The sequence below is a fragment of the Felis catus genome, chromosome B1, assembly GCF_018350175.1.
Source record: "Felis catus isolate Fca126 chromosome B1, F.catus_Fca126_mat1.0, whole genome shotgun sequence".
NCBI lineage: Eukaryota > Metazoa > Chordata > Mammalia > Carnivora > Felidae > Felis > Felis catus.
Window position 1 is genome coordinate 92,814,686 of NC_058371.1, and position 72,089 is coordinate 92,886,774.

General features: G+C 34.2%; 1 long non-coding RNA gene across 1 annotated transcript; it reads right to left on the minus strand.

Annotated features, from left to right (window-relative positions):
* Window positions 1–17,985: 17,985 nt before the first annotated feature.
* Window positions 17,986–45,466, minus strand: LOC123384943. The gene is made up of 5 exons (XR_006596759.1): window positions 39,719–45,466; window positions 38,365–38,444; window positions 36,319–36,379; window positions 33,626–33,680; window positions 17,986–18,167 (listed from the first exon to the last, which is right to left on the minus strand). It is a non-coding gene; the product is annotated as an uncharacterized LOC123384943 (long non-coding RNA).
* Window positions 45,467–72,089: the final 26,623 nt, after the last annotated feature.

Here is a 72,089-nt window from a genome sequence, read left to right on the forward strand (position 1 = left end):
TGCGGACAGCTCTGAGCCTGGAGCCTGGAGCCTGCTTCAGATTCTGTCTCCCTCTCTCTATGCTCCTCTCTCTCTCTCAAAAATAAATAAATGCTACAAAAAAAAAGAGTCTCTTGTGGTTCATTTCCCTCCCTTCTCTCCCCCACTTCCTATATGTTCATCTGTTTTATTTCTTAAATTCCACATATGAGTGAAATCATATGGTATTTTCCTTTATCTTATTGACTTATTTCTTTTAGCATAACACAATCTAGCTCTACCCACATCATTGTAAATGGCAAAGTTTCATTCCTTTTGATGGCTGAGTAATATTCCATTATATATATATTCATTATATATATTATATATATATATATTCCATTATATATATATATATATAATATATATATACAATGTATTATATACATGTATACAATATTATATACATATACAATATACATATACAATATACATATATACAATATTATATACAATATATTATATATATACAATGTATATATATATATATACTATATTATATATAGTATATATAATATATATTATATATATACAATGTATATATATATATATACTATATATATATTATATATATAGTATATATATATAGTATATATATATACCACATCTTTATCCATTCATCTGTCGATGGACATTTGGGCTCTCTCCATAGTTTGGCTACTGTTGATAATGCTGCTATAAATATAGGGGTGCATCTACCCCTTTGAATCTGTATTTTTGTATCCTTTGGGTAAAAACCTAAGAGTGCAATACCTGGTCATAGGTTGCTTCCATTTTTAGTTTCTTGAGGAACCTCCATACTGTTCTCAAGAGTAGCTTCACCAATTTGCTTTCCCACCAACAGTTCAAGAGTTTTACCCTTTCTCTGCATCTTCACCAATACCTATTGTTTCTTGTGTTGTTAAGTTTAGCCATTCTGACAGGTGTGAGGTCGTGTATCTTTGTCGTTTTGATTTTTAGTTCTCTGATGAGAGATGATGATGAGAGAGGGTGATGTTGAGCATCTTTTCGTGTGTCTGTGAACCATCTGGATGTCTTCTTTAGAAAAGTGTCTATTCATGTCTTTTTCCCATTTCTTCACTGGATTGTTTGTTTTTTGGGTGTTGAGTTGGATAAGTTCTTTATAGATTTTGTTTACTAACCCTTTATCCAATATGTCATTTGCAAATATCTTTTCCCATTCTGTCAGCTGCCTTTTAGTTTTGTTGATTGTTTCCTTCATTGTGCAGAAGCTTTTTGTCTTGATGAAGTCCCAATACTACATGTTTGTTTTTGATTCCTTTACCTTCAGCAATGTGTCTAATAAGAAGTTGCTCCAGCTGAGGTCAAAGAGGTTACTGCCTGTGTTCTCCTCTAGGACTTGGATGGTTCCCTGTCTCACATTTAGGTCTTTCATCCACTTTGAATTATTTTTATGTATGGTGTAAGAAAGTGGTCCAGGTTCATTCTTCTGTATGCTGCCATCCAGTTTTCCCAATATGATTTGGTAAAGAGACTGTCTTTTTTCCATTGTGTATTCTTTCCTGCTTTGTCAAAGATTAGTTGACCATATAGTTGTGGGTCTATTTCTAGGTTTTCTATTCTGTTCCATTAATCTCTGTGTCAGTTTTTGTGCCAGTACCATACAGTCATGACAATTATAGCTTTGTAACATAACTTGAAATCTGGAATCGTGATGCCTCCAGTGCTGTTTTTCTTTTTCAGGATCAATTTGGCTATTCGGGGTCTTTTGTGGTACCACGCAAATTTTGGGATTGTTCTTTGTGAAAAATACTGGTGGTATTTTGATAGAGATTGCATTAAATGTGTAGATTGTTTTGGGTAGTATAAACATTTTAGCCATGTTTGCTCTTCCAATCTATTAATATAGAATACTTTTCCATTTCTTTATGTCCTTTTCAATTTCTTTGTAAGTGTTCTATAGTTTTCAGAATGTAGATCTTTTACCTCTTTAGTTAGGCTTATTCTTAGGTATCTTTTTTTGTGTGTGTGCAATTGCAAATTGGATTGATTCCTTAATTTTTTTGCTGCTGCTTCATATTTGGCATATAAAAATGCAACAGATTTCCGCATGTCAATTTTATATCCTGCGACTTTGCTGAATTATTATATGAGTTCTAGCCAATTTTGGTGGACACTTTCAGGTTTTTTGAAAAGAATATCATATCATTTGCAAATAGTGAAATTTTGACTTCTTGGAGATTTGGATGCCTTTTATTTCTTTTTGTCATCTGATTGCTGAGGCTAAGAGTTCCAGTACCATGTTAAATAATAATGGTGAGACTGGATATCCTGTAGGGGAAAGTCTCTCAGTTTTTCCCCATTGAGGATGAGATTAGCTGTGGGTCTTTTACATATGGCCTTTATGATGTTGAGGTATGTTCCATCTATATCCACTGTTGAATTTGCTAATATCTGGCTGAGAATTTTTGCATCCATCTTCATCAAGGATATTGGCCTGTAATTCTCCTTTTTAGTGAGGTCTTTGGTTTTGGAGTCAAGGTAATGCTGACTTTGTAGAATGAGTTTGGAAGTTTCCCTTCCATTTCTATTGTTTGAAACAGTTTGAGAAGACCAGGTATTAACTTTTCTCTAAATGTTTGTTAGAAATCCCCTGGGAAGTCATCTGGCCAGGACCCTTGTTTTTTGGGAGACTTTGTTTAATTATTCAATTATCTTTGATGGTTATGGGTCTGTGCAAATTTTCTATCTCTTCCTGCTTCAATATTGGTAGTATGTGAGTTTCTAGGAATTTGCCAATTTCTTCCAGATTGCTGAGTTTGTTGACATATAACATTTCATAATATTCTATTGTAATTGTATTTCTGTGGTGTTGTTTTCATCTCTCCTCTTTCTTTTTTTTTTTTTTAATTTTTTTTTCAACATTTTTTATTTATTTTTGGGACAGAGAGAGACAGAGCATGAACAGGGGAGGGGCAGAGAGAGGGAGACACAGAATCGGAAACAGGCTCCAGGCTCCGATCCATCAGCCCAGAGCCTGACGCGGGGCTCAAACTCACGGACCGCAAGATCGTGACCTGGCTGAAGTCGGACGCTTAACCGACTGCGCCACCCAGGCGCCCCTCTCTCCTCTTTCTTTTGTGATTTTATCTGCTTGGATCCTTTCTCTTTCTTTTTAATAAGTCTGGCTAGGGGTTTATCAATTTTGTTAATTCTTTCAAAGAACCAGCTCTTAGTTTTGTTGATTTGTTCTACTGGGATTTTGTTTGTTGGTTTGTTTCTTTGCTTATTGTTTGTGTATCTTTTATTTCTGCTCTCTCTTTATTATTTCCTTTCTTCTTCTGGTTTTGGCTTTATTTGCTGTTCCTTTTCTAGCTCCTTTAGGTGTAAGGTTAGGTTTTATTTGGGACTTTCCTTGCTTCTTGAAAAATGCATGAATTACAGTATACTTCACTCTTAGGTCTCTCTTTGCTGCATCTCAAAGGTTTTGGATTGTGTTTTCATTTTAATTTGTTTACATGAATTTTTTCTAATATTTTCCTTAATTTCTTGGTTAATCTGTTCATTCTTATTAATCTCCATGTATTTGAGGGCTTTCCAAATTTTATCTTGTGGTTGATTTCAAGTTTCATAGTGTTGTGATCTGAAGATATGCATGGTAAGATTTCTATCTTTTTTGTACTTGTTGAGGACTGACTTGTGACCCAGTGTATGATATATTCTGGATAATGTTCTGTGAGCACTCCAAAAGAATGTGTATTCTGCTGCTTTAGGATGAAATGTTCTGAATATATCTGTTAAATCCATCGGGTCCAGTGTGTCATTCAAAGCCATTGTTTCCTCTTTGATTTTCTGCTTAAATGATTTGTCCATTGTTGTCAGTGGGGTGTTAAATTCCCGTACTATTACTGCATTATTATTACTGAGTTTCTTTATGTTTGTTATTAATTGATTTATATATCTGGGTGCCTCCACATTGAGAGCATAAATATTAACTATTTTTAGATCATCTTGATAGATAGACCCCTTAATTATGATATGGTGCCCTTCTTCATCTCTTGTTACAGTCTCTGTTTTAAAATCTGGTTTGTCTGATAGAAGTATGGCTATTTCAACTTTCTTTTGATGTCCATTAGCATGATCTATATTTTTCCATCCCCTCACGTTCAATCTGCAGGTGTCTTTAGGTCTAAAATGAGTCTCTTATAAATATCATATAGATGGATCTTGGGTTTATTGTTTTTTTTTTCCCCCCTCATACCCTATGTCTTTGATTGGAGCATTTAGTCCATTTACATTTAGTGATTATTGAAAGATATGGATTTAGTGCCATTGTGTTACCTGTGGAGTTGGTGTTTCTGGTGATGCTGTCTGGTCCTTTCTAATTTTTGTTGCTTTTGGTCTCCACCTCCCTCACCCAATCAAAGAGTACCCCTTTAAATTTCTTGCAGGACTGGCTTAGTGTTCACAAACTCATGAGTATTTGTTTGTCTAAGAAACTCTATCTCCTCTTCTATTTTGAATGGCAGTATTTTTGGATAGATTATTCTTGGCTGCATTTTTCCACTTTAGCAAGTTGAATATATTTTGCCACTCCTTTATTGCCTGCCAAGTGTCTGTGGATGTATCTGCAGCAAACCTGATCTATCTTCCCTTGTAGGTTAAGGACATTTTTCCCCTTGCTGCTGTCAGGATTCTTTCCTTGTCTTTGTAGTTTGTGAATTTAACTATGATATGTTTGGCAATTGTTGGCTTTTGTTTAATTTCATGGGAGTTCTCTGTGCTTCTTGGATTTTGATGCGTGTGTATGTCTCCAGATTAGGGGAAGTTTTCAGCTATAATTTGCTCACATAAACCTTTTGTCCCCTTTTCTCTCTCTTCATCTTCTGGGACTCCTGTGATATGAATGCTACTACTTTTAATAAATTGCTGAGTTCTCTAAGTCTGCCTTTGTGATTCTCAAACTTTGTTTCCTTCTTTCCTTCAACCTTTTTTATTTTCCATAATTTTAACTTCAATATTGATAATTCACTCCTCTGGCTCATCCATCCTTGTTTTGTGGCCTCCATTTGCATTTGCATCTCAATTATATCATTTCTCATTTTTGTCTGATTAGATTTAAGTTATTTTATCTCTTCAGAAAGGTATTCTCTGGTGTCTTCTATGCTTTTTACAAGCCCATCTAGAATCTTTGTAAACATTGTTGTAAATTATAGTTTATCTTACTTATATCTGCATTGATTAAATCCTTGGCCATCTTCTTTCTCCTTTCTTTCTATCCAAGTGAATTCCTCCATCTAGTCATTTTGGAGGAAGAAACAACAACAACAACAACAATAATAATAATAATAGAATGAAATTTAAAAAATTGAATTTAAAAAATCAAATAAAGGAAACTAGATCTTAGGTGTGTTTTGGTTTACTTGTTAGGATAATTTTAATAGAAAAAAGGGAAAAGACAAAGGAACACTGAAAATTTATAAAATAAAAAATTTTAAAGATTCAGTTAAAAATTAGAATAAAAGAAACAATTTTGTTCTTTCTGTATCCAAGAAACAAAATAAAAGAAACATAAACAGAAGTAACAACAAAAGAAAGAAAGAAAGAAAGAAAGAAAGAAAGAAAGAAAGAAACACGAGCAAACATAAAAGTCCAAATTAAGCTAAATCTAGTTTCCCCTAGAGCTGAAATTTTTGTTACGGTCTTTGTTCAGTAGACTAAGTTTATGGGAGGGATTTATGCTGGTCTTTGAGGGAGAGTTCTGAGACTCTTAGTCTCAGGCCAACTTGCTGTAGTGGAGATGTGCCTGGAGGCCAACAGAGGGTGAGGCTTGGTGTAATGCTTCCATTCTCCACTTGCTAGAGCTTTTTAGCTCACTTGGGTTGATCAATGTTAATGGGCTAATGATTAAAATAGCATTACTCCACTCTCTAGTCTCCAGAGCAGGAAGTTCCTGCCTTCACAGACATGTGATCAGTCATAATCCTGTGTCTCCCACTTCTGTCAGCTCCCCTGACCTTCTCCCTGTCTTGTCTGAGCCGTCTGCCTTACAGGCGGCACCTCCCCCAAGAGTTTTATCTCAGATGTGACTGTGTTTCAAAATCAATACTTTAGAGTACCCTATGCTTCCAATCCACACTGATCCTCTGGGAGAAAGCCTTGTCGTGTCATGGCTGGGGCTGGCTTGTCCCAGGAAATAGGTATACCATGGAGCATTGCTCAGAGTTTATGGTAAATTGTAATACACAGTCAGTACCAGGGTTTGTTGCCCTCATCTGGCCATATCATCTCTACCAATTACACTCCAAGCAGGGGAATCTCTTTTTCCTGTGCAACCCAGAGGACCTTCAGACAATGCTACCCACTGCTGGGGCTCTGCCCTACTTCCTCACTGGAGCATTACTAGGGTCTGACATCTGAAACTTCAGACTTTGTGCTCTGTTGTTTATAAAAAACTGGCCATATTGAAACCCTCTCTTTTTTTCCCCCACCAATGGTTTTGGGGAATAGTTTTCTTGTGTATTTCCTTCTTCATGTTTTCATTCTTTTTCTCTAGCTGCTATCAAAGGGAGTGTTTTCTTGTGCAAACTCAATGCTCTGCTCTCTCTTCTCTTCTGTCTTCCTCCTTTCCACCAAGACAACTCTATCCCTCTGTGGCACAGCAGCTCTTCCTTGCCCTCAGTTTACCTCTCTGTATCATGTAACTGCTGTGTTCTCTCCCTTAAATTATGCAGATTGTTCTGTTAATCTTCAGATCAATTTCCTGCATGTTCATGTGGTTTGATGTATATCTATCTATGTGTTCAAGGGATGAGACCAGCCAAGGTCCCCTTACTACTCTGCTAACTTGACTTCTGCTCAAGAGATGATCTTTTTTACTAGTACACATTTTTCTTTTTGTGTTTTTTTTTTTTTATTATTGAAGAATAGTTGAGAAGCATGTTATATTAACTTTAGGTGCACAACATAGTGATTCAACAATTCTATACATTACTCAATACTGATCAGTAGTCATAGCACACATTTTAAGTTAATTATGGGTTAACTTATTCTAAGTATACTTGCCAATTCTTTTAATAAATTCCACCAATGTGTCAAATTAAATTGGTGAAACATGGATGGACCTAGAAACATTATGTTAAGTGAAATAAGACAGAGAAAGACAAATATCATATGATTTTGTTGCAGGATTTTTTACCCCAATACTCGAGATACATTGTCTCACCAGTTCATGGAATGAAGAGGCAGGCACAAAATATGCAACAAGCAAAAGTTTAGTATAGTACAAGGAAGAATAGTATGAAAGCTGTCTTTACAGAGAGGGGCATTCAAAAGTGAATGCCTGTGACTATAGGCAACCATCCTTGTTTTATAAGTTTCTGGTCAGCCCTCCCTTCCCTTCCCCCCTGTTTCCTCTCGGGTCCCACCCTTATTGGCTTCATGACTCTAGATGCTGGGTGGTCCATTCCTAATTGGCTCGATTCCATTATATGAGGGGTGAACCATTTCTTGTGGATCATATGTCTTATGGTGTACTACTTATTTTTAGTTAGGACTTTTGTCAAATTCCTGAGGGAAACCTGAAGGGGAGTAGATGATGTCTGTTACATTCTTAAGAGAACCTTACACCCTAGGGAGTTTACTGTGGTCAGACACTCCCAGCATTGTTCCAAAATATTTGTTTTTCCCTTCCCAGGGACCTTAGGTCCTATCCTCTCCCTCTCTGACTACTGAACTCTATCTTTTCCTATCATACTTTCATTTATATGTGGAATCTAAAAAAAAAAATGATTAAACAAACAAAAAGTAAAATCAGAGTATAAATACAGAGAACAAACTGATAATTGCCAGAGGAGAGAGGCTGGAAAGATGGGCAAAATGGGCAAAGGGGAGTGGGACACAGAAGCTTCTAGTTATGAAATGAATAAATGATGGGAATAAAGGGTCCAACATAGGGAATATAATCAATGGTATTGTAATAGTGTTGCATGGTGACAAATGGTAGCTACACTTGCGGTAAGCAGAGCATAATGTATAGAGTTGTCAAATCACTATTTTGTACACCTGAAACTAATATAACTCTGTGTGTCAACTATACTCAAATTTAAAAAAAAATATATTTATTTTTCTTGAAATTTATTACAATACTGGGAGAATAAAAACATGCTCAAATCAATTTATGGTGGAAGTTGAACATGCAGGCACTTTTCATGTGGAAAATAGACAAAGGTGATAAAAATGGCTTACATGCTCACATTTTTTCCCCTGAATTCTACGGAGACATCAAATGGCCATCTCTAGATTTGCATGCCTCATTTCTTGATAAACACCTATGATAGAACACCATTGATTGTCTAAGGCATTGTCTTAGGAAAGAAAAATTGCATAAACAAGTTTATATAGAAGAGTTCATTTTCTTTTCTAACTTGTAGTGTTTGAAACCTGATATGGGAGGAGAATTGAATCAAAACAAGTCTAAGATGTGAAAAGCTATCCAGGCTCTCATTTTCTCAAAACTTGTAGACTCTTTAATTGAATTCACTTTCCATCATTTTATTAAATACTATAACATATTTTTTAATAATAACAAAAGTTGATAAAATTGTGCTAATAGCTCAAAATATTATGGATACTAATTGTTTAATTAATCTACTTATTTTATTCATTAGCTGTGGACATGAAGTAATTATAATTTAATCTCTTATTGTACGAGTATGAAGGCTATATTACAATAAATTGTATGTAATTTCAATTATGTAATTATGATACAGGATGAAGCCATTCTCACTGATTCACCAAGGAACTGTCTTCAAGAAGAATAGTAAATGATATTTTAAAATCACTGTTTTTATCATTTTACTTTTTCATGGAATGCAGGCATGTCTTCTTTAGATTCGGTTAGTATGAAGTTTGACATTTGTTGGGTGTGAAATGCATGATGCAGTTCATTATTAATTTATTATCACCATCAAGTAATTTCCTCACCAGAGAGCAGTAAAATGCTCCCTTTTCTATCAATTACATTCCGCTGGATCAAAAAGAAGAATTTCACAGCTACTTTTTACCAATACTAAATCTAGTAAGAACAAGTAAATGTTCTAAATGTCATGGTCACTGTATATATAGTTTAATCATGTCTTTAAATATTCTTTTAGTTCTCTTTTCAGACTAGTTTGTTTCCCCTGAAAAAAATTGATGTGCTTAAAATTAGTCAATGCAATAAATTGAACTGGCCCCTCTTGGTTCATAAAATATTTACTGTGTCCCCAAATGTCAAAATACTTTATTCTAGTGTTTTCAAAAACTATGATTTATCATGCTGTCAGAGGTGAAGAATTAGGTTTCCCTCTTGAAGCAGATAATAACAAACTGATAGTTTAAAATGTACGTATTTTAAAATCCATGAAATCAAATTTCACTTCACATTGTCTGCTATATTATGTAATGTCTTTGTATTAATAAAAAAACTGTGTCCGGCACACTTTTTGCTGCCGAAAAATAAACTAAAACGGGTTCAACTGTTAGGCTTCGCTAAAGAGAAGTCATTCTAATTTGTACCAATTCCACATTTCCTTACATTTAGTAACAATTCTCTCAATACTCGGAAGGCCATGTGCGGTGATTATAGACCACAGTGGGGAATAAACTTTTCCTTACACTCCACTAGCATTTCATATATTTTTTTCTTTAACCCACTTATTTATAATAGGCTTAAGGGAAGAATGGCTTTTCAGATAGCAAAAGGCAGTGAAGCAGCTAACATAGAATTTCATAAGGTTTTTGCTGGGTGGCAGAGCAGTAATAGTTGCATAAGTGGAAGCATTTCTAGGTGCACCTGGCATTTATCACCAATTCGAGGGCACACTTGTCTTTGGTGCATGGCCAGGTCTATAATCAGGAAACAAGGGTAAACCGTATAGTGATGATTTTAATGATCGTTTTAGGAGAGGGAAGTACAAGTGCTTAGTATCTTCATATTTAATGATGAAATATAGATGACTCTGCATACTTCTTCCGAAATATATTTGAAATTCCAGTTTCAGACCTCTCTAATAAGTAAATTAAGAAATATTTTGTCATTCCAGAAGAAACGCGAGGAATGCTTTTCCAAAGACATCTTCAAAATGAAAGACGTAAATCATTTTAATACTATAAACAAATTTAGACAAATACATGTGTATAATCTTAAATGGATTTGCAAGTATGATATTCACTAACATCATGTATTTTTTTTGGCTAGAGAAAATAACAAGTTCTTAGATACTACTCATGTCTTAACTTTAAAAAATAAATACAATAATGTACTCATATTGTACATTGAGATAGCAATACTTTTTTAAATTATAGTTTTAAGACAATGCTTTATTTCAGTGAAAGTGTAACCATAATAAATTTTGGAAAGACTTATTTCAACAATAAAAATAGATAGTAAATTTGCATTGTATGTTGAAAGTAATTACATAATCTGAAAACACATGTTGAAGTCAGAATACAATATTTCTTGAAATATCTACTTTAAGTGACAGGTTCATCTTTTTTTAAAGTAAATTTTTTCATGAGTAACTTTGTAAAGTTATTTTCACTGAGTCAGTAAACCTGTGAGTTTGATGATCTATCCATATCTGATAGAAATTCCATCACCTGATTCTCATTGTTCTTACCTATAGTTAGACTTGTGGTTAGTACTTACAGACCCATGAAAAATTAGCTCAATGATCTTGAGTAAGATATGTCATCTGAGTCTCAGTCTCCTTATCTGTAAATCAAGAGTGTTGGAATATATGAAATATGTAGACACTGCATGCTCTCCCAGTTCTTTATGCCTGTAATTCTTTACATCTGTGAATGTCGTGATGTATTAGAATTGAGAAATATGATGAGACTAAAAGCATGCTTATTTGATCAAGTTTGTCATTTGATTTTGAACCTTCACATTACTATTTAAACACTCAAAATAGATAATGTGTCTAAAATAAATATGAGGAAATTAGCTAACGATGGCAACTTATTTTTAAAAATACAAACATGAAATATATTATTTAGAAGGCATTCCATGTCTTCTCTTCCTCGAACCATATGCATGTGCGCGCACACGCGCGCACACACACACACACACACACACACCCATACACACACATAGTCACATGTCCTCACGTGATACACACTTCTAAGCTTATCTCCCATTGTAAATTTTACTTTGTGACTAGGGCAAGAACTCCAAAGTTTATAAGGGAAAAGGTATTTTCTTTTTATTTATATTGCTTCGGTTTTTTCTTTAATGATGCTGTAAGGTTCAAAACTGTTAAGTGGCCATGCTCTAAGTGTTGGAGAAAGGGGGAACATTTGTTTTATTAACCTCAGGAAAATTAAGAATCGCTATATTTCTATACATAGATAGTATAAACTCTATCTAGATACCAAATGTTAATTTTTGTATCATAAACTCTTACAACACTACGTATTTTCTTTTTTTTTTCTTTTTTTTAACGTTTATTTATTTTTGAGACAGAGAGGGACAGAGCATGAACGGAGGAGGGTCAGAGAGAGAGGGAGACACAGAATCTGAAACAGGCTCCAGGCTCTGAGCGGTCAGCACAAACCCGACGTGGGGCTCGAACTCATGGACCGTGAGATCATGACCTGAGCCGAAGTCGGACGCTTAACCGACTGAGCCACCCAGGCACCCCCATGTTTTCAAATGTACATGTTTTTACCTTGATTCTGCCTTTGCTCACTCTTCTTCAACTTTTCCTCATGTTTCTCAAGGCTGTATAGTGTTTTGTGGTTTAATTGTTAAAAGGTAACCATAGCATTCAGAATTATAAAACAGTTTCATTATGAAAATCAAGAATTCCTTTTGCCATTCATCCTATACCTAAACCCACTTCTTTAGAAACCATTTTAATTCTTTCTGTTTTTTTAAGTCTTCACTGGCTTTCCCCTGTGACAGACTTCTAATTTTCCTACGTTACCTATTCTCCCCTTATTCCATCTGGCCATAAGCCTCTGTGCAGAGCTAGGAACTTCCTTTCCAGGCCAGTCATATTGTTATGTGTGGCCATGTGATTACACTCAAGCCAATGGCATAGGAGTAGCTTCTAGTCATAAATTTAAAAATATTAGTATGATGGTCTTCTGTTTCTCTCTTTTCTTTATTCCCAAGTGTGCTGGTAGTGAGCCAGCACATGAGGGAGAGATACCCTGCAGGTGACCAAAGCAATAGAACAAGGAAAACTGGGTTCCCCGGTATCCTCGTGGAAAATAACCACTTATGTGACCTAGCTGTCTACTACACTAGACTGTTCTGGAAGAAAGAAATACACATCTGTCAAATTTAAGTGTCATTTAAGTGTATGAACTTTAAGGTCTTATTGTTATAGCAAATTAGTGCGTGTCCTAATTAATGCAGAAACTGGCATTTCATTTCTTTTTAATTTTAAGGCATTTTATTTATTCTATGGCACAAAGAAGGTTCCTAATGTAATTAAATGATGACATAATAAAAACAAAACTAACACATCGTTGCTTTACTCTGTGGCATAACAAGTGGGATATTGCCATAAGAAATAACCTGGATGAAAAGACAGGAGAGGAGAGGAGAGGAGAGGAGAAGAGAGGAAAGAAAGGAAAGGAAAGGAAAGGAAAGGAAAGGAAAGGAAAGGAAAGGAAAGGAAAAAGAAAAGAAGAAAGAAAAGAAAAGAAAAGAAAAAAGAAAAGAAAAGAAAAGAAAAGAAAAGAAAAGAAAAGAAAAGAAAAGAAAAATAACCTGAATGGATTAAATAACCAGATAGTAGATAGTAGCAAATAGTTGGTGAAAATGATGATTGAGATAATTAATTAAGTAGAGGAGATACATGAGTTTCTCTTGTTGCAGGGATGGAAATGGTGTGTTTATAGTAAGGGGAATGCATTTATACCCTAAGAGGTAATAGAGTGAATTATAGAGGACACCACTGACTGTTCCCAGTATCCTGTTCTCCCCCTGATTTTAAAGTAATAGAAACATTCATGTTTTAGAAGATATGAGCCACCTCAGATAGAAACTGCATTGTCCGACCTCTCTTACACCCGTATTTGTCCATGAAATTATTATTATTTTTTTTATCGCTGGAATTTGATTTACGTTCTCAGGTCATGTTATTTAAAAAAGAAGTTACCCACCTTCTGTATCCTTTCTCTACCCGCCCATGTGTGAGTATTCTATCAAGTCAGCTCTAATTAAGTGAATTAGTAGGATAATATCCCATGATGACTACAAAAGGAGATACAAGGAACTTGGGTTCTTCGAAGACTTTGCTGAGTAAAACAACTTACCTGGTTTCAAACATCTTCCTACTTTTCAACTGATAAGTGAGAAAAAATAAATCTCTATTGTATCTGAACACCTATAAATTGTTATGACAGCTTGGCATATATTCTCACTAATACATAAATGCTTCACTAATGTTTAAGCAGATTTTTTAAAAAGTTTATCATCTGGTGATATATTCTCTTTCTCTCTTCCTTTGATTGATATGGACAAAGTTGACATACCTTTTTTATTCCTCCCACCATTTCAATGGCTAACTGTATATTTCAAATAGCACATTTCTATTTCTATTTCATGTATCACTACCCACCACAGTATTTCTACTCCAATTTTATAAGCTAAAGAGATTAGTCCTCCCCTCCCACTATTCACCTTCTCTCCCAAATTTCAGATCTCAAACCTACAAATTATGTCTTTTTTATCCTCAAAGATGATAATGATTTCATTCTTTTTGTAACATTACTTAAATCTTTTATTTCAATTTGGCTTTCAATTTTGTGACCTCAATTGCTTGTAAGAGCTGAAACTAATTATTAAAATTCAGACTTTTGTGACTGTCGAAGTACATTCACTATGGAGAAAAATACTGGGCTACCATTGGATGTCTCTTGTTCATGTATCTAACTAATATCACAATGCTAGTGGTATGCAAACGATGTTCCCAACAACAGTTTAGGATTTCTTTTTCTTAGAGATATCTTTATTGGTGAATGGATTTATACCATATACTACTTGACAGAACTTCTTTTACTCCTGTCCTGACTTGAGCCCACCCTTTCCTTCAGTCTTTATTCTTGTCTTATTCCCTAGTTGCACTGGAAAAAATTCCTGAAGTCTTGATAAAAAAAAAAGTTAAGTGGGAATAAAATTATGCATTCAAAATTATCTTAAATTTTGAAACAGTTTTCTCATGGTCTTTAAATAATAGTTGAAGAAGTTTCTTAACAGTTTGATTCTTGTTCCATTAGATTTATTATATGTTTTTGTTTGCTTTGTTTTCAACTTGCTGGAATATTTAGATTTGTATCTTTCTTCTTAGTGTACCAATATATTTTTTTTGATATATCTAAAAGATTTCTTTAAAGGTGAATATTTTTATTGATTTTGTTAAACATTGTTATTCGTTCCATTTTAAATCCTATGCCATTCAGCTCTGAGATATTTTTTACTATTATATTCCTGACATTTTTCTTCTCTATGTTTTCTTTCAATGCTTTTGAAATGTCTCACATCTAATTCAGATCCCATTTGCTACTTGAAGTAACTCCAGACAAGTACAGCCTACCTTAGTTTCTTTTAACCTCTGAACATCAACTGCATGAAATTGGATATGTGTCTGTATCTCTATGTGGAGAGATGTGGGTGTATATTTCAAATTCTGACTATAGTTTCTCATAACAGTTTTACCTCCATAACTGAATTATAAGATCCTTGAGATATTTATACCTCACTCCTATGCTTATTTTGTAATTCCCTCTGCTAAATCCTTTATGATATATAGTGATTAACAAAATAAAGATAATAAAAAATACCTACTTCACAGTTGATATACATGGTATATGGTTTGTTCTTCTTATTACATTAGAGCTGCACAACTATACAAAATTTTGCTTGGCATATCTTTGACCTAGGAAGTGTTAAATACAGATGTTGTCAATAGTATGTGAAACAGTTATCTTTCTCTTATCAACCCATCAACCTTTCCTTGTTAAATACAGATGTTGTCAATAGTATGTGAAACAGTTATCTTTCTCTTATCAACCCATCAACCTTTCCTTGGTATATACTTGCTAATCTCCTATGTACCCTTCAAGATATTTAATCTTTATTTGCGTGCTCAAAGTGCAAATGGAAATTTTATCTATACTCTGAATAATACACCACTCAATTTATTAGTAATGCCGCTTTATATAAACCTATCCTTTTTAATATATATGTAAGGTAGTTAATAGATATGTAGGGTAGTTACTTGGTTTTGGTTTACCCATTAGTATCACTAGTACCAATTGGACCTTAGCAGCAGTTCAAGACAGACATTTTGAATAAAACCAGTTTGATAAAAAAAATAATAATAATAATAATTTAGCCAAGATTAACCAGGAGATGGCCCATTAATTGTGAAAAGGACATATTTTAAATGTTCCCAGTTATCTCCACATAAGATCTACTGATTACACAAAACCTGTTTTTCAGGCCACAGGCACCCCTTGTCTATGCTCTCTCTGTCTTCTAGAGTCAGCATTATCCTACCCTGAGTATAGGCTCTAAATTCATTCACCTCAGTGTTGATAAATGCTACCTTTATCCCTGTGCGTTAGATTTCTAAGGCTGTCCTAACAGATTAACACAAACTTGGTGGATTAAAACACAGAATTTTGTTCTCTCATAGTTCTGAAGACCAGACATTTGAACTCAAGGTATATTTGAATTCAGTGGTGTATTCTCTCCATATTGCCTGAGGGAAATGTGTTTTTTGCCTTTTATGGCTTCTGGTGGTTGTCAGCATTTCTTCAACTAGTGGCTACTTCACTCCACTCTCTGCCGTCATGGTCACGATGCTAGTCTCTTTTCTTTTTCTGTGTCCATTACAAAGACACTGCACGTTGAATTTAAGACTGATCTGAACAATGAAGGATTATCTCATTATCTCAAGACTCTTAACTGTATTTACAAAGACTCCTTTTCCAAATAAAGTAACATTCACATATCCCAGGGATGAGAGTGTGGATGTGTCTTTCTGAGGACGACCACTCAACTCATTATAGTCTGATATCACTTACTAAGAACTCTCCACTTTGATAAATACACAGAGAGGTGTTCATCTCCTTTAGCAATGATGGAATGGAAATGAACCTACAGCACATATTTTTAAAGGAACATAAAGAGGGTTTTTCAATTTCTTTCTACACAAATTACTGCACTGTCAGGGATTGAGAGGTATCATTTCTAGCTATTTGTCTAGTCTTCTCTATTTATAGGACAGGAAAATACTAAAGAATTTTGCATTACCCTCTGCCCCAAGCTTTCACCAAGATGATATATCACTGTGAAATTCTGTCTTTGACAAAATAAGATCCTTTTCAGTTTCTTTCCTTCTTAGCTCCTTTTTTCTGTCATATTTTAATCTCCCTCCTTTTTCAATTCAACCCAGATAATTCTTATAGTAATTAGTCATCATAGCTAACAATTTTAATAATAAAGACTCTAATTGGCTCTAATTTTTACTTCTTTTGTCCTTTAATTTTGCTCTCTCTCTCTCTTTTTATGGGGGAAGGCTTTTATGAAATATCATGTTAGAATGGTTACCACCAAAAAAACAAGAAATAATGAGTATTAGTAAGGACACAGAGAAAAGGAAACCCTTGTACAATGTTGCTGAGAAGGTAAATTGGTGCAGCCTCTGTGAAAAACAGTATGGTGGTTCTTTAACAAGTTAAAAATAGAACTACCTTATGATCTAGCAATTTCACTTCTAGATATATATCCAAAGAAAACAAAATCATTATTTCAAAAAGATACATGCACCCTCAGGTTCATAGCAGCATTATTTACAATAGCTAAGACATGAAAACAACCTAAGTGTCCATCAGTGGATGAATGGATAAAGAAGTTGTGATAAATATATACAATGGGATATTGTTTAAGCATAAAAAAGGAAATCCTACCATTTGAAATGGCATGGTGGAACTTGAAAGCATTATACTAAGTAAAATAAGTTTGACAGAGAAAGACAAATGCTCTATGATCTCACTCATGGGTGCAATCTTAAAAAAAAAAACAAAAAACAAAAAAAAAAACTAAACTTATTGAAGCAGAGAAGAGATTGGTGGTTGCCAGAGAAGGGGGAATGGGGGTGGAGAAAATGATTAAAGAATGTTCAAAGTTACAAACTTCCGGTTATAAGACAAATACATTTTGAGAGTGTAATTTACAGCATGTCATTTGCGGCATGTTAACTATAATTAACAAAATTGTGCTGTATATTTGAAAGTTTCTAAGAGAGTCAATCTTAAAAGTTCTCATCACAAGAAAAAATTGTAAGTATGTGAGGTGATGGATATTAACCTAACTTACTGTAGTAATCATTTTGCAATATATATATACAACAAATCATCATTTTGTGAACTTTAAACTAATACATGCTGTATGTCAGTTATATCTCATACTGGAAAACAAACAACAAGCATAACAGTATTACGTTTATGTCTCACAATACAGTGAATGAATCTAGTTTGATGCCCAGTGCTGTGAGACAATTCAACCGAGTGTTTTGCATGTTTTGTGACAGCTTTCTCTTCTGCATTAGCATTTAAATTTTTTTTTTTTTTGGTTGAGATGTAATTGACACATAACATTACATTAGTTTCAGGCATACAACATGATAATTCAGTTTGTATATATTTCAAAATGATCACCTTGACAAGTCTAATATAGTTAAAATCCATCACATATGTTGTTTTCCATAATGTACATAGTTATACATTTTTTTTCCTGTGACGAGACCGTTTAAGATCTATTCTGTCAGAAACTTTCAAATATGAAGTTTAGTATTAACTAGAAAACCATGTTGTATATTATATCCTTATGACTTATTTATTTATTTGATAACAGGATCAAAGATGTTTATGTGACAAAAACTTTGGAAGCTAGTAATTCTGTCTCCTGGGTCAGAGGGAAAATACGGCACTTAGTCAGGATAATAAAAGATATTTATCTTTATTCTTTAGAGGGAAGGATGGACTGGTTTAGCAGCAGCAGTCTTATACAATTGTTTTTTATTTGTCTGCTTGTAAGCTCAGTGTTTCTCATCTGTGACACAGACACACTGTATATAGAGCATCGTCCACATTGCCGCTTTGAGACTTGAGAAGCAACGGACCTGAGGAGAACGTGAAGTCCATGTTACTTTCTGTACCATAAGTAATATACTGTCTAAATTGACCTTGTCTCGTTCTCTCCTTAGTCACCAAATCTTTCGAGGTATGGCAAGCCAACCTAGCAGCTAACCACCGCATTGTTGCTTGAGAGTTGTTTCACACCTGAGACGTGGCCCTTCTTTAGGCATTTATTCAGATACTCAAAAACCTTCCACATAGTTGCTCTATTATATTCTAGGCCTTAACAGCCCCTTGACTGATTGTTTTATCTAACTAGCATGCTAAACAGGTAAAAGGGAATGGGAAGGAAAGATCTAGACGAAAATCTTTAAATCAAACACGTCGCTTCCATCAACATTTTACTGAATGGAATACAGTCACATAATTTCTTTGCATATAAGGCAACTGGAATTATTATCTAGTGATAAATATGAGAGAGAAGGAGACAGATATTTGTAAGTACAAGCAGTCCCTATCACAGCCACTATTAGATAATATTAAAAATACCCTCTTCCAAGATTTTATACTGCAAAATTTGCCAATCCTATGGTAAAATCTCAATGAATTATGTATTATTGAATTTTTGATGGAGTCTCAATTCCAAGAATCCACGTGTGTTAAATCTCACCTTAAATCTTTTAATCTTTGGTCTAGTTTTTATAGAGATATAGTTGCCATATTGTATTACTTTTAGGTGTACAACATAATTCAATATTTGTATGTGTTGCAAAAATATCATTACCACATAGGTCTAGTTAACATTTGTCACCATACATAGTTGCAAATAAATTTATTTTCTTGTGATAAGGAAAATCTTTTGATCTTTTAAATCTTGACTTTTAGTTTTCTAGGTCATTCAACCTTAGTCCTAAACTACAATAATTCTTAAACTCCAAGTCACCTTGAATCCAGTTTCTGTTACCTTTTCTTTTTTTTTTTAACGTTTTATTTATTTTTGAGACAGGGAGAGACAGAGCATGAACAGGGGAGGGTCAGAGAGAGGGAGACACAGAATCTGAAACAGGCTCCAGGCTCTGAGCTGTCAGTACAGAGCCCGACATGGGGCTCGAACTCACGGACTGGGAGATCATGACCTGAGCCGAAGTCGGCTGCTTAACCGACTGAGCCACCCAGGTGCCCCGTCCTTTTCATCTTCTTTATCCTCTTCTCCGACCCCACACTCTGTTTCAGGTCCTGTAATACTTCTTTGCTCCCCATTATAGTAAAACTATTTTTAAAATTTAGTTTTAAATTCACTGCACATACGTACTTCTCTTTTATGACTCCTTTTAATCCATGCCAAAGTAAGACAATTTCACCCCTATGCCCACTCCACAACATAAGACTTTTGTTAGATTATGGATAATTTCCATATTTGAAAATCCATGGCCATTTGTCATTTCTCATCGTGCTCAAACTTCTGTCAACATTTGATATTTTTCTACACTTCTTCCTCCTTGAATCACAGTCTTCTCTTTGCTTTCAAGACAGGTAATATTCTCAGTATTGCTCTTTCTTCACAAGACATTCCTTTCTAGACTACATTTATAATTTTTCTTAATGCCACTGACCTCCAAATATTAGAAAGCCTGATATTCAGTTTTGGGCCCTCTTCTCTTTCCTCAATGCATTTATTTCCTGCCCATCTTACCTAATCTCAATGCTTCAAATATGCCACCTCCATGCCAATGATTTGCAAATTTATATTTCAAGCCTAGATCACTCTGGTGAGTCACAAATTCATATATACAACATCTACAAATGATTTCTACACTTGAATGTGTAATAGATGCTGTTCTGCATTCTTTCTCATCCATGTAACTGGCAACTTCACTTTTCCAGTTTTTCAAGCCCTGAATGGTAAAGTTATCCTTGACTATTCTTTTCATTTTTTTAATGCTTATTTATATTTGAGAGAGAGAGACCAAAATAGAGCATGAGCAGGAAAATGGGAAAAAGAGAGAAGGAGACACAGAATCAGAAACAGCTCCAGGCACTGAGCTGTCAGCACAGAGCCTGATGCGAGGCTTGAACTCACAAACTGAAATCATGACCTGAGCCAAAGCTGGCACTTAACCAACTGAGCTACCCAGGGGCCCCATCCTTGACTATTCTTTTTCTCTCACATTACACTTGCAATTTAAAAGCAAATTTTCTTTCTGGTGTTTTCAAAATATTTCCAGAATTAAACTGCTTTTTTAAAAACTATGTTTCCAAGATTCTAGTCCCTCATGTTAGACCAGAACCCAATATGGGTCTTATCTGAAATTGTTGCTTAATGATGTCTCTCTCTTTCTGTTTGTTCCTCTAGAATTAATTCTTAGTAAAACAACTAGAATAATTTTAATAAGCATAAGACAGATTTTTTTTCACTCTTTTTTTTTTCTCAGAATTCTCTACTGGATTCCAATTTTATCTAGTGAAGATCATAATCTTAAATATTGCCTGTAAATCTCATCACAATCCCACAATCTGATTCCATTTCCGTGTTTTGTGACCCCTATTCTTCCCAGGCTATACTACTCTAGGTCATGCCTTATTGATTACTGACCATGTCAGACATTCTACTGTCCCAGGGACTTGGCTCTTCTTAGAATAATTTTCTTTCAGTTAGCTGAATTATTCACATCTTCTATTTTATTAAGTCTTTGCTCAAATGTCACCTCAAGAATGCTTTCCCTGACATCTTGTTTAAGTATTAGCTTATTCCTGGGGTGCCTGGGTGGCTCAGTCGGTTGAGCGTCCGACTTCGGCTCAGGTCACGATTTCACGATTTGTCGGTTCAAGCCCCGTGTTGGGCTCTGTGCTGATGGCTCGGAGCCTGGAGCCTGCCTCAGATTCTATGTCTTCCTCTCTCTCTGCCCCTCCACCATTTGTGCTCTGACTCTCTCTCTCAAAAATAAACATTTAAAAAAAATTTTTAAAAACATTAGCTTATTCCTAAGCCCTTCTTTTCCTTTGTCACTGCTCTGTTTTATTTATAATGCTAATCGCTATCTCAATTATACATTATGCATTTTCCTGATTATTGATATCATGTGCTAAAGTATAACCTCCATGAGGTCTAGAAATATGCTTTGTTCACTTTTATGCTTGACATATACATAGTGATCACTAAAATTTGTTGAATGGAAGAACATTTTACATGCTCAGAATGCATTTATTGGAAAATTATTTTCCCATTATTTTTTTGCTCTTGAATAAAAAGCAATCAGTTTATATAGAAAGAAATAGACGACTGGTTAACAATGACAACAAGAAAAAGTAGGAATGTAACCTTCACGTTAATGTATTTTTAATTAGAATTGAGAAATAAATGTAATAAATGTAAATGAACTTATACCTTTCCAAAGATGATAACATTTTTTGCAAGTCAACAACATTGTTTTTAATTGTCAAGCATTTCATAATTATAAACAACTGAGATCCATCACGGACAATTAACAAACTTTATTATTTTCATGGCTATATATTTTTAACTGTTGCACAATATTTACCGTTTTGTTTCTATAATTTTTCAAAAAAAAAAAAAAAAAAACAATCCTATTTAGCCTGTCAGAGAACTCTAAAGAAAATAGGTTTAGAAAATTTTGATATGAACAATATGTAATTTCTATTGTCACAATATGGAATTTTAAAAAGTGAAATTAACTTATAAGGGAAAGAAAAGAATTAATGCATTAAAATTCAGATTAAAATGAAACAACATTGGAGGTGAATTAAACAACTCAGGCAAGTGTTCAAAGCTTCATTATTCACTGTATAAAGAATATCTACAAATAAAATGTTAATTTAATTTTGTTTTTCTTAGTCATCAGTGTTCAAAAAGTGTTTAAAGGCAATTCTATTTTAAGCAAATAAGCCAACTCACATATTTGTGACCTCTCGCTCTATGAACAAAATACGATGAAGTATAAAGTAGAAACTATGTCCAATTATCTTGATGTACACAGGGAACGTGTTAATTTGATGTGAAGTGGTTAATACTTATTCCTCTTTACTGATGAGGAATACATTTGTTGTTGTTGGACGTATTTTTTTGCCTAAATAGTCCAGATAATTGTCTCCAAAACTCTAATCCTTACTCACGGCTTATTATTACTCATTTTCTTATTACTGTAATCTCTTATTTCTTATTACTGTATTTTCTTATATCTTGAGATATCTTCCTTACCAAAATTTTTTTGCTTATGAGAAGATTTTTTATGAAACTTCAGTGTACATACATATAATTATGAGATATAAAGATATTTTCCCTTCTAAGAGCCCAACGTGGGCTCCAACTCACAAACTGTGAGATCATGACCTGAGCTGAAGTGGGATGCCCAACCAACTGAGCACCCAGGTGACTCTGATTGTCCATTTTCTATTTGGCCTTGCTAAATTTCCTGAATTTGAATTTCTGAAATTATTTTGCATGTTTTAATATACATTCTTCTTTATTAGGGCACATTTGAGTGAATTTTTGTCCCTTGATTAAGAATCTGCCAGGGGCGCCTGGGTGGCGCAGTCGGTTAAGCGTCCGACTTCAGCCAGGTCACGATCTCGCGGTCCGGGAGTTCGAGCCCCGCGTCAGGCTCTGGGCTGATGGCTCAGAGCCTGGAGCTTGTTTCCGATTCTGTGTCTCCCTCTCTCTCTGCCCCTCCCCCGTTCATGCTCTGTCTCTCTCTGTCCCAAAAAAATAAATAAACGTTGAAAAAAAAAATTAAAAAAAAAAAAAAGAATCTGCCAGTGAAAACTTGTGATTGTTGTTATGTTGTAACTTACCTTAAACTTTCCTTTACTCCCATTGCCTGGCATAGTGCCAGGCAATTAGTACATGTTTTTACATTTTTTTTTTAATGTTTGTATTTATTTTTGAGACAGAGAGAGACAGAGCATGAGCAGGGGAGGGGCAGAGAGAAAGAGAGACACAGAATCCTAAGCAGGCTCCAGGCTCTGTCAGCACAGAGCCTGACGCGGGGCTCGAACTCACGGACTGTGAGATCATGACCTGAGCTAAAGTCGGACGCTCAACTGACTGAGCCACCCAGGCGCCCCATAGTAGATGTTAATAAACACTTTGGAACCAATACATGAACAAATGGATTAATGGTGTAGCACACGTTGGTTACACATTTGTGCTAAAAGCAATTTACGCACCTCACAACATTCACTAGCTTTGGTTTTCTGCCTGATGATACTGAAGATCCTCCAGAAGCTGCTGAAACTAACCACATCCTTATGAATTCAAGGAAAGGTTTGAACCTTTATTGGAGGGAGTTTCCTTTGGCTCTCTTGCCATCTTGTAGTAAGGACTGCATCGGTTTAAAAGGCTTACCTGCTCAACTCTCAAGAGTTTTTTACCCAGTTTTTCCCTATCCCTCACTCCTCTTGAGAACAAGTTTTAACACCTTGTGACCAGCCTTGTACATCAAGCTTTTTGGCTTCTACCCTGGAGTTGCCTTGTTGGTGCTGAAAGAAGAAAGGTAAAGGCAGACTCACGGCACGCATTCATTCACCTGGCCACCTTTGGTTTTCTGTAGAAGGCCTCCACTGTCGTATTCAGCTGTCGTTTGGAAGCAGTGGAAACAGTAACTCCTAGAAATGCAGAGGGTTTGATGACTGAGTGGAATATCTCTGAGCAGTGATGGATTGGAGGAATGGATAACTTCTTCTCTTTGTCCCAACAACTTAATACTATTTCAAGAAACAAGGATAATACCACCTCTCTGCAGACCTCCAGTGAAACCAAATACTCTTGTTAACAAAGCTATGCACTATGTTTACCCTTTCCCAGACTCAATTTTTTCATCCTTCCCTGCTTCCCCCAAGGTTATACCACCCAAGAAAGTGCTAACATATATGATTTTTGGCTCAGGCTTTGTTTTCTAAGGATACCGGAAAAACTATATTACAAATGATATCGCATTTGTGAACCCTAATGTATAGGCTTTGAGTGATGATGAGTGTAGGTTCATCAACTGTAACAAATGCATCACACTGATGGTGGATGTTGATTTGGGGGAGGCTCTGTGAGTGGGGGTAGGTACACATTGGAACTGTCTGTTGCCTTCACCTCAGTTTTGCTCTAAACCAAAACCTACACAAAAAATAAATTCTATTTGAAAACTTCACATCACTAAGGTGGTAAATTGAATGGATAGTCACTCTCCATTATTTGCTGCCACTCCATGAGCATTAGATATCTTCTTCACCTTTTTGAATTTAGGAAAGCCCATATGATTTGTTTTCACAACTGAAATATGAGTAAAAACAAAATACACAATTTCAGGGAGAAGCTGTGAGAGCTAGAGCATCCTCTAGCTTGTTGTCCTTCATTTCTGCATGAAAACAGGCAATGCTTCAGATGAACGTTGCTTTGTCAGTTTGGAACTGAAACCAAATACCCCAGAGATCAGAACCAGGGCCAAACTGCGATGAATCACTAAAATGAGGAGGAAATAGACCTTTGTTTTATCAGTCCGTGTGATTTTAGACGTATAACCTAGCTTCTATTGGTGGAAAATAACACCAGAGGTCTGTTTTGTCTTCACATAAACCCTTACTAAGGCATGTGCAATTGGCTTTGGAGCTGGGTAGGAGGTAATGAGGCAGCAGTTATGGAAGGTTAGAAGGAATACAATTTAAGTTATAACATGGTTAAACGTGAAAAAAATGATGTCCTATATACTTTGGAAGGTAAACAGTATATCTAATAAGCGTGTAACTTAAAGTGAAGTATAGGAAACTAACAATATGAAAGCAATCAAAGTAGCGTGTGTTTGTTAGATGAGGTCTCTTCCCCCATAAAAATGGGCTATTTTGCGAGGAAGAACAAACACATCAGAAACAGTGAAAATGTGAAAAAAAATCTTGCAAGAGGAGAAGAGGTAACTAATTTTCTGTCCCAATCAGTAAAAAATAAAATTGAGAAATTCACAGACCATCTGAGGCCTATTCAACTCAGTCTTATAGCAAAAATAAAATCAAAGCCTTGGCCATAGTACCCATGGTTAAAATGCCAAAAAAAAATTAAGGTGGTACCTCTAAGTACTTACACTTAAAAAATGCTTTAGGAAAACTTGCCTCCCCTTGCTGCTTACTCTCAAATTACCTGAATGTAATTTAAGAGACAGAGGCAGGTCTTTAAAAGAATTGTGAATATGAATTCTGGCACATTAAGCTGATTGAAAGTTGAATAATTTTAAAAGGTAGCACATGTTTAACATTGTAATGTGAAAACAGCTATCACCTTGGCCTTAAAGAGACTGATTTCTAAAAGATGTTTTGGGCCCCAAACTCTCTATGACAAGAACAGGGGAAATAGCTGTTTCACCACCAAGGGCAACAAATTATACAGTGCTTTCTTCAGATGTAACCAAGATAGAAAATGAGAAAAGGAAACAGCTTACAGAGCATAAAAATAAAAATCACAGAGAAGAAATAAGTAGAGGAAACTATTCTAGGTAGTGAAATCAGGGTCTAATCAAGAAGCATTTCCTAGTCCCAGGGTTGAGTTGCTTTTTCAAATCTGGACAGCAGAATTTCAGAATTTCTATGAGTAAAGGAATACTGCATACCTCCCATTCTTCTCTTTTCTGAACAAATTGTTTATTGTGATTATCTCATCCCTGTCTTCCTTTTGATTATTGAACATATGGGATGGGATAAATAGCTTTTTTTTTTAAATTCACAGAATTATAGATCAACATAGCACTTTCAAACCTGAAGAAACTACTGTGAACTGCCCATGTATCTTTCTTTTAGACCAAAGCAGGGGCTGGAAGTAATCCTGGTTGCAGGGGATTAGGATGTGGAAGTGATAATCTGCCTGTAGGAGGGGGAAGGAACCAAATATATGGTGACCAAAAATGTGCACTTTCATAAACTGTGTATTCTTCACGAATATCTGATCCTCCTTCCTATTGGAATATCATATATCTATAACATGTTAAACTCAGATTATTGATGGAAGTAACATGTCACTTCCAATCAGAAGTTTTAAGCTTTAGCACATACTATTCCATATTCTCTGTCTGTCTCTCTCTCTTTTCCTGCCTCTATGATTGTGGGAACATTCATTGTTTTCTTAGCATACAGTTTTCTTAGCCTCCATACATAAGTGCCCTAGATGAACAGAGGTCCATGTGTTGACATGTAGCATAAGTGAAAAATATACTTTATTATTTGAAATCTTTGAGATTTTTATGTTGTTTGTTTTTACAACATAATTTAGCCAGTCCTAACTGTTATTCCATCCATCCCCTTCCCTTGTGTGCCTTATTAAAAATAATAAAAGCCAATTTAATTGAACAAACACCCCACAGAGAATGTCATTAAACTCTGGTCAGGGGTAGATCTTATTAAAAGCCAAACGTAGGGATCTTACTACTCTCATCAATGATTGCTTTTTTCTTTGGCATTTGACAACATTCTGGTTAATGAGTTGCTAGGGAAATTGGCTCATGTTTCTGAGAAAAGTTTCCTCTGAAAAATGAGATACATATAATCTAGACATTTGTTTGGCTTTCTTCTAGGTACTTTCTTTACTAAACAGGATGCTCAAAACTGCAACAGTCATCTTGCAAACATGAGCAAAACTAGTGAAAATTCAAAGTCCACACTGATGAATATGTTAGAGCACAATATGGAAGGATATTGGGTCCTTTGTAATGTCATTGACTCATTGTATTTATTCACCAACTCAAGAACTGTTCCACCATAAGCCTTATTGTCATGAATTAATAGTTATATGTTGTGTGTACACACACACACACACACACACACATACACATATATATATATATATATACACATATATGTATATCAATTAGCTTATAGCCTTATCAAATGTAAAAGTATGATTCTAATGGATATATTGAAAAATACCATACAAATTCATTTTTTACTATAATATTATTCAAAGTAAATTGGTACGTAAATCTAGGAACCACCAAATTAATGGTAAGTAATAACAACATATTTTGAAACTACCAAGTACTTAAGATTTCTAATTATAAATTTCATGAATTCAGAGGTTCCCTAGTTTAAAATAAATCTCATATTTTTAAAAACTACAGGAAAAGTTTTTGGTATTTAACAATTACAACAACCCGGATGGGCTCTAGTGTGTTAATTTGAACTTATGTATTTCAGTAGCTCTTTGACTATATAAATGTTAAAGAATATTAAATATTAAGAATCTTTAGTTAATTGCCCCATTGACCCATCTGCAAAGCCATAAAGTCCTACAGGTCCTTCCCATGTCATATCTTGCCACCCAGGTTTCTCCTTTCCTTTCTGACTCTAAGAATTCATGTGATTAGATTGGGCCCATTTAAGAAATCCAGGATAATCTCCCTATAGTTAAGGTTTTTAATTCAGCTGGTTATCAAACCTAACTCCATATGCAACCTTTATTTCCTTGTGGATATGTAAGTGAGATAGGTAGGTGTAACATATTCACAGGTATTAAGATTAGAGCATGGACTTCTTTGGAGAGTTATTATTTTGCCTAACAGAAAACACAAAACATTTAATTTGGGTAACTATAGAACAGAGCATTTTGATTATTTCTACTTAGTGTAATATATTCTAAAAACACATACCTAGAAATAAACCTTAATTTTTATTCTTTCTTCATAATATTATTAATGATGATGCTACTATTATACTCAAACTATTTTACACATATATTTTATGCATGTGTATGTATTATATATATATATGATAAATAAGCAATTATTTTGTGTTGTAAACTACAAAGACTTTTGTAGAAAAGAAAACTATAAAAATCAAGAAGTTACATTACAAACACTGTAATGTTAGAATTAATTGAAATACTCATGATTTTATAATATTAATAATAAAAATTCATGAATATGAATACATATAAACTGCTGCTTGGTCTACTAAAAAGCAATTAGGCAATAACAAATCCAAGTAGCAATGATTACCCTAATTCTTTTCTTATAATTATTAAATATCATTGTCCATTAAAAAGCAAATATATAAGAATAAGCCAGATCTCCTGAGAGGAATTGCAGATTCCAAGTCAGGTACAGGAGACATACAATAGGAGCCTAAGATATTTTCTTGTACCAGAAAATTTTAAAAGCCATTAGAAATAATTTGGTTTTCTCAGAAAGACAAAGGAAATGATACAAAGAGGATGCCATCGAATCTCAAAAAAGAAAAATGTTTCTCTGATTGAACTAAAAATCATTTAATCTATTTACAAAAATAAGTCCTTAATGTTATAATGGAGACACAGATAATAAAAAGGTGATCATCTTTTGATGTAGTTAGTCTTCTGTGAAAATTAACTAGAAATGTACCCCATGTTTTCTGTGTAAATTGTATTCCAAGAAAGTTTCTGTTTCTTTCTTCTGCATGTCGCTGTCCAGTTTTCCCAGCACCATTTGCAGAAGAGACTGTCTTTTTTTTCATTGAACAGTCTTTTCTGCTTTGTCAAAAATTAGTTGACCATACTTTTGTGGGTCCATTTGTGGGTTCTTTATTCTGTTCCATTGATACATGTCTGTTTTTATGCCAGTACCATACTGTCTTGATGATTCGGCTTTGTAATACAGCTTAAAAGTCTGGAATTGTGATGTCTCCAGCTTTTTTTTTAATAATTAATTAATTAATTTTTATTGTTAACATTACTTTGGCCATTTGGGGTCCTTTCTGGTTCCATACAGATTTTAGAATTGTTTGCTCTATCTCTGTGAAGAATACTGGTGTTATTTTGATACAGATTGCATTGAATGTGTAAATTGCTTTGCATAGTATAGACATTTTCACAATATTTTTTCTTTCAGTCCATGAGCCTGGAACGTTTTGTCATTTCTCTGTGTCTTCTTCAATTTCTTTCATAACTTTTCTATATTTTTCAGTGAGGAGATCTTTTACCTCTTTGGTTAGTTTTTTTTTTTTTTTTAAGTTATTTATTTTTAGAGAGAGAGAGAGAGAGAGAGAGAGAGAGAGAGAGAATTAAGCAGTTTCTGCACCATCAGTGCAAAGCCTGATGTGGGGCTTGAATCCACGTACTGTGAGATCATGGTCTAAGTCAAAGTCTAATGCTTAACTGACTGAACTACCTGCATGCTCCTGGTTAGGATTATTCCTAAGTATCTAATGGTTTTTAGCGTAATTATAAATGGGATAATTCCTTGATTTCTTTTCCTTCTGCTTCATTGTTGGTATATACAAATGCAACTGATTTCTGTACATTAATTTTATATCTTGCAACTTTGCTGAATTCATGTATTAGTTCTAGAAGTTTTTTGGTGGAGTCTTTCAGGTTTTCCACGCAGAGTATGAGGGCATCTACAAAGAGTGAGAGTCTGCCTTCTTCCTTGCCAATTTGTATGACATTTATTTCTCTTTGTTTTCTGATTGCTGATACTAGTACTTCTAGTACTGTGTTGAACAATAGTGGTAAGAGTGGACATCCTTGTTGTGTTCCTGACCTTAGGGGGAAAGGTCTCAATTTTTTCCCATTGAGGATGATATTAGCTGTGGATCTTTCAAATGTGACCTTTATGATGTTGAGGTATGTTCCTTCTATCCCTAATTTCTTGAGGGTTAGACCATATACAAAAATAAATTCAAAAAGGATGAAAGACCTAAATGTAAGACAGGAAACATTCAAAATCCTAGAAGAGAACATAGGCAGTAATCTCTTTGACATCATCAAGCTTCTTACTAGATACATATCCCAAGGCAAGGGAAACAAAAGCAAAAATGAACTACTGGAATTTCATCAAGTTAAAAAGCATCTGCACAGTGAAGGAAACAATCAACAAAACTAAAAGGCAACCAATGGAATGGGAGAATATATTTGCAAATGACATATTGGATAAAGGGTTAGTATCCCAGATCTATAAAGAACTTATAAAATCAACACCCCCAAACCAAATAATCTACTGAAGAAATAAGCAGAAGACATGAATAGACACTTTTCCCAAAAAGACTTCCAGATGGCCAACAGACACATGAAAATAACTCAACATCACTCATCATTAGAGAAAAAAAAAATCAAACCATGATGAGAAACCACCTCACACCTGTCAGAATGGCTAAAATAAACAACACAAGAAACAACAGGTGTCGGTGAGGATGCGTAGAAAGAGGAAAACTTTTGCACTGTTGGTGGGAATGCAAATTGGTGCGGCCACTCTGGAAAATGGTATGGAGGTTCCTCAAAAAATTAAAAACAGAACTATTTTACTACCCAACAATTGCAGTACTAAGTACTTATCCAATACAAAAATACTGACTTGAAAGGACACATGCACCACAATGTTTATAGAAGCCTATCAACAATAGACAAATTATGGAAAGAGCCCAAATATCCATTGACTGATGGATTGATAAAGAATATGTGGTACATATATATTTAGATCCAATGGAGTATTACTCAGCGATCAAAAGGAATGAAATCTTACGATTTGGAACAATATGGATGGAACTAGAGTGTATTATGCTAAACAAAATGAGTTAATCAGAGAAAGACAAATACCATATGATTTCACTCATGTGGAATTTAAGAAATACAAGAGATAAACACAAGGCAAAAGAAGGAAATTAAAAGTAAAACAGAGAGGGAGGCAAAGGATTAGAGACTCTTAAATATGGAGAACAAACTGAGGGTTGCTTGAGGGAGGTGGTTGGGGGGGTGGGCTAAAAGGGTGATGGGCATTAAGGAGGACATTTGTTGCAATGAACAGTGGGTATTATAAGTAAGTGATGAATCACTGGGTTCTACTTAAACTGATATTACATAGTATGTTAACTAACTTGAATTTAAATAACTAAAAAAATAAAACGTATTTCAAAGTAAATATAGAGTCATGTTGTTCGTAAGAGAAAAAAATCTTCATTACAGAATAATTTTAATTAGTAATTGTGCAAAGAAATACTGTATTAGAAAAATCATCAGTTTTAATCCTCTAAATAATTTGATTCAAGACAAGATTAAACCATTAAATATAAAATCATTGAAAGAATGCAGGCATGAGACTGCCATCCCCTGAACCACTCATTAGTAACAATAAATATTCCGATGTGCCCCTGGATGTGACTCAATATGAAAATCACAGAACCATTTATGAAAATTCTGGGCAAAAATAAAACACAGTTAAATCTCATTAAGCTTGTGGAGTTACTATCTTGCTTACTGGCAATACAAAAGCAGGAGAGAACCATTTAAGTGAAAGCACAAGTCAAGAAAGAAGGATCCAGAAAGAGAGATATTTAATAGGAAAAATGATCCAGTTTCTTCAGTTAAGTTAATAGCATTATACAGAATACAGTAGAGATTGTTTTGTTCGTAAGAGACTTAAGAGACATAAAAAGTAAAAAAAATACATAAATATGAACTAGATATAAGATATTAAGAAATTATTATTAATTTTGGTATGTCAGTGACATTGTGCTTAGGAGTAGCAAATATCCAAGTTGTTCAAAGATGCATACTGAAGTGCCTTGGAATGAAATGACATAATGTCTAGGTTTGATTTGAAATATGGGGCAAAGAGGTGAAGTGAGTCTATAAGTAAGTATATGAAAATATATAAGCATGATAAGAATTCATGATTCTAAAAGATTTGAGAATGTGTGTAATCATTTCCTAGAAGAATTCAACTTTCCAAATGAGATACACAAATAAATACAAAACCCATATGTTCTACAACAATCAATGTTATTTCCCACAGAGAAAACAACAAGCTTAGTCCATTTTCCTGGATTGTTTTATAAAACATTCAATGAACATATAACTTCGTTTTTATAAAATCTTCTACAGAAAGAATGAGATAGAATACTGCCTACTTTTTAAAAATTATAGTAGCAAAACTTTGAAAGCAAACAAAGCAAGACAAATATGAGAAGTGAAACCTATGGGCAGCCTCACTTAAAATGTATATACAAAAATTATAAATATGTGAAAATATTTGTAAACAGAATCTGACAATTCATGAAAGAATGTTAAAATCATTAGCATGTAAATTTTCAGGCTCTTCATTTTAAAAAATCTATGCTAAGTTGCTGCCACACACTATGCATGAAACCTCAACTACATTGTATTAGACTTTACTGTGAGTGGAAAAAGCTTAAATATGATAAAATCATTATAATGTAACTTTGTAATAGTTTGTGATAATTATAGGACTGATTAATGTAACATCTCATATTAACTTAGCATAGAAAGTACTTGTTAAATAAGATAGAAAAGCAGAAAACATAGGGGAAAATATTAATATATCCTATCTACATTTAAATTACAGCCTTCTGGTCATCAAAGGATACCAGACAGATAATGAAAAGTTTAGCTCAAGGTTTGTGAGCTCAAGCCTTGCATTGGGTTCCGTGCTGACAGCAGTGGAGCCTGCTCGGGATTCTCTCCCTCCCTCTATCTACCCCTCTCCTGCTCGCTCTCTCTCTCTCTCTCTCTCTCAAAACAAATAAATAAACATTAAAAAAAAAACATGCTTAAATTCACCAATGTTCATGGAAACATAAATTAAATCGTCATTTGCTATTCATCAAGTTAATACAAATTAAAAATGTTGATAATATCAAAAGAGCATATGCAACAACTAAAATGCTTATACAAAATTGGCAGGTATGTACATTTTGAGAACTGCTTTGGGAAATACCTAAAAGTATCTAGATTAGCAAAATATATGCAGATCCTAAAAAATTTACACCAAAGTTTATGTGTAGAAACTTTTCTACATGACACAAGGAGACATGTGAAAAAAGACATGGTCAGAGCTCCAGTGTTTTTAATTCTAAAAACCTGGAAATAGCACATCTTCCCACAAGAAAATTAATTAAATAAATTGTGATAAATTTATAAAATTGATTAGTATATGGCAGTAGAAATCAGGTGTTAATTGATGAGTTTCCCAAGAGAGTGATCAAAATGGGAAGATTTAAGTTTGTGAAATCTGTGAATAATTGAAAGGGAGGGAGAAGCTTATAGTAATTTGACGGGTTAAACTATGTTATATAAGTTATTTTCATTTAGTTTGTTTATTTTTAATTTTTTAATTTATTTTTTGAGAGAGAGAGAAAGTGTAAGCATGGGGGTGGGGGCAGAGCAGAGGGAGAGAGAGAATCTCAGGCAAGCTCCAAGCCCTATGAGTTAGTTTGCTGTCCCAAGAGTTCTCAAACTTGATGGTCTCAGTTTTCACTTACACTTTTAAAAATTGTCAAAAACCTCAGAGGATGTTGTTTTGTGGCTTAGCATCTATTGATGCTTTAATACTAATATTAAAACAGAAAAGAATTAAAATATTTAATCATTAATTTAACTTGCAATAATAAACCCATTACACGTTGATATATTTTTAAATAAAATCCTAACTTTATTTTCTGAAATAACAAAAAACAATGGGAATGGTGTAGTTTAATATTTTTGCAAATTTCTTTGATCCTAGTTTAATAGAAGAGAGCTGGATTATCTTACCTGCTTCTGCATTCTGTTGCACTATCACATTTCAGGTAACCTCCATAAAGCTCAACTGTACATTCATGAGAGAAAAGAGTCAAAAAGGTGAATAATGTCTTAACATTATTGTGAAAATAGCTTTGACCTTGTTACACACAGTATATGTTAGACTGCCTTGCTAAAACAAAGCAACAAGTGTTAATATTGAAAAGTGGTCTTGCAATGTTAACATTTGCCTTTCATGCTTCCTGCACGTTATATTATTCAGGACCCATATTTTCTGACAAAACAACACTTTAACACTGACTGCTGGTCAAGGTAGCCCCTTTCCCATTTCCGGCCACATTCACCACCATGATTTTTCAGATAATGATCTGTGCTCCACCTTTCATACCTTCTACTTTATTGAGAAATAGATTACATGTAATAGAATATTTCTAATTTTCTTCCCTTTAATTGTGTTCCTACATCCTCAGAATTTCTGTGATTAACCATCTTTTTACTTCTCCTCATTTTGAGAAATATGAAGAGGTTTCCTCATTTCCAAGGACAATCTTCTCAGGTTCCCATGAAGTTCATATTGTGTCATCTATTTCTTTTTCTCTTCAAATTTATCTTTTTTGCCCCCCCATCATTGGTTTTTAAACATTTGTAAGCTAATTTCCTAATATATTTTTTTACTACCAGACCTAAAAACAAAACAAAACAAATAACATGCATTTCTTTAATATAATATCTTCCCTAGTAGCTTCTTTTTTTTAATATTTATTTATTTTTAAGACAGAGTGAGAGCATGCGAGCAAGAAAGGGGCAGAGAAAGGGAGACACAGTATCTGAAACTCTGAGCTGTCTGCACAGAACCCAACACGGGGCTGGAGCCCATGAACTGCAAGATCATGACCTGAGCTGAAGTCAGACACTCAACCGACTGAGCTACCCAGGTGTCCCTCCTGGTAGCTTATTTTCTAAATATTGATTAATATCTCTCAACCAATGTATCAAAAATCACAAAAGATTGCCTACTGTATTCACGCATCTTTTAAGACAGTAAATATTTAGAGATTGTCAATTATGTAGTGGGCAATTTCTAGTTGGTGAAGATAAAGTATCAATAAACTGTAATTCTGCTCTTCATACAACTGAGGCCTAGTTGAGACAAAGTAAGTAATATTAATTCATTCGGGGAGGTTCACCTATAGAGACATTGAAAATATGTATGAATTTGACTTCTAACTCCTTCCCCTTTGGCTTTCCCAAATGAGGTGTCCAGATTTTTCTTCTGTTGCTAGTGCAGTGTTTTCTCTGTTTTCTGTTGCTTCTAAACAGATATTCCTTCAGGCTTCCCCAGAATTTGCTTTTCTTTCTCTTTTTCACTTCTGCTGCAAATTGACCTAAATGGATTTGGATTTTTAACAATTTCCAGTTTTTCAATAAATAACCATAGACCCCAATAAACAGAATTAGGTGGAAATTGAAAGAACCTTCATTTACTTTACTTACAAATAGTGAGCATGGTGTAACAGAACTGAATTTCAGATTAAAATCTTCCAACTGTATAAAATGCAAACACCCCTTACAACAAGTAAGGGTTGCAAGGAAGAAAAATGCAAGTATACATCTGTTTTCCCAGTTAGGAAAGATACCCACTCTCAGGCATGCAAACGTACTATATAAATTCTTAAGTGCATATAAAGATAAACCCAGGCTTTTGGTTGGGTCCAAAAATGAGTCTTTGATGAGTGGAAGAGATAGGAGAGCAGAGCTCTAGACTCAAGAGAATAGTACTGCTTTGAGGATGGCAGGATGCTGGGCAGGCCAAAATCTTTATAGTATAGCCATACATACTTACATGAATTGAATGCCGTTCATTTCACCAACTGAAAATTTGATCTATAATCCTTTATGTTAATTAATGACTCTGGTAGAGTTTTGTAATCTTTAAATTATTTATGTAGCTATTTCTGTAATATGGATTGTTATTTAGATTATTTAATACAGTAACTAGGTACTCAGAGGGCTCAGAATGTGAGTAGTGGATTAGGCTATTTCAAATGTTAACTCTCTTTTAAATTTCAAGATCTCAATGTCTCTTAAATCTGGTTTTACATTTCATGTAAATTATATCATTTAGTGCTTTACTCATGAGATAGCGGCTAAGAGTGCAGGCCTTGGAATCCAGCATATTGAGTTGAATCCAAACTCATTTAGATCTTGTTGTGTTAAAAATACCTTAAAGTTCATTTATTATTAAGATAGTTATTTATATGATTATAGAAGATACCCACTAAACAGTATCTCTTATGAGCTGTATATTTTAACTGGATGGATATAAACATTAAAATTCCACATTAATATTGTAACATTATTTTAAATTAATACAAATATTAATTATAGAAGTAATACTATATTGACATTACTTCTGTGTAAACAAACAAAACATTTTAATTCTGACTAATGAAAATTACTTTTTTAATTTTTTTGGTTTGAGAATAGTAAACCCTGAGCCACATTTTAATAAAGCACAAATAATTTTGACATTGAATTTGTGTATTTTTCACAAAAACAATGTATTTATAGTTAACCAATTGCAAGTTCACAACAATTTTAGGGGATGATTATCTTTTATGTAACTATAGGGAACAGCTTCTATTTAGAAAGGAGAAAATATAATTTAATGAAAGGGATTTTGCTCTGGTATATATAAAACTTACCTGACCTTCTATCTCATTTATAACCTTATGTTAACTTTCATGAGGCAGTTAAGCTTTTGATCTGTGAAGAAAATACATCATGTTATAAACAGAAATATTACGTGGTGATCCAAAAAAGCAACTGACCTATGAAAGCTATATTTCCTTTTCATATGAAAATCTAGGGCTTATGGGAAGAATTAGAATGCAATATGTCTTGCTCTCCCAAAAGTACTGTATGCTATTCATTTTGATATGAATAATAAACCTTTTCGTAGTTTCAAACAATGCCTTTTGGGATATATTCTATGATGCTTATGTAAAATATCTTGCAGATGCTTTATTCCTTTAACATTTGCAAAATTTGTGTTTCATCCCCTTGAGTCCTCTGTTTTGTTTAAGGCCGGATAGGGTAAATGTTGGTGCAAACTCATTAGCATCAAAAAATACCAAGTTAATCAGAGAGTAATTCAAAAGCAAATACACATGGTCGTGTTATAGAGTTACTTAGGTTTTACTTTAATACTCAATAGATGAAAAACATATTCTGCAAGTTATGTGTTCAAATTGGTTTTCCCAACTCTGTTTAGAAATGTATAATTCTTTTATTTTTTTAAATAATTATCATATTTAATTTTTTGACATATTTCCAGTAACTTTCACTTAATTTGAAAGCGTTCTCTAGTTTCTGTTTTATAGGAAAAGAATGTATTTTACTGAAGTGCTTGAAATACAAGGAGCTATTAACACATATGTATTTTCATTATGTCAATTTGATTAATATCAGCTTGATACAATGAGAATAAAGCAATATTTTCACATAAATATGAATATTAGAAAAGCATCCCCATTGATCTTTTGCATGCTGTGAGTGTGTTTTATTTGGCACTAAAAATGAACATAAATTTCTAATTTTACATTTCACCAAGAAACATTAAAAAACAAGCTAAAATATGTGACTGTATTCAGTGTCTTTAAAACCGGTTCTTTTCACTTGATCTGCAGATATATCATTATGAGAATTAGACACTTGAGCTTTTTGAGTAACACTAAGGTTGTGTGGAATGAATGGAGAGGAACCATGGAGTACTGAATTCTGAATTTGAATACTGGTTCTGTCATTGCAAGCTGCATAAAGTTCAGATATCATCAATATCCTTAAACCTCAGAGACCTCATCTAAGAAAAGCAGGTCAGGTCTACTTGAATGAATTGTTTTCATGTTTAATTATAAAAGTTTAGATAATGTAGTTATTATATTACTCAGTAAATAAGTACTTAATATTGTTAGACAGTAGCAATAATATAAATTACTTGTTTACACTCTTTAGCTTTTATAGAAAAATCAGCAAATAATATGCAGAAAGTTTGAAAGAAAATAAAAAGTGTTTGATTATTCTGGTAGGGCTGGTAACATATATTTCTATTTTTTTATCTGCATATACTAAGTTGTAAATATGGCATATATACAGTTTGTAGCCTGTTTCAATTTTTAATTTATATATAGGCATTTCTCCATTCTTGTACATAGCTGTATTCTTCATAGTCCCATACTATCTACTCAGATGAGATCATATTCAAGTTGTATGATTCAAAAGGAGTGTTTGGTATGTAGGTGTTGAATACCATTCATCTTGAAAACACACACACATATATATATATATATATATATACACACAAATAAAAGTAAGCAAAGATATATAAAAAACAGGCCTGAGAAAATCCATCAAAAGAAACCTGAGTATAGTCTCACACAATATGAAAACTTCCTGTTAGATACACTGAAATTATACTTATTGAGAAGAAAGTTATGATATATTACAAATGCAGGTATACAATAAAAACTTACAACTCCCTAACTCAGAGGGGCAAGAGTTAAAGAAAAAGCTAGAACATTGGAGAAACACAACTACCTCATTTGGAAGTCCTTGTAATGTGATGGAGTCATAGATTTCAAAACTGACCTGTCACTTGGCATCTTATGCCCAAGTAGAGACACAATGGGTGGAAAAAGCCTGTTGCCAGAAAGCCACATTGACCTGAACTGTCCCTAATACTTTGGACTTACTTTCAGTTGATAGAGCACCTTGCTGAGTTGGAAGAAGTTTCCAATGACCTGGCTGGATCTTCACATATTGTTGCATATCTCTGTAAAGTAACAGAAAGAACACCCAGCATTGAGGCTAGACAAAGTCACATTATGGACTACGCCTAAATAAATTTAGAGATACAGTCCTTAACACAGTAGATTCAACAAATACAGAAAAGTAATCAAACAGAAAGGAAGTTCTATCAAGTCAACTCCCCATATCAATTTCAATCCTGAACCATAGAAATGTTAATATTTGCATCATTTAGCATTTCAGCTGAAAATGTGAGTTTATTTCTTACAGATTGATAATAGGAAGAAGCAATAAGACACATGCATAACTTATGTAAATTATGCAACCAAGAAAAATTTCTCCATTCAATGACAAACACAAGGAAACAATATGGTTGCTATGAAAATGTGAATAAATAAAGTGGAAGATATATACATATATATATATATATATATATGTGTGTATGTATAAAAATATATACAAAATATATTAAGTGGAATATATAAATTTAAAGTTTGTTAATTTTGAGAGAGAGAGAATATGCATATGCATGCTCACATAGTGGGAGAAGAACAGAGAGAGGGAGGGAAAGAGAGAATCCCAAGTAGGATCCACACTGTGAGCCCACAGCCTGAAGTGGGCTCAATCTCACCAACCATGAGATCCTGACCTGAGCAGAAATCAAGAGTTGGAAGCTCAACTGACTGAGCCCCCAGGTGCCCCTACACTATATTTTGAAGCAAGACTTTTTTACATTGATTCAAAGAATATCATCACGTGTGTCTTCAGTTAGAAAATTTGAGATTATTAAATTTTAGAATTATCAAATACATTTTATAATTTTTGACATAATTTCTTAATAATTTAGAAGATTTGAACTAAATATATGTATGTAAATACACAAGTGTTTGTCACATATTCATAGTTGATCCAGGTTCCCAGAAGGCCTTCTGAAACCAAGAGTAAGTAATCTCAGCTAACTTTTCATATGCATGATATGATTAACTGTATTCATATGCAGTGTTTGATTTAACAAACATTTTTTGTGCAGTTAATGTACAGTTCAAGATGGCTCCTGAGTTTTCTAGAGTATAAGTTCAGAAGTGAGAAGGATAAATCTTTGCACAAAGAAAAGAATTTTACTCTAATATATATGGAGATATTCTTGCAAAGATGATGTATTCCACACCTCCTCTTAATCCACCCACATGAAACATTCAAAATTAGCATCTTTAGTAAGTGTATTAGTTTCCTAGGTCTGTCATAACAAAGTATCATTAACTGGGTGGCTTAAAAGACAAAGGAAATTTATTCTCTGACCATTTGGGAGATTTAGAAGTCCAAAATCAAGGTGTTGGCATGGTTTGTTTGTTCTGAGGTCTCCGAGGGAACAAAAACAATATCTTATTTAACTGTACCTAAAGAATATGGATACATTCAAATATTAGAAAAATGGTATCAATCTGGGCAGTGTAAAACAAAAACCTAAAGTTTAAAAATGAATATTATTTACATATGCTTCAATTAGAAAGATTATTAATTTGCCATCATAGACAAAATTACCAAGACATAACAGTACCATTTTGCAGATTCTACATGTTGCTTAATTAAAATCCTATGAAAGAAACATAATTTTCATTACAATAATGTAGACTGAGTTTGACATTGAACATCTTTGTTTAGGAAATCAAAAAAGATTTATTTCATGGTGTTTCTAGAATTTTCTGTATATTGGCAAACATTATCTCACAAGAAATTGCTTTTAACAGCTTTGTAAATTCTTTCTGTAAATATTCTTAAGATCATATGCTATGGAAATTTTTTATTTTAGCGTAATTGTTCATATCAATTGAAATTTAAACATTTAAGTAAATTTTAACTAGAGAAATTTAGAGATATTCAAATGAAACATTATGAAAATTTATATTTATAAAAAAAGGCATACCAAATATCTACCTGACTTTACTGATTACATTTTATTGTTGAGTGTACTTGATAACTTTATTGACAAAACTGAAAACTTTAATAGGTACTACAAGTAATGATTGAGCTACAAAAACCTCTGTTAGAGTAAGTTGGTCTGAAAAACATTGTACCGGAGTTCAAAATTATTGATACTTGCCAGTTACCAAAATGGAGTAATCATAAAGTTGGTAAAAAATGCATATGGACTTCAACCTCATGGCATCTAGTGGACACCAACCAACACAAAATGAAGCAAACAAATCAAACAGTATTTCCACTCAAGATTTAACCTTTTCCTGTTAACTTAAATTCATAATCACATTGGCTGTCAGGACTAGCTAGCTTATTGATTACATGTGATTCACAGCTCTCTTTCAACACAAAGAATACAAAAGATCACATTTTAATGTAGTTATGAGTAACCTTTAAAAAAGATAGTGCCCTAAGTTCATCATTTATAGGTACTAATTTATGTATTTAAGTATTTTAGCTTTTCTCATGGCTATCAGACAATTTCAGTTTTCTTTCTCTTTTGGGAACAATTGGGATAAATTGGGCACTGTTTAAAAACCAACCATTTTATTATTATATGTGAATATTTTATTATCATGGAGTTGTACACAGCTTTGGTTAATTATTATCACTCTCCTATGTGTTTTCAACTCCTTTACCATTTCTATTTTTGTACATTATTCCTATCTCCAACTTACTTTTTATAATTAACGTTGAATATTCTACTATTTTACCCCTTTTTTGAAAAGGCAGCTCCTAGATTTATGTCTTTATTTTTGTGTATGGTGTGAGAAAATGGTCCAGTTTCATTCTTCTGCATGTTGCTGTCCAGTTTTTTCAACACCATTTGTTGATGAAACTGTTCCCCGCCCCACGAATATTCTTTCCTGCTTTGTCAAAGATTAGTTGACCATATAGTCATGGGTCAATTTCTGTGTTTTTTTAATTCTGTTCCATTGATCTCTGTGTTTGTTTTTGTGCCAGTACCATTCTGTCTTGATGACTACAGCTTTCTAATATAGCTTGAGGCCTGGTCTTAATTATCTTCAAACTCATTAATTTCTTCCTTTGTCATTATTTTTTATTCCTTCTAGTTACCTTTCTTTTGTATTGCTATAATTTTTCATATCTCATGAGTTAAATGGTGATCCCATTTTTTTCTCCATTAAGAGTGAAAGTATGTAAATACTACATTATTTCTGATTACCCCTCTTGCCCATAGTCACTTTCAGTTCATGTACAATTCATACCATATGGGACAATATTGTAATTCAGGAAACATGATTTGTTTAAGTTGTATTATATAACAGTAAAAGTTGAATAATAGATAGCATTGACTGTTTACACTGGCCTAAGTATATAAGTATCTTGTACATATAGACAATTATAATATTAAGGTATCCCCATGAGGAAGTTACTGTTCTAAACTTATTTTATTGGTGACATAACTAAGGCATAGACATATCATATCTTGCTCAAAGTCACCAGTTATGCAAGAGTAAACCAAAATTTATATCCAGTGTGATAGTAAGTCTTATGTGTCAACGTGGCTAGGCTAGGGTGCCCAGTTGTTTGGTCCAACACTAATCTAGATGTCCCTGTGAAGCTACTCTGTAATGTTATTAATGTTTGTAGTCAGTTTGACATAATTAAAGGTGATTATCCTCAATAAAGTAGATGGGTGTCATTTAGTCAGTTGAAGGCCTTAAGAACAAAAACAGGTTACAAAATGAAGAAGCAATTCTGCATCAAGACTCTTAGAAATCCTGCCTGAGTTTTTGCTCTGCTGGCCTGTCCTACAAACTGACCAGCTTCCACAGCTGCATGAGCAAATTGGGCAAAATCAATATTTCTGTCTCTCTCTGTCCCTCTTTAACTCTCAATCTCTCTCTCTCCCCCCCTCTCTTCCTTTGTCTCCCTCTTTGTCTCCCTCCCTCCTTCTCTCTGTGCTATCATCTATCACAATCTATCTATCATCTATCTATCTATCTATCTATCTATCTATCTATCTATCATCTATCTATCTATCTATCTATCTATCATCTATAATCCATCATATGTTATTTTACTCTGGACATAACTCACTGATAACTAATATTTTCCTTCAGGTTCCTCAACTGCCTTGTTAAGAAAGTTTTGTCATTTATATTACTTAACTAACAAAATAGCAAATGCCTTGATGCTAGGTAGCAAGATATCACATGTTGCACTCCACAGTCACTCCCAGATGTACACACTTCTTATCTTTTCACTCAACATGAAGACAGAAATCAATTTGGAATTTCATTTAAAAACTGATATGTTTCCTGTGTGTTACCCCATGATTTTGAAAGAGAGGCTCTGCTGCTTTTTATACTTATTACTTTTTGATTTGTCAGGTTTGTTGAAAAATCTTAGTCAAGTTCTGTATGTATCCCTGATTCATATACTAAGATAAGAGGCAATAGATAACCCACCCTTCCTCACAGTCCATAGAATACCACCTGTCTAGGCCACATATCTCTATAAACTCTTCTTGGGGGAAAAATATGACAGAAGTCTCACTGTTTAAATCATGTACATTTTTAGTTTGTCTCTTAATTGACCTCTGTGGGAAATTTGACATATCTGACCATTGTTTCCTTATTGAAATCTTCTTCTCTTGATATCCATGAGCCAATCAGGCCAGACTGTATTATTAGTTTTTTTAAGACCTTCCTCTGTCCATCTCTAAAATGATTATGTGCTTTCTTCTCTATCAGGAGAATTTTATGTATAAACACAGCTTCATATATTTCTTATATCCTAATATTATATCCTAATATCTCCAAGCAAAATTGAAATACTTGCTTCAACATATATGACTTGTCGGCTTATACAATGTCCAACTCTATATAATCTGCAGAATTGAACAGCTCAGTCATGAATATAACTTACTACTCATTTTTCAAAGGATTCAGAGTCACTTTAAGCTATGTAAAAAAAGTAATTCATCATGTTCCCCCCGATCTTTAGTCCATTTCAATCTCTCTCTCTCTCTCTCTCTCTCTCTCTCTCTCTCTCATTTCCATATCTCAGCAACTATCTATTGTCTACACAATTTGTTAAGCCAGAAGTCTGGGAGAGAGAAAAATCCAAAAGGAAAACTCATCTTCCTTCTCTTTTTTTTCTTTTACCCACTGAGTCACAATATCTTATCCATTTTACATCCTAAATATTTGTCACTGATTTGATTTCTCTGTATCCATTATTTTTATTATAGACTAAACATTTATCATGTTATGATTGGGACCTTGCAAATCTTTTGTCCAAATCTTTTGTCAGTTTCACACTCTTTAATCATTCCTGTCTATTATGTCTTCTCTTCCACTGCCCCAAGTGATTATTCTAACGTAATTATATTAACCCTCAGCTTAAAATCGTCTACTAGCTCCTAAGTAACTAAAAATTGACATTTATACTCAAGATAAAATCTAAACTCAAAAAGTTACAAAATACCATCTAAACTTTTCTTATGATCTGATTCCTCACTCCCATCTTTGGTCCTAAACCCAAATGATACTATAAATCATGGTTTACATTAGTTTCTTATTGTTGCCCTTACAACTCACCACAGATTTGGTTTCTTAAAACAATATAAACAATTATGTCACAGTTCTTATAGGTCGGAAAACCAGATTGGCACAGCTATCTCCTCTGCTCTAGGCTTCAGAGATCTCAATCAAGGGGTCAGCCAGCTGGCTTCTTATCAGAAGACTCTAGAAAGAGTCTCCTTCTGAGGTCATTCAAGTCGTTGGCGGAATAAAGTCCCCTGTGTTTGTCGGATGGAGGTCTCCATTTCCTTGCTGACTGTCAGAGTCTGTCCTTTGATCCTGGAGGCTGTCACTGGTTCTTGCATGTTGATACCTACATTTCAAAGCCTGCCACAGTGTATTAAATCCTGCTCACCCATGGAACCCCTTTGACTTCACTTTCTGCTACTTCGGTCTGACTTCTTGCATCTTTTTCTTTTAATTTTAGCTGGATAAAGTTATCCAATTTTAATGACTGATATGATTCCATTGGACTCTTAAGGTCTTTAGCCTTAATTACATCTTCAAAATCCCTTTTCTGTTGGCATAACATGTTCACAGCGATTAGGTCATGGGTCATCCAGCGATTAGGTCATAGACATTTATGGGTATCATTATTCTGCTTGCAACGTTACTGTTCCTTCACGTTTGTGTTCCTACTCTTGCATCTTTCTGGACTATACCTACCTTTTGATATGTCTAGAAGATGATTATATACCCCTCACATCTCAGCCTAAAGGCTGCCACTTCTGACAAAATAGGCCTGTTGAGATGAACCTTCTACAATGCTACCGTTGTGCATTATCTTCTGTCATAATTACGGTAATTAACTTATTTTACTGCATTTGTGCATATCTCTATGCTTACTAGACTATAAAACTTGTGAAGATAGGGCGAATCACCATAGGAAGTTTACTATCAAAATGTGGGGAGAAAATGAGAGAATGAAGTGTTATTTTGATACATATATGAGCAAATCTGTTTTTATAGTTTTCATGATTCTTGTTGAAAGCTATTATACATTTTAAGTGAGGTGTGTTAGAATTTTGTGCCTAAATTTTTGATAGTCAAATAAGGCAAAACATATGTATCTAGTGCCATGTGCTGTAGAGAAGCTTATTGAGGGAACACTTACAAACAGGGAAGAAGCAGTGGCAAATCTTGCTCCAAATCTCACTATTATACAGCTTAAATGGCCAATACTTTGATAGACATACCCCTCCCACATCCAGGAATGCTCTACATATTTATAAGGTCAGGGGACAAGAATATCTGTGTGAGCAGGTAATGATAGAAACCCCTAGAGGTGGAATGCTTGTTAGAAAAGAAGAAACCTCTGGAGCTTTGTGCCTGCTGAAACGCTGGTCTTCCCTTTAGCTAACTTGAATCTTCTGAATCAACATTCAGCTCAGCTATCAGAGGAAGAAAACCAGCCTCAAGGGCTATCCAAACTGATCACCTTTTGTTTCTAAAAGGCAATAATGTAGGGGCGCCTGGGTGGAGCAGTCGGTTAAGCGTCCGACTTCAGCCAGGTCATGATCTCGCGGTCCGTGGGTTCGAGCCCTGCGTCGGGCTCTGGGCTGATGGCTCAGAGCCTGGAGCCTGTTTCCGATTCTGTGTCTCCCTCTCTCTCTGCCCCTCCCCCATTCATGCTCTGTCTCTCTCTGTCCCAAAAATAAATAAAAAACGTTGAAAAAAAATTTTAAAAGGCAATAATGTATACTGGAATTACATTACTATGACTTTAGGGTTTTTTAAATCAGACATTTGTTGGAATGCCAGATATGCCATTTATAAGTTATATATATAGACAAAGGTTGCATATAGCAAGTACGATATACATATATATTTATACATACTATATATAATTATATTAAATATATATTTATATTTGCACATATATTTGTATATTAATATAAATATTTATGTTTATATTTATATTTATTTATTTATTATTATTATATTAGATACATATATATACATACATAAGACAATGATTGCATATAGCAAGTTTGAAATAACATACATTGTAAACCTTTGTATTCGTTAATGAGTAACTTTTCAAGCCTCTCCATTTTTTAAAAATTTACTTTAAAAATAGAGTCTTCATGATCTCTTCAAATCACAAAAAACAGATAGAATTCTGTTTATTATTTTATATCATGATGAATGAAAGTTAACCAGGAACCACATTTTGCCTGATGGGAATTAAATTGTAATTAAAAAACAAAGGGTTTTGTGATCATTTATTTCACTTGCTCACCATTTGAAAACTGGATTTACATAGAATTCTTGACATTCTTATCTTTTTAATGTGCTAGGAAATTATTACTATTTAGCCTCTTTCCTATAATGGAACACTTTGGAGTGTAAAACCAATTTAGCTGCCAGTGGAAATAAGTGGACAAGAAATTAGTTGATAGGTCTAGGAGAGAAAGCTCCCTTAATTTAGAAACTAAAAGGATAAGTAATTGTAATTTTGGAAGCTCTTATTTTAGTTATGATGAAAATTGACAAGAGAGTGGTATTTCTGATCACTTTATTATAGTAATATAGAGGTCTAAAACCTAGGACAGTTTAGTAGTTTAATTCATCCACTTAAAGGAAAAAAAAAAAAAACTTACAGAGAGTGAACAAAATTATATTTGGATGTGAACAGGTTTAATGTAATGGTCTTGGGTTTTCAAGAGAATAAAAAATATTAGAGAAATGTCTACTACCCTTATCAAGGTCCAAAATATATGCATTTCATGTTTTTTAAAATATTTATAAAAATGGTTGGGTAAACATTGCTGAAGGCTAATGTGTTATCAAGGCCAAGATTATCTGATGATCAATATGAGATAAAAGCTGTCATCATGATGGGCTGTGAGTGCTAAAAAATTCAGTAACCCAAAGCCATTCAGGAAGCAATTAAAAAAAAAAAAAAAGCTTAGGAAAAAAACACATTATAATGGTAATTTGGGGAAAAAATATACAGAAATGTTTTCTCCTGTTTATGTTGTTTTAATTCGTTGTCTGACTTATAAACATTAAGTAATAAAATATGCTATAGTGTAAATAACTTTTATATTAAACATTTTATTTAAAAATGAGTAATTTCAAAACTATTATGAAATAGAAGGCAGATGATATGCTGTAAATGTGTTTACAATATATCAAATATATTTTTATAAAATATAAGGAAATAATATCCATGTGTGCCCAGATGTTTAACCTTTTTAATTCACTGAAACTTGAATTTAAGATATCAATTGCCTTGTATAAAAAATGTGTCATTATTTAGACAGAATTATGTACTCTAAATATGGAGAAGATATACATTTAAAAAATGTCAGCCTCTTTTAAAAGCTAAATTAACTGATAAAGGAACTTGTGCCTGTAGGAAAATTTACAAACTTGCTCTTAGGATTTAGCTATGAATTTAAAAATTGTAAGATATATAGAGAGATAGACAATAAAATTTTACATATATCTTGTTATTCAATCAACCAAACAACTTAAAGCTTAAATGTTAGTGGTAATTTTAAATTCTTGTGATAAAGAAGAGAAACTCTGTATTAAAAAAATTCTAGGGGCACCTGGGTGTCTCAGTCGATTGAACGTCCGACTTTGGCTCAGGGCTCAGGTCATAATCTCTCAGTTTGTGGGTTCGAGCCCCGCATCAGGCTCTGTGCTGATCGCTTGCTCAGAGCCTGGAGGCTGTGGCAGATTTTGTGTCTCCTTCTCTCTCTGCCCCTCCCCCGCTCACGCTTTGTCTCACCCTGTTTCTCAAAAATAAATGTAAAAAGAAATTTTAAAAAAATTCTGAAGAATTCCACTTCTTTGTAAGAAAATTTGTAAAGAATTTTCTTAAGTGAGCATGGCACAATTGACTTATATATTTATTTTAACAGCTGTGAGGAATTTTTTGTTTAATAGTTTAGAATCTGTAATGTCATCAGACGAGGTGAGGCTTTGCTTTTTTTTCCCCCCCCTAATCTATTTTTTAAAATTGCATCTGAATGGCTTTGGATTCTTGAAGATCTTTAGCAAAAATATGTAACTCTTCTTACATGTTTGGTAACTACCATCTGTGGTTACCAACTGTAAATTATGGTTTCCAAGAATGTTTCCCTTCTCCATTTGTTAAACTATATTCTCTTAAAGATACCATGCAAGATATTATTTGTTTGATAAGTAATTACTTATTCCTCAGAAATAAATTAGTCTTACTCCTCTCTTTTATATTTCGTATACTACTTTTATTATATTTATATGTCCCACCCAGGTTTGTCTTACACTTAGATATTCAGTAGTTATTTAATTGAATGAAATTTCAGGACTCCCAAAATAGATATTTCTGCTTGAAACTGGGGGTAAAAATCAGCACCTAATTCTTGTTCTTACAATAAATGCTATTTAGAAATTATTTTTACAAACTATTTATCTATACATTGGTCTTATATTCGATCATAGGTTTACCTGGTGAATTAGGTTATTTGGTTATAAATTGATTTCATCATATGCTATAAATCAAGAACTACATATATCCATGACCAGGTACAAATTATACCTTGAGTGTATAGCTTTGAACGTTGTTAAGTGCTAAATGAATAAATTAATTACAACCATTTCCACTATCTAATATAAATCATGGTATAATCTAGCTTTGGGCTTTCTTCTTGTGCTTGCTAAACTCTTACTCTAACCTCCTGAGCCTGCCTATCTTTTCATAGAAATTACTCCTGGTAGGAACTCTAAAATCCCCTGTGTCTCTTTGTACTCATTTTTTGGGTTTTTGATGGCAAGGCTTTCTCATTCTGGTATAAGGTTTTACTAATGAATTACCTAATCTTATAAAAGAAATAATAGCACAATAGCAGTATAACAATACTAAACCTCATTAAGATAATACTGATTTATCAACTATATATTATTCAATGTAACCTCTTGTGTCCTGTGATATAAAAATGACAAATTAATATTTTATGTCAATTTGGGAAAGGAAAAATAAATATAGTGCATACAGAAAACAACTGTATAACAACAGAGAATAAACTAAAAGGTAAGTAAAATAGTGTACAAGCCTTGAATTTCAAACAAGATGATCAAACTTTTTAGATTCTGTTAACTGCTCTAAATGTATATTTTTTACTAACCTTGCCTTTGATTTCAGCTTTACAGTCTAAAAAAAAAAAAAAAGGCACAATTGCCAAGATGTATTTACTGTTTTTACAGTAAGATCTTTAAAACTAAAGCTTGTTCATTTTATCAAATTACATTTATTCAGTACAAAAAACTTAAACAAAAAAGTGATGATAGAAACTTCTAAATCAGGTTTAGTTTCAAAATTCTGGTTTATGAATCAATACAATTTTGTAGAATTTAAATATTTCTATAACTTAATACTGGCACCACCTGCCACTATCTTATGTTAGAGTTTTATCATTTTGAAAAAATATGGTAAATAACAAATGCTCCCTGAAACCTTCTTTCTCTTTTAGGTATAAGCTTCATAACAATTTACCTTTCTTTCTAAGCATTAGAAACAGAAAAAAAAATATGATAAATCCTAGATGCATATCTTTCTCACAAACTTTATAAAATGTCCATTCAATTTTAATTTAATGCTCTTCAATTAATAAAATTAAGTAAAGCCTGTTCTCACTGATGAATGATTTCATAATGCCAATATTGAAATATAAAAGTAGGCATAAATTTCTGATATCCATTGGGTCTTCTGCAATCTTAGTCTATTTTGCTTTATCATTTATAATTTTAATTTTAGATTTTGAACTAATATTTTTTTTAGTAAAATGACTATTTCCCCCCAAGATAATATTGTATGTTCTGTTCTGATGTAGTGCTATTATCAAAATGATCCAATTTTCTATAAATAAAACAACATTGTTCTAAGGGTTTGTGTTTTGTACTGTTATTCATCATTACATCTGTATTTGTTCTTCAAAATTTGCCTTTTCTGTTTCTTACTTAGGGAAGAATTTTAAGGGTTTATTCTTTATGCTCATACCATGTGTTTTTAAAGACAAAATAATGCAAATTTGTTCTCCATTTGGCTTACATAATTTAATTCTTATTCTACCGTTCCAAATTAATTGTGTTCTGTTAATCTGAGCTTTGCTTATGTCTGCATTCTGATATGACCTTTTAATTTGTCTTAATAAGACTGATATTACTGTCTTCGTCATAAAAAGATAGTGGGCTTTGCCACAGATGACTTAAAAATGTATTCACAAATCACTTGTAAGTGTATTCATTGATCAGAATTCTAACATAAGCAATTTTTATCATCTTCTTAAAAATAGTGAATAGGACATTTTAATCCTCTGAAAATGATTCTCTTATTTGCCCCTATTATCTACTTTAAAGACAATTTTGAGTGTCCACCTGAAAATTCACTTTTTAGAAGATTTCTGAATTGAACCCTAAAGGAATCTTTTCTCTGCAATTACCCTTGTTTATCATCCATTTGATTTTATTTAACACATTATCTGACAACAAGAGAAGATCCATGACCTTAATCTTACTGATCTTCCTTTATCCATTAGGCAAATGCCTAATTTAACAAATGAGTCTTCTGCTTGCCCTAAAACCAGAAAACTCATTTTTCCTCAAACTAATCAATGAAACTAGTTTAGAGAATAAGATTTTTTTTTTTGAGGGGAAGGACCATTAAAAACAAAAAACAAAACAAAAACAACAACAACAACAACAACAACATTACTTCAGGGCCATGTTTAAACATGAAAAACACATTTTAAAACTATGAATCTAGAGCATATAAATATTTTAAATGATATTAGAGTATCAGTAAATCAGCACCTGCCATTGGAATTTCTATACTTATTTGCTCAAATTTTATTTTTGTTATTTGAAGATTGAAAAAGCAGTAGATACTATAGATACCTACAACCATGTCTGAGATATACATTTTCCATAGAGACATCTTAAATTAATATTACATAAAATCACCTTGATGTTACATGTATGATGTATGCTTGACAAAAACTTCTTTGTGCCTACTTTTTCAAATTTAAAGCCCAAAGAAATTTTACCCTGATTATATCCTGAATGAGAAGCACATATAAATTTTTCTGAATATGATCTAACTAAGCACTGACTTCAGTGGCTTACAAAAAAACACACAGCCTTTTTTATTTTTTTTATTTTTTTTTATATATGAAATTTATTGACAAATTGGTTTCCATACAACACCCAGTGCTCATCCCAAAAGGTGCCCTCCTCAATACCCATCACCCACCCTCCCCTCCCTCCCACCCTCTATCAACCCTCAGTTTGTTCTCAGTTTTTAACAGTCTCTTATGCTTTGGCTCTCTCCCACTCTAACCTCTTTTTTTTTTTCCTTCCCCTCCCCCATGGGTTCCTGTTAATTTCTCAGGGTCCACATAAGAGTGAAACCATATGGTAACCGTCTTTCTCTGTATGGCTTATTTCACTTAGCATCACACTCTCCAGTTCCATCCACGTTGCTACAAAAGGCCATATTTCATTTTTTCTCATTGCCACGTAGTATTCCATTGTGTATATAAACCACAATTTCTTTATCCATTCATCAGTTGATGGACATTTAGGCTCTTTCCATAATTTGGCTATTGTTGAGAGTGCTGCTATGAACATTGGGGTACAAGTGGCCCTATGCATCAGTACTCCTGTATCCCTTGGATAAATTCCTAGCAGTGCTATTGCTGGGTCATAGGGTAGGTCTATTTTTAATTTTCTGAGGAACCTCCACACTGCTTTCCAGAGCGGCTGCACCAATTTGCATTCCCACCAACAGTGCAAGAGGGTTCCCGTTTCTCCACATCCTCTCCAGCATCTATAGTCTCCTGATTTGTTCATTTTGGCCACTCTGACTGGCGTGAGGTGATACCTGAGTGTGGTTTTGATTTGTATTTCCCTGATAAGGAGCAACGCTGAACATCTTTTCATGTGCCTGTTGGCCATCCGGATGTCTTCTTTAGAGAAGTGTCTATTCATGTTTTCTGCCCATTTCTTCACTGGGTTATTTGTTTTTCGGGTGTGGAGTTTGGTGAGCTCTTTATAGATTTTGGATACTAGCCCTTTGTCTGATATGTCATTTGCGAATATCTTTTCCCATTCCGTTGGTTGCCTTTTAGTTTTGTTGGTTGTTTCCTTTGCTGTGCAGAAGCTTTTTATCTTCATAAGGTCCCAGTAATTCACTTTTGCTTTTAATTCCCTTGCCTTTGGGGATGTGTCGAGTAAGAGATTGCTACGGCTGAGGTCAGAGAGGTCTTTTCCTGCTTTCTCCTCTAAGGTTTTGATGGTTTCCTGTCTCACATTTAGGTCCTTTATCCATTTTGAGTTTATTTTTGTGAATGGTGTGAGAAAGTGGTCTAGTTTCAACCTTCTGCATGTTGCTGTCCAGTTCTCCCAGCACCATAATCCCAGCACATTAAATAACTACAATTAGAGTTCCAGTTGAGAATGAAAGACAAGTTTCCTAGAACTTCTAGACGTTCATAGACTAAAATAACACCTTCTAATAATTTATGTATATCTTCTCTACTCTTTCAATAACCATTTCTAATTCTCATTCTTTCCAACAAGGTCTTATGTTCATTAGGTATTTTGGTTGCTCAACTAATACAGGTGGGAGGGGCATTTATTTTACTGATAACATATTGAATAACGGAAAACAAGAATTTCTCTCCCATGACTAAACTTCACTGAGTACTGAACACAGACCTTCCGGGAAGAGGAAAAATAGGAATACACTGATTCTTATGAAGATTGGAACTGGAAACTTATTCATGATCCAAAACACCTCCATTAAGTAGGTTATTATTTTAACTATATACCTTCCTGTTAAACATAATAACATTAAGAAGAATCTTACAATATACTATAACAGCAACAAATAGTCATTCATGTATTTCTACTACAGAACTTCATCTTTATGAAGATTTCTCTCTCCATTTCCACTCCCTCACCCTGCCCCACAAATCAAAGCAAAATAAGTACAACAAAAAGCTGCTCACCTTCCCTTGAGTTTTGTGTTGACAGGGTAAGAAACCTGGATTGATCTCTTTCTTCCCACTGAAGTTTTCATGTCCTTGCTAGGCAAGGATCTTGTGACACAGCACTAAATCAGTCATTTACCAACCTATGGATTGGCTGGTCAGGTCACTTCTGATAACCCACTGTGAGTATGATGAAGGGGCTATGTGGTAGAGACAATCTTAGGGCTATGGACAGAATGAATTTACAAGAGGGTTTGAATCAATGTCTGCCACCCACCAGCACCCAGGCTTTTCAATATTATGGTACAGTCTGTCTCTGTGAATGGCAATGTCGTTCACCTTCAAGATTCCATCTAATAATTGGCAGAAACGGTTCCTAACACTAGCATCTTGATCTCCTTTAAGTAGTACTCTTTATGTATATCCAAAAGCTGGGTTTCAGTGCTCCCATAATACACTATTTATAAGTGTTTTGAAAGTTGATTTTTTTTTAATCATTCCCTCACACTTATATCTTCCAACAGAATGCTTCCTTGAAGGAGTTAATTTTATAATATATGTACACCTCTATGTATATTTTGTATATTTAAATCTCCAATAATTAGCCCAGGTCTGTAGTTGCTATTTAAGTGTTCGGTAAATGACTTAAAATTTAATTCTTAAGGGGGAAATTTTTTAAATAACTTGTTCAAATAAGTATTTTATAGACTTATTTTATAATTATAGAGGTTTATTCCTACATAAACAACTTCCCCACTACTTGAAACATAACATATATTCCATGTGTACTTTTAAGCCAATGTACTGAGAATGGCAACATCTGTAGACAAGATAATTTATCAAGTAACTTGGAAATGGCATGGTAAAAATGACTTAAATATTTTCTTTTATGGCTTCTTATATTGAGAGGCCTGTGCACTGACACTGTGTAAGTTTAACAGAGAGAATATTTCTCCCAGTTTAAATGTCAGACATACTGGCTTTCCATAAGGAATAAGATTATATTTTATTCTTATGCATTATTTCTAATATTTGTGCAAATATTTATAAAATGTACTGTCTCTTAATTTGAATGAAAAATATTAAAGATTTATGTACACATTGTTTATCCATTTGTTGTGCTGAAATTTTACTTTAATAAATTGAAAAAAATAATCTCCTGATGAGAACTGATATTGATACATAGGGCCTTAGTTGCTTTGTAACTAAAGACTATAACCTCGAACTTTATATATTAAATTTTCCTTTGGAAAACAGTGATTTTTCTAAGACATGTGATGCTATTTCTATTTTCTCACCAAGAGGTTTAAATTTTAGTGATTTTGTGTGTTCATGTAACTTTTCCAAACAGATCACAAGTTCTTTGAACTCAGAGTCTATATATTTATTATAATCCCTTTCATGCCAACTCTTCTCTCTATTCTGTATTCAATACACAATAAGCATACAATAAATGATTGTTATTCACAAAACTTTTTATCTGGACACCACTAAGATGGGGAGAAATATATTCTTATAAGATTTTCAGAAAAAAAAAAAACTGTCTGAATCCTCAAATAGTTGGTGACACTCTGTTTTATATACCTTGAAAAAGGTCAGCAAAGATAATATTTTAAGAAATGTTTTTAGGTAGTGTACAAGTTTATAAACTAAATATTTTACTAATGTATGTTATTTAAAGATTAATCATGAAGGGAAATGTGTAGTTAAAACACTTGCGATAGTGGCATCAAATAAATCATTTTGAACAGAGCCGGAGAATATTGATCAAAGGAAACTTAAGCCAAGTGCTTCTGTTTTCCTGTGTATTTTCACCAAGTAGCGAGTGGAAATAAGACTGGTTTAGGCATGTGTCAGTGGGTATGTTGCTGGGAAGTTAGTTGTTGACTATGTAAGTTTAGTATTACTTATGCATTAACAAGAATGTAGGTTTTTTTTTTTTAATACCTCTTGTCCATTGTTCAGTCTTCTCTACTCTGTGACTAGGGCTTCTTTATTGCTAACTCTCTCTTTTGTTCTTACCTTACACTTTCTCACACTGTCTCATTTGGTTAGTATTATCGTCTTACTTTATTTAAAACAAACAAGAGTATTATGCTGACTTTACATCATGTCCTGCATAAAACTGCATGTGGCAGACCCTAGAAAGATGAATGTGAAGGCCCTTTGCTTGTGAATGGGGCATAAAGGTAAAATTTGAACAGAGCCCCAGGGACTAGCATGATGATTAGAGTGGAACAGGTGTCCACAATCTTCTTCCTGTATGTAATTGGTAAAAACAAACAAACAAACAAACAAACAAAAACACCTTAAAGTGACAAAATCCAGCAGCATCGGAAGTATTACGAAAAAAAGGAGGAAGTCTGTTGTCATAAGGATTATTTCCTCATTAAAAATAAATAAATAAATAACAAAGGTAGTCAGTTGAACACCTAACTATAACCTAAGAATGTATTGGTTCACTAGCCACTGGCCCAATAAAATCCGTAAGAACATAGACACTTAAGAATATTGACTGCACATCTTCAGAAGCCTCTGTATATTTATTTGATAAAGACTATAGAAATTATGAGACCCTGGAGGGCTTGAAAATGACTCCTAATTGAAATGGACCAGTGTGGGCCAATCCAGCCCTATGCTTAGTATGCTTATTATGGTTAATATTTTACTGATTATCACTATGCTTCATGCAAAGCAAGACAAATTATATGTTGGGCTGCATTTGATGGCAGCCTTGAGGCATAGGTCACTCTTCGGGTGAGAAAATACTAATGGTGAGACTAGAGAATTAGCAACAATACTTATTTAGAACAAGAAATAACTAATTCATGACAATATTATATATTATTTTTCTTAGCATTGTAATCAATTATTGTAAGAGTATTCATTAACTTAAAAAAGATTACTCATTAATAATAATTAACATTAAACATATACACCTTGAATTTGGGCACTAAAATCAGGCTTCTCATTATTTATGTTGAGAACTCAGTGGGATCTGAAGTGTAGTTCATGACTAATAAACTAAGAGAAACTCCTCTGTTGGCTCAGAGCTAAACCTAAGTCTTAGACTTGTTTTATTACTTATGCTTTTCTATATTGAAATACTTGAAGATAAAAATTTGAAATACATTATTTTGAACTGATGCACACACTGCTATTTATGCATATGTATATATTTCTATCCACTTTGTATCTGCACATAAATGTAAAAAATAAAATATATCAGTACTCTAACAATTTCCACTCAGCAAATTACTGGAGAAAAATACTGGCAAGTTTTCTTCTCTTGTCCACCTAAGAATGAAAAAACATAAAACTATTTCATTCTGTTGTCAATGTGATAAACATTTAATGTATCAACCAAGGGAGGAACTTCTTTTTTCCCCCTGAATTGGGAGTGGGGAGGCCAGGCCAATGAGGCGGTGTGGGAAGAACGATAGTATAGACAACTTTAGTATTAATGTGCTCCAAAAAGTACTTCTTTGAAAACTGGAAGTCACTACCATTTAATCTTCACCAACTCTAAGCTGTGTGATTCTATGAAGATATTTTTGAGAAAAATAAAACTACCTCTGCATATATCCTGTTAAAACTTCATTACTTTTCAATAATTTTCCCTTCCGTTTTCAGTAAAAAAGCTCAGTAGCATTTCTAATACATTCACACTACTGGACAGCAATAGACTGGCAAGGATATGTTTGTTAGTTTTTTAATTTTGCAGTAGATAGCCATAGTGACTTTTCTTCCACCTATGAACAGTATAGTAGCTATTAGTCATAAACTGCTATTAGCTATGATCATAAGCTGCTACTCATGTGGCGAGAAGTAATTGCTTTACCTATGATTGAACATAATGATTCAGGAAGCTTAGCTATTTTATTTTTTTACAGTCCCAAAATACCACTTCTCTTACATCTTACAAAATTATACTAATTTTTTCACATGAGAAGAGAGACTACTCTTAATGGAAATCTTACAATTAAAGCTTTTATTTTTAGAAGACACATTTGAGAAAGTTTAATCTTAAATAAATTTAAAGAAAAATCATTGATACTGAATAATCAAGTATGAGTATTTTAAAATTTGAAAGAGCATCAATAGAAAAACATGAGACTAATTAACTAATGAATTAAACTATTGAGTATGTACATTTCAGTTATTAGTCTACCAGTCATTATCTATTTAATCACAAGGGCAACCTGTGCACACACAATCTGATAATCTCAAATGTACAAGATAAAATTCATCTTTTAATTTTTGCATTCCTGAAAGGCAAACAACACTATGTTGGGTTATAGCCCCACAATAGCTGGTACACATAATATGACTGCTAAATATTTGTTAAATATTTGAGTTAACATTTTAAATTTTATGCCTGTGGCAAAGTATGTCATAATTAATTATCTGAATCAAAGAAACCACCGACAGTTAGCAAATATCCAGCTTTGTTCTGGGTATACAAATATTCATAAACCCTTATGAAACAGAAATAAAACAGTTTGAGGATAGAAAACAATGATTAAGAGAATAAATAGGGAATATGTGTTGTGGGAACAAAGTCTAAGAAATAGTAAAACTGTAGGAAAATGAGATCAATGAATAGATACATGATATCTATTAGTTTAACTATGCTGTCAGTTATGAGTTGTTTATCATAGTAAACATTAAGACTGTTAATAAACTTGAAAATGACATGTGACTTCACAAAGGCCACTGGGAAAAACTCTCTAGAGCCAAAACATTTCAGGGAAAGAATAAAATGAAGAACTCCTAAACCCACTGACCTACCGGTCTGTGTCTAGTAAGCACAAGTGACCAAACTCTAAAGAATTTAAGCATAACTCGAATAACAATAGCACTGTATTAACACTGGCGGAATAAGGTTTACAAGAATGTGGCATTAATAGTAATACTAAGCCATTTGCACAAGGCTTTTATATAATTGTAAGAACTGCTATGATAATAATTAGTTTCTCAGGAATTGTCGGTTTCAATTTTGAGTCATATCAATATTTCATATTAAATGTTAAAATTAGTTTGTCAACCAGACAACTATAACATAAGCCTTACTTTTGCATAGTAGAATATCCTTAGTAAAATCATTGGTTAAGTCTGTATTACTCATTTTTTTTGTTTGTATTCTTACCCCACTAGTTTTTTGTGTGTAATTTTATGCCTGAAGAAAATAAGATGGCATAATGTGTTCAATATAAGTGATAACATTTTTTATGCATTTTCCAATCATTATTTTGAACCCACAGTTTAAATGCATGTTTGAATTATACTTTAGTGACTCAATTAACATAGAAAGAGTTGACTGGTTAGATACACCTGTCATGAGATTCCAAATGTGAAAATCAATTTGCAAAATATAAATCCCTTTTTTCAACAAGTACAGACTAGGTGCGTATTTCTGTTGAGTTCTCATTTAACTCTGAAAACTTATCTTTATCTGGGTGTCTGGGTGGCTCAGTCTGTTGAGCATCCGACTTGACTTTTGCTCAGGTCATGATCACAGGGTAGTGGGATCGAGTCCCATGTTGGGTTTTGCACTGAGAAAAGAGTCTACTGGGAACTCTCTTTCTCTCCCTCTGCCCATCTCCCCCACTCATGGGCTTCTCTCTCTCTCTCTCTCTCTCTCTAATAAATAAATCAATGAATAAAGAAAAAAAGACATTTTATCTTTCACCGTAAAGGATAGTAAATATGCATGTTGCCAAGAGAAAACTATTAACTTTGATTAGATTTGGAATTTATTATTTCATTAATTTATAAAATATTTAAATATATATTTATTTTCTTTGGATATTAATAAAAGTAATCATAAAGATAAAAATGTTTATATATACACATACAAATAAGTGTGTATATATAATCATATATATTAAAAATGTGATAGAATATAAAATACGGGTGCCTGGGTGACTCAGTTGCTTAAGCGTCTGACTGTTGGTTTCATCTCCTGTCATGATCTCACAGCTTGGGGGTTGGGGGGGGCACTGAATTCTGCACTGACAGTGTGGAGCCTGCTTGTGATTCTTTCTCTCCCTCTCTCTGACTCTCCCCTGTTCACTCTGTCTCTCAAAATACACAGATAAACTTAAAAAAAAAAAAAATTAAAGGATACAAATTTAACAAGTTTATATAAACTGTTTACTTCTTTAAGTTAATTGAGGTTCTAGGGGCGCCTGGGTGGCTCAGTTGGTTAAGCGTCCGACTTCGGCTCAGGTCATGATCTCGCAATCCGTGAGTTCTAGCCCCGTGTCAGGCTCTGTGCTGACCACTCAGAGCCTAGAGCCTGTTTCAGATTTTGTGTCTCCCTCTCTCTCTGACCCTCCCCCATTCATGTTCTGTCTCTCTCTGTCTCAAAAATAAATAAATGTTAAAAAAATAAAAAAATAAATTAATTGAGGTTCTAATAAATTATTAATATAGTCATGCCCATAGTTCCTTAATTGCTCAAATATTTTATTTTCTACATTTTATTTTATTTAAAAAAAATGTTTCATGTTAATTTATTTTTGACAGAGAGAGAGAGAGACAGAGCATGAGCGGGGAGGGGCAGAGAGAGAGGGAGACACAAAAACCAAAGGAGGCTCTAGGCTCCGAGCTGTCAGCACAGAGCCCGATGCAGGGCTTCAACTCATGAACCTCCAGATCATGACCTGAGCTGAAGTCAGATGCTTAACCAACTGAGCCACCCAGGCACCCCTATTTTTTAAATATTTAATGTTTATTTATTTTTGAGAGAGAGAGAGAGAGAGGAAGATTGTCAGTGTGGGAGGGGCAGAGAGAGAAGGAGACACAGAATATGAACCAGGTCCAGACTCTGAGCTGTCAGCACAGAGCCCGATGTGAGGTTTGAACCCACAAACCATGAGATCGTGACCTGAGCCGAGGCCAGATGCTTAACCAACTGAGCCACCCAGGTGCTGCAATATTTTAATGCTAATTAAAAACAAATAAGTGAAATTACAGAGCAATATTAATTTCAGTTTCTGGTTTTTACATTTGAGCAATAGAAAAAATTAAAACAAATTTACATATAGAATTTTTTGATTAATTTTAATTATATCCCCAAGTTCATCATAGAGTCCAGTTCCTACAAATAAATATTTTGAGAGTGTGTTTTCATACTATTATTGCCACAATATCACTTCCTTATATTCAGTGTAAATTATAATACTATAAAAATTATGAAGCCACATAATAAACTAACACTATCATGGCTAATATTTTTGATACTCATTTTCTTAAATTGTTACATTTGTTAATTAGAATAGTTTTTACAAACCCTGCAGCAATCACTTTCCCCCAAATAGGGTATTGAAGGAAGGAAATGTTTTAATTTTTTTTTTTACATTTATTATTTTTGAGAGAGAGAGAATAAGCAGAGGAGGGGCAGAGAAAGAATGAGACATAGAATACAAAGCAGGCTTAAACCTCCGAGCTATCATCACAGAGCCTGATGTGGGCTTGAACTCACAAACTGTGAGACCAGGACCTGAGCTGAAGTCAGATGCTCAACCAAGTGAGCCACCCAGGTGCCCCCTTTTTTTTAATTATTTTTTTAACATTTACTTGTTGTTGAGAGACAGAGACAAAGCATGAGCAGGGAAGGGGGAGAGAGAGAGGGAGATACAGAATCTGAAGCAGGCTCCAGGCTCTGAGCTGTCAGCACATAATCCGATGCAGGGCTTGAACCCACAGGCTATGAGATCATGACCTAAGTCTAAGTTGGACACTTAACCGACTGAGCCACTTAGGCATCCCTTAAAGAAGAAATATTTTAAAAATCAGCTACTCTAATGTTACCGGACAGTTTATCTAAACAGTTAGATCTCTTTATTAGTTTAAAATTCATTTTGAAACACTTAAAAACAGGAAGCTGTTTAGATTGTATGATTAGATGCCATATAGACCATTGTGTTTGTATTAAATGCCAACATAAGAAATTTTAAATGATTAAGGGGTGCCTGGGTGGCTCAGTCAGTTAAGCGACTGACTTTGGCTCAGGTCATGACCTCATGGTTCATGATTTTGAGCCCTGCACAGGGCTCTGCACTGACAGTGCAGAACCTGTGAGGGATTCTCTCTCTCCCTCTCTTTCTCTCCCCTCTCTTGCCGGCACTCTCTTTCTCTCTCAGAATAAATAAATAAACTTAAAAAAACAAATTTTATTTATTTTATTTTTTTTGTTGTTTACTTATTTTTGAGAGAGACCCAGAGTGAGTGGGGGAGGAGCAGAGAGAGAGAGAGAGAGGGAGACCCAGAATCCAAAGCAGGCTCTAGGCTCTGAGCTGACAGCACAGAGCCCAACGCAGGGCTTGAACGCATGAACCTTGAGATCATGATCTGAGCCAAAGTCGACAACTGACTGAGCCACTCAGGCGCCCACCCCCCCGCCTTTTAAAAAAAAAAAAATTTAAATAGTTAATTATTTCAGCCTGACTATAGGTCACAAATACAAAAAAAATAAATTAAAGGTGCTTCATGTTAGGGAAAGTAAATGGAAAATATACATTTTGTAAGACATGCTTACTAAATATAGTTTTTCGTACACGTAGTACAGTCGATTCATTTTAGTGATTCCTTTTAATTGATGATGTCACCAATTATTTGTGAAAAAAATATGTATCTCGAACTTTGCAACAGAATTTTACCCGTGTGTCGTCGGTTTACTGTAGACAATTTTGCCAATAATTCCAAGTCAGAGAATAGTTAAATAGAGCTAAGTCCCTGATATCCTATTTTGAGAGTTAGGATACCTATGCAGAATAGGCGACAAAATTATGAAAGAAATTCTGCCTGATTTAGTGAACACCAGCCATTAGCTTTTCAAACGACCTTGGTTGAAAAAATAAGGAGAAGGAGATCCTTTGGAATCCTTCTGTGTCGTGCACGTGTTAGGGAGAAGGCCAGGGAGGCGCTTCCTTCGTACGGGGGTCTGCTGGCAGGATACCCAGGGCTACTGAAGACTGGGTAGCATCAGCAATAATGTGGGGAGCTGAAGCAGAGTCAGCCTGAGGTGACAGAAGAGCAGGGCACAGGGCTCAACTGGGGGCAAACTCCAAATCCAAACAAAAGCTCGGGTTGAGGAGGAGGGAGCAAGAAAGTTTGTCTTCTGTAGGCCAGATGTAGGCAATGCAAGAGAGAGCTTTCCTGGAGCTGCCTTGACAGACTGGACCTGGAACTGGCTGAGAGCAAAGCTGGGGAGAAGGCCGGGTGCTGCCCAGAGCTGAGACCAGCGGCTGCAGAGGGGAACAAGTCCACTGCCTGGGAAATTCATTCGTGAAATTATTGTGTAATCATTATGTGATATGGAAAAATGAAAATTAAAAAAAAACAGCAAAATAAGCGATATTTATTATTATAGTTTGTTTAGATAAAGCAATAGGTTATGTTTTCTCATTTCTAAAATTTCTGCATATAAAATCCAAAAGTAAAACACAAATCTGGACGTTAACTAACGTCTGAGCATTTATACACTCATTTTATTAATGGGTAGTAAAACAACAACAAGAAGATTTTCAACAAAACACGTATCTTTGTCCTAATTTTATATGTGTTGGGGACTTATAGCCACAGATACATGATGAAATGCAATTGTATGAATGTTTGCTTCATGAATTTAACTAAGCTAGCACTTAGCTAATACTTTTAAAAATACATTCCAACGAACTAATAACTCTAGAGAACATAGATATTACTATGTATTTGACTCATTCACCCTTGAATGAACTAACCAATTTAACAGCCTAGAGACAGTTGACCTTCAGCAACTATAAGAAAAAAAAAATAAAAAAACCCTATGTAACTGCTAATGATTTTATTGTCACTAAATTTAATCCACTTATGGCAATGCCCTTTCCACTGTCACAGGCTTCATAGTTTCTTTCATCAAGCTGAATAAATTTTTGTTAACATTATGCTTAATGTACAGCTCTTTAGTTTTGTTTGTTTTGTTTTGGTTTTGGTTTTGGTTTTTAACGATGGGCTAAAGCATGGTTTCATGCATTGGGGATTTAAAATTTGAGCATTTTCGGGGCGCCTGGGTGGCGCAGTCGGTTAAGCGTCCGACTTCAGCCAGGTCACAATCTCAGGTCCGTGAGTTCGAGCCCCGCGTCGGGCTCTGGGCTGATGGCTCAGAGCCTGGAGCCTGTTTCCGATTCTGTGTCTCCCTCTCTCTCTGCCCCTCCCCCGTTCATGCTCTGTCTTTCTCTGTCCCAAAAATAAATAAATGTTGAAAAAATAAATAAATAAAATAAAATTTGAGCATTTTCTAATTTACTTTGTATTGAAAAATTATTTCCTGAATTTCATCTTTCGTAGGCCAAACTGCACTGAAGCTTTTATAGATAATTTTCTTTGATCAATACATTAGAACTTAAAAAATGTTATTCTTGTACATGTCATAAGCATTCTATCACAACTTTTGCATGGACAAATTGAGTTACCTATAATTGTATAATTTATTTCATTTTATTATATCATAACAATACATTTCAAGGATATTTTTTTCAAAGTGAGATATCTTCAGAATATAAAAGAGAGTTAAGGGGAAAATATTACCACTGAGATAATAAAAACCATTTTATAATTCAGAGTTGAAATATACTGTAAAAGTGTATGATTATTTTGCCTTCAAAATCTTCACTAAACTTTTCTTACTGAGTAGATCGTCACTTTACATATGAGACTTCTTGTATTGTTTCCAAAATTTAGTCCATTTTCTTGAAGGAAAAAAAACAAACAAAAAGTGTTTTGAAAAACCTGTCAGAGTGGGGCTAATTAATTTAATTGTAACAAAAATGGCATTAGCTTGATAAAAAATTATTTAAAACTTACTCTTTATTTTATATCGGAAATACGAGAAATTTCTTTAAATGTTTATCTATTTTGGAGAGAAAGAGAGAGAGAAAGTGAGACCGTGAGCTGAGGTAGGGGCAGAGAGGGAGGGAGACAGAATCCAAAGCAGGTTCCAGCTCTGAGCTGTCAGCAAAGAGCCTGACATGTCGCTCGAACCCATGAACTGCACGTTCATGATCATGACCTGAGCCTAATTCAGATGCTTAACCGACTGAGCCACCCAGGTACCCCGATATATGACATATTTTGATATGGTTATTGCATTGCTTTATACCCATTCCACATTGTTTAATAAACATACGGAGTCAAAATATTTGCTTAGAAAATTAAAATAAATCTTTACTGGTATAAAATACTGTTCTATTAATGATGATAATCATCATGAATTACTACTATATGTAGGCTAGTAATTTAGGCTTAGGGCGTATGGTTTTAATGTTGAGTCTACTTTTTTTTTCTTTTTTCATCTTATTATTCTTTTAATGTTTATTTATTCTTGAGAGACAGAGAGAGAGAGAGAGAGAGAGAGAGAGAGAGTGGGGGAGGGGCAGAGAGAGAGGGAGACACAGAATCCAAAGCAGGCTCCAGGCTCTGAGTTACCAGCACATAATCCGATGCAGGGCTCAAACCCACAAGCTGTGACATCATGACCCGAGATGAAGTCAGAAGCTTAACTGAATGAGCCACCCAGACATCCCTCTTCTTTTTCTTGTTTTAAGGTTGGGTTTTTTTTTAAAGTTTTTCTTATTTATTTATTTTGAGAGAGACAGAGAGAGTATGAGAACATGAGTGGGGGTGGAGCAGAGGGACAATGAGAGAGTAAAACCCCAGCAGGTTCCACACTGTCAGCACAGAGTCCAGAGCCCCACTGTGGGGTTTGATCTCATTATGGTGAGGTCATGACCTGAGCTGAAATCAAGAGTCAGATGCTTAACCAACTGAGCCATCCAGGAGGCCCTTGATTCCCATAATTCCCATAACTAGTATAATTATTTATCCGAACCCATGGAATGTATAACACTAAGAGGGAATCTTAATGGGTGATACTGATGAATCAATATAGATTCATTAACAATGAACCACTCTGCACCACTCTGGTCGGGGATGTTACTAGTTGGGGGAGGCTCGGCATGTGTGAGACAAGTCTCCATATGGGGACTTATCCAGGGAAGCCAGGGAAGTCTCTGTGCCTTTTGCTGAATTTTGCTGGGAATCTGAAACTCTTCCAAATATGAAAATCTACTTTTAAAAATCTAGCATAAATATAGTTTAATGCAGTGTAAGTATGAAATGAAGTTAGGCATATGACATAATTATTTTAAGTTGTACATAAAAAGTATAATATCCTGATGTAAATATATACAGGAAGTGGACACCTTCAGATTCCAGTAGATTCATTGTTTTTATATAAGCCATAGATTTACTTTCAGTATTGGTATATTACCGAAAAGTAGAAGCAAAATGAGGTATGCATTTTGCCTTAAAAACAAAATCTTCTTAATGCACTCAACATAGTGTTTTCCAAAGAATGTTGTCGCATATGCTCAACACTCATTATATATTCAAGTACAGCTGAGGTTATTCAGTCAGCATAACAACATCTTGTCGGCAACCTTGCTGATCTGTATAAAAGCCAATAAATACTGAATGTAGTGGTATTATCTGAGAAGAGCAATCTTGCCCAGGACACAGAGGGATCGTTCCTATCTTCCTTCAAGTGCTTTCATGAAATATTTATGGTTCAGATATACCAGAAGTGGATTTCAGTTTAATATCTACTCTCAACTGTAGCTGTGTTGAAGCATGCATTAGTCTTTCCGTGTGGATTTTGAAAATATGTCAGCTGGTAATAATAAATCAAGACATACAACTATTAATTATTCGTAGTAAATGGGAAAAACAAACACTGACACAAATAGTTCTAATTAAATAATTAATAATATATATGTCAAGTGCATTTTTATATTACTTTACATTACTTAAAACGAGAACCCCCTGATCGCCATACCACAGTGGACTCAGTAACAGAGTGATCACAGATCTTGGTTAAGTAATGCAACCAAAATGTAGACACAGATAGAAAAACAGATAAAACCTTCATGAAATGTGAAGTTGATCTTTACAAAAAAAAGTACTTAAAAGATAAACTGAACCAGACAACTCTGAAACCTCTTATATGAAACTAAGGGGAAAAAAATCTGTTCATGAATTATACATTTTAATAAACCAATTAGTTCTAAACTAAAACAAATAAAAATACCTTATAATTTGGTGCTCCATATTTATAGAGTCGAATACACTTTTTAATCTCTCATAGAAACTCTTGAGACGTGTTCTAACAACAAATCTAAAACAAAAGATCATAGTTTATATTTATGAATAGGTCATTTTCTCTCCATTACATTCATGATTAAATTTCGATATTCCATTACCTTCTAAGGCATTTTTTTCTACTTTGAGGAAAAGTGACAGATGTTATTCTACTTTTTTTCACTGGATCTTGGTTTCTGTAAACTTTTTCTGCAAACATTTGTGTGTGTGTGGTGGGGGAGGGGGAAATTCCAAAGCATATAACACTTTGATTCTAAAATGGGACTATACGGCACGCAAGGCAACATATATTTTGGAGTTACACGCCTTTACTTGACTTTTTTTTAACTAAAGCACATCTGCATTCTTAGCCCTATTGACTGTTTTACTACCACCACCCCCATTCTGTCATGCCTTTTGACATCTATGTATTATGACCCCTTTCAGAAAGATTATATTAAAAAGCCACACAGGAAAACGCGCAGTGGCTTGAGAGTCGAGATAGCGGCACTTTTGTCTGAAATGAACAAGTAACTGGCAGTGTGGCTTGGGGCAAGACAAGTTCCTGTGACTATGCTTTATCATGTGTCAAAAGAGGAGAGTGGAACTAGATAATAAGTCAGACATTCTAGCTATTGGTTTCTGTGAAATATGTATATTCCATTCTTATTCTATCAAGGACGTGTTAAAAAAAAAACCCTCTATCACTTATTTATTCACACACGCAGACACACTCACACACAGACACTCTCATATGCCATGGCCCCCAAAACAACTTTTAAAGTACTAACATTGCAGCCTTTGGATCAGTAGTCTACTACTGATATACTTCATTTCTGACTTGTTAGAACTCTGGTGTAATATAAAGATAATTTGTAATACTGTTATGGCTATAGAGAGGGAAAGAACTGGACATATTTTCTTTTAAATTATTATAATATTTTCTGTACTAGTAATTCAAAGGATACAGGCAAGAGCACTAACAAACCAAGCATTTTTCTTTTGGAGAAGATAAAAACAAATACCGATTCTGTTTTATGTAATTTCTCTCTTGCTTAGGACATATTTTAGTTTGAATTCATACGTAAGGTTTCAGCAGTGCATGTGGAACATAGCTTAAAGAGGAAGAGCATTTATGCTGAGGTATAATTTCAATTTTTATCTCCTTATTACAAATCTTACCTGATATTCTTCAGCGAGTAATGTTCCCCCAAATCTACAAAATTTAGGTTTATTTATGAATAATTTCCCACACAGACTAGGCACAGTCTCCTAAATGAATTGAACACATAAGGACTCCCTGTTATCCTTCTACAAGGAAATACTCTGAATATGTTTACCAGAATACTGTTTTTTTTTTTTTTAATTTTCTGATAAAGACAAGGAAGAGGTTAAAGTTTTCCTGGAACGTTTTTTTCCAGTCACCAATTTATCAGGGAACAAGAGTGATTCTGGGAGAAAAATACAAGGATGGACTCTCAGAGTGGGATGGGAATGTGAGATAGTTTGTGCCCCCTCTCCTGTTCATTGGGGATGCCCACTCCTGGTAAGGAACTCCATCATCAAGTAAACAATATGAGATCGTTAGTGGATTCCAATAAGTCATCCAAGTGCTCGCTGAACGTCTCTGAGACATGTGACCATAATGGCATAGATGAAGTTTCTTACAAATTCAAAAGCATGCATGTCTTTTTATTAAGGGACACAAATAATCCGATACAGAAAGGTACCTGATCTGCCAGCAGTGGAAACCAGAACTGACTCCTAATGTGGTACCCAACCGTAAAAGAATCCGTCATTCAGGAGAAAGGTGAAATTTACCGAACTGTGTTTATCCCAGGGAGGGACAGAAATTTGCCTTAATTGGGCTGACAAGGATTTTGAATGTCGGTTTCCTTTCCTTAGACAACATATTTGGAGACCAGAAAAACAAAAAAAAAGTTCTTACCACAATTTATATCAACACTAAAGGTATACTATTTAATTTTGTTTTTATACAAAGAACTTATTTAAAAGTAAAAGATTTTAAAAATGTGGCATTTGGGATGTTATCCATGGGCTTCAATTACATTCACACACGTGCCTGGCACATAAATAAATGATACATCTTCCAACTATCTTCTAAGCAGCTAACCCAGTAGAATAATGGAATGGCTTATTGAAGACATTTCCTTTATTGACTGGAACCACCACTGGCGTTTTGCAATTAGGGCCTTTATGAGGTATATTCTAAATGAGTTGCATTTATAAGATATAATTTCTTCCCCGGTCAGAATATAAGGATCCAAGGACAATGTGTAAAAGTTGCTTTGTTGCAAAATAGCCTGTTTTTCATCCCTGTTACTCTGAGATCTGCTTCCTGAGAAATCTTACTATTTATTTGAAGGAATGTTTCCAAAAGGTGGTGCAATGAATTGCTCATTTAGACCTGTTCTTTTTGCCAGTAGGCAAAAAAAGAGTTAAAATGTTGCCCAGGGTGATCAACTCCCAGGTGACCTAGTAGAACAAGTATAAGAATATGAACCCTGGAGCGAAACTGCCTAAATTCAAATTTCAGGTAAGTAACTTGGCAAACTTGCTTAAGATCTATGTCACAATTTCCTTGATAAAGTGAGGCTCTCAATAGTTAAATTTGCAAACTCTTTGAAAAGTGGCAGGCAGAAAATAAATTACCTTTGCATATTTACTTATGACATTAGCATAAATATTAAAGTGAAATAATATTGTCTCAGTTGCGGAGGTAAGGAGTATGTGTGAAACCAAAGTAGTCCTCTGGGATGCAGCAAACAGTGGTAAAATTATTGCAATCCTATACAGGCAGGAACACCAAGGTTCAGACTATTCAGGAATAAAGGGATTATTTCACAGGGGAGACAAATAATACCTTAGCATCAGAGATTTAGAGGCAATTTGAATGGGTAGAGTGAGAATGGGGAAGGAAACTGTAAATTTTCATTATGAACTCGTGATCAATGGGACAAAAATCTCAAATAGCTTCCAATACTTTCATTCTTGCTTCTCTCTCTCTCTCTCTCTCTCTCTCTCTCTCTCTCTCTCATCTCTCTAGTGCTCTCTTACTCTCTTTCTGTTTTTCTTTCATAATATCATCAACATTGTCATCAGCTTCATCCCTTCTTTTTCATCAACTTTACCCCTTCATTTTCCCCTCTCTTACTTTACCTCATAATTTTATAGGGAGTGTGTTGTTTATGGCTTCATTTACACTGCAATACGTTTGTTAAATCATATCAAGAGAGGCATCTGATTGCAGCAGGAGGAATGGTAGTGTTGCTCTTGTTGAGAACTTCAAGCATAGGAAGAGGGATGTGGATACAACATAGCACCCTAGCTGCGTTTTGAACAGTGAGCTGTGGGGAAAAAAAATGTTGTATATTTCTGAACAGTAATGTTGAGGCAGGAAAACAACTAACCTTATGAGTATGTTCTTTGGCAGGATGTCCAGAGTATGATCTCTTTTAACTCTCAAAATCATTCCTACGGAGAACAGAAAAATATATTTCTTTTGTTATAAATATCAATATTTCTTTGTTATCATGTCAAATATTAAGCCACGTGTTAATTACCTTATTTAGGAACTCTTTGTAATGTGTTTCCATGCTCATTTATAATGGATGAAAAGAAATGGTTCCTAGAGTATGTAACATAAGTTGACCAAAGCCATATAGCTACGGACTGGAAGGATTTTGTGTTACAAGGAAATTCAAATTACATTTGAGGCCCACCTGTCATTTTCCTATTATTCTATGCCTCCTTGAATGGTGTGAAATTAGTGTAAACATCTTATTAAAGGAATAGTATAACTATTTTGTAAGTTTTCTTGTCGAAAACTGGAGAAAAGCATCTTAGGGAGGAATGAATATTATGGAGAAGAACAAACAATTTTGAAACGTTCCAAAGAGGTGAAAAGCTATTTATGATTGGAGTTTAGAAACATGAAAGGGAGAGAAATCTGGAGATAGGGTTTGGTAATTGTCATGGTGCGTTGGGTTTAGAGTTTATGAATTTATTCTGATATTGGTATTCCGGTTGGTATTGGGGAATCAGCAGTTGTTAAGCTTAACCCCAACTGTGTAAACATAGTCTTTACACTGTAGGAAAGAGCATGAGTAAGAATGTAGTTTGGTAGTTAGAAATCTAGATTGCATATGATGGAAAAGCAGATGGTGTGTCCTACTACACAAGAGGAAGAAAAGAATAATCTTATCTTCAAACTGGAGAGGTAATAAAAAGGTATAAAAAGGAGTTCATAAGTACATCACATAACTTCCTACAGATAAATCAGTCCATAGAAGAAAGCAACTGGCTCACATCTCTTTTGTTTTTTTAGTCAAATGAGACCAATTTCCCTTCTAAATATGTTACCAAACATTTCCTTCTAGTATTAAACAGGAAGAATACCCTGGGCAGATGTCAAATAATTATAAATATCAAAGAGATTTACTACTATTACTTACATTTGATTTAATTTCATTTGCTTTATATATCATCAACTCTTTTTCTTCTTTTTATTGTATCGGTAGAAAGAATAATGAGGAGGAAATAATTCTTTGAATTTTAGTGTCAAGTGTAGAAGCATTTGTGCATTTAAGATCTTGTTTTTTTGTACATTTTTAAAATAATATACATAAGGATAATACTAAGAACTTTTACTACAACAACAAAAGGCAAGTCAAATAGATGTAATTCTGGCTTGCTTTTTCAGATTAAATTACAAAAGAACTAAAAAGCAAATTATCTTTTGATGGGGGAGCTGACCCCTTCACTCAAGTTTGTACTGGATGAGTAGAATGTGGGATTCCCCTGGAAAGCAAATGGGGTGCAGTTGGAGCCTTCAGGGTGCACCATGTGGCTGTGAGCATGTGGGAGGAGTAAATGCAGGTGCTGATGGAGGGGCTGGGAGAGAATGGAATGGACTGAGCTTCAGGGGCACCTTGGAGAGTGGCAGAATCAAGCCCACGGTGCTGTTGCAACCACCGCTCTTCCCAGAGAAAGCCTGAACTCACAGGATCTCTGGAGTTCTTTGGGGCAACAGAGGTGTCTTGGGATGAAAACTACCTGGATGAGCAGATACCAGAGGCCCCTTATCACAGACTTGTCCTTAAGGAGTCTGACTCATGCCACTTATCAAACAAATCCCAATCTTCCTCGATACCTAACCTCCCCCAACTCCCCCAAGTCAGTGTGGAGGCACCTATTCCCAGACAGAGGCTAGAATAGAAGAGTGTATATTACATGCACAGGCCTCAAATCTATAGCCTTCCAGAAGGCTTTCATTCAGGGAGACTCATACTGGACTGCTGACAGAGCCATGGATGATAAATTTTATTGTTTTAAGACACTAAATGTGTAGCGGTTTGTTGTAACAGTAATAGAACGTCAAATTAACAGTCCAGACTTTATTGTGTTTAGGCAACAAGTAAACTTGGAAGTCTTTAGGAAAATAGAACAATATAATCCAAGCTCTGTTTTAGGAAACGTGAGACATTTTTATTTCTCTAACCAGCATGCATTCTGCCTATTGGTCTTCCAAAACAAACCTAACTTTTGTTCACGTGTCCTTTTCCTTCTTCTTACTAGTCCATAAACCTCCACTTCAGGGTCATCTGAATAATATAAGAGTAATCTTACTAACTTTACTTATAATTGATTTATACGAGTGAGCTGATAACCCAGTTCATTTAGTGAGATAGTAAGAGGTATGTGGTAGGTTTCTAAGGAGATTCATCTTGATCTTTGGGGAGAGAAGCCTCTCCTCTACTGAAAGGGAAAGGGGCAGGAACAACTTAATTTGATGTTCTTTATACCTTTGAATTTTTTTTCCTATATGTTAAAAAATAAAATATTTTCTTTGTAATTTAGTTTTGTTTTTAGTTAGACTTCTGTTTTCCAGCGTTAAGTGTCTTAAGGAAGGAATATGCATGAAAGTCACACTGAGAAAACTAAGTAATGAACAAA